This window comes from Hyla sarda, unplaced genomic scaffold (assembly GCF_029499605.1).
Source record: "Hyla sarda isolate aHylSar1 unplaced genomic scaffold, aHylSar1.hap1 scaffold_863, whole genome shotgun sequence".
Classification (NCBI taxonomy): Eukaryota; Metazoa; Chordata; class Amphibia; order Anura; family Hylidae; genus Hyla; species Hyla sarda.
The window spans coordinates 11,108-83,196 of record NW_026610891.1 but is presented as its reverse complement, the minus strand read 5'-3'; the positions used below and the strand labels follow the sequence as shown (position 1 = coordinate 83,196).

At 48.1% G+C, this 72,089-nt stretch overlaps 1 protein-coding gene across 4 annotated transcripts; it reads left to right on the top strand.

Annotated features, from left to right (window-relative positions):
- The first annotated feature begins 30,730 nt into the window (after nucleotides 1–30,730).
- Nucleotides 30,731–69,378, top strand: LOC130348029 (tropomyosin-like). Of its 4 annotated transcripts, none has more exons than XM_056554702.1 (7): nucleotides 30,731–30,817; nucleotides 46,458–46,529; nucleotides 47,078–47,178; nucleotides 66,116–66,259; nucleotides 67,243–67,397; nucleotides 68,607–68,768; nucleotides 68,957–69,351. In XM_056554702.1, the coding sequence occupies exons 2-6, from the start codon at nucleotides 46,458–46,460 to the stop codon at nucleotides 68,747–68,749; spliced, it is 615 nt and encodes a 204-aa protein (XP_056410677.1). In that variant the 5' UTR covers nucleotides 30,731–30,817; the 3' UTR covers nucleotides 68,750–68,768; nucleotides 68,957–69,351. The 4 variants fall into 4 exon arrangements, with proteins under 4 accessions (XP_056410677.1, XP_056410676.1, XP_056410675.1 ...); XM_056554701.1 differs by lacking the exon at nucleotides 30,731–30,817 and adding an exon at nucleotides 31,041–31,293 and having other exon boundaries at nucleotides 66,119–66,259; nucleotides 68,957–69,378; XM_056554700.1 differs by lacking the exon at nucleotides 30,731–30,817 and adding an exon at nucleotides 31,067–31,293 and having other exon boundaries at nucleotides 68,957–69,352.
- Nucleotides 69,379–72,089: the final 2,711 nt, after the last annotated feature.

Here is a 72,089-nt window from a genome sequence, read left to right as displayed (position 1 = left end):
ATATTAATCCTTGTGCACATTGTAAAAATGTAATAGCCATTGTACACATGTATCCTCCTTGTGCTATGGATTATAGTTGATTTTACCTGCATTGAGCTGGCTCAATTTTCCTTTGTTCTTGTCATTGTACACATTGTATAAATATACTACAGTCAGTGCACATTTTATAAATATACTACAGTAATTGTGCACATTGTATAAATATTCTAGTCAGTGCATATTGTATAAATATACTATGGTCAGTGCACATTGTATAAATATACTACGGTCAGTGCACATTGTGTATATATACTACTGTCATTGTGCACATTGTGAAAATATCCTACAGTCAGTGTGCACATTGTATAAATATACTACATTCATTGTGCACATTGTAAACATATACTACAGTCATTGTGAACATTGTGTAGATATACTACAGTCAGTAGTAAATAAATATACTACATTCATTGTACACATTGTATAAATATACTACAGTCAGTGCACACTGTAAAAATATACTACAGTAATTGTGAACATTGTGCACTGACTGTAGTATAATTATACAATGTATAAAAATACTACAGTAATTGTGCACACTCTATAAATATACTACAGTAATTGTGCGCATTTACAAATATTTCACAGCAATTGTGAACATTGTATAAATATACTAGAGTAATTGTACACATTGTATAAACATACTACAGTAATTGTGAACATTGTATAATTATACTAGTCATAATTATACTACAGTCAGTGCACGTTGTATAAAATACTACAGTAATTGTGCACATTGTAACTATATTTACACTAATTGCGCCAATTGTATAAATACACTACAGTAATTCTGCACATTTTAAAAATATACTACAGTAATTGTGCACATTGTATAAATATACTACAGTCATCGTGCACATTTTATAAATATTCTACAGTCAGTGTACAATGTGTAAATATACTACGGTCATTTTGCACATTGTAAAATATCCTAGCCAGTGTGCACATTCTATAAATATACCACCTTCATTTTGCACATTGTAAAAATATACTACAGTCTTTGTGAACATTGTATAAATATACTACAGTCAGTGCACATTGTAAAAATATACCACAGTCAGTGCACATTGTATACATTTTCTACAATCAGTGTACATTCTGTAAATATACTACAGTAATTGTGAACATTGCATAATTATACTACAGTCCGTGCACATTGTATAAAAATACTACAGTAATTGTGAACACTGTATAAATATACTATAGTAATTCTGCACATTTAAAAATATACTACAGTCAGTGTACATTGTATAAATACACTACAGTAACTGTGAATATTGTATTATTATACAACAGTCAGTGCACATTGTATACAGTAATTGTGCACATTGTATGAATATACTACAGTAATTGTGCACATTTTAATCCCTTAAGGACCCAGCCATTTTCACCTTAGGACCCGGCCATTTTTTGAACATCTGACCACTGTCACTGTAAACATTAATAACTCTGGGATGCTTTTAGGTATCATTCTGATTCTGAGATTGTTTTTTCATTACATATTCTACTTTATTTTGGTGGTAAATTTTGGGCATTACTTGCATCTTTTTTGGTGAAAAATCCAAAAATGTCATGAATATTTTGAAAATTTAGCATTTTTCTAACTTTGAAGCTCTCTACTTGTAAGGAAAATGGATATTCCCAGTAAATGTTATTTTTATTCACAAAAACAATATGTACACTTTATGTTGGCATCATAAAATGGACATATTTTTGCTTTTGAAAAAATTAGAGGGCTTCAAAGTAGAGCAGCAATTTTCAAAAATGTCATGAAAATTGCTAAATCTGAAGGGACAGATGTTACAGAACTACAACTCCCAGCATGCCTGGGCAGTCTAGGCATGCTGAGAGTTGTAGTTTGGCAACATCTGGAGGGCTACCGTTTGGGCCCCACTGTAACAGTGGTCTCCAAACTGTGACCCTCCAGATGTTGCAAAACTACAACTGCCAGCATGCCTAGACTGGCTGGCTGGGCATGCTGGAAGTTGCAGTTTGGCCTTCCTAGTGGTTGCCACAGTAAAGATCACTTTACTTTCACTTTCAATTCCCCCCCCCCCACCGTCGCTTCCCTACCTGAGCAAGGATCCAGCAGTCTCCAGCAACGATCAGCTGTTCCCAGGCATCTTCAGGTAAGGTAACTGGCCTCCATCTTCTTCCCACGATCCCCTCGACATCCAGGGGTGGCCAGAACTTGGCAACCCACTGTCCTGCTCTGCCATTGGTCAGAATCAATTCTGACTAATGGTGGGGGATAGGAGGAGATCGCAGCAGTGTGACTTCACTCCTACCCTGCAAGATGATCAGGGCTGTCACTGACAGCTCCGATCATCATAATTTTCTGGGTGATTTGGTCACCAGAGACCCAATCAGCCCGGAATAGGAGAAAATCTCATGTCTGAATTGACACGCGATTTTCTGCGATCACCGACATGGGGGGGTCCCGGGACCCCCTCGGCATTTGCACGGCATGCCTGCTGAAGGATTTCAGTAGGCATGCCATTCCGATCTCCGCCCGGTGAGCGGCAGAGACCGGAAAACGCCATGACGTACTCATACGTCATGGGTCCTTAAAGCCCAGGGTGCGGAGACGTACGCATACGTCATGGGTCCTTAAGGGGTTAAACATATACTACAGTAATTGTGCACAATGTATAAATATACTACAGTAATTGTGCACATTTTAAAAATATACTACAGTAATTGTGCACATTGTATAAATATACTACAGTCATTGTGCACATTGTATGGATATATATATATACTATAGTCAGTGTGCATATTGTATAAATATACTACAGTCAGTGCACACATTGTATAAATATACTACAGTCAGTGCACATTGTATAAATATACTACAGTAATTGTGCACATTGTATACATATTCTACAGTCAGTGCACATTGTGTAAATATATCACAGTCATTGTGCACATTGTATAATATGCTACAATAACTGTGCACATTGTATAAATATACTACAAACAGTGCAGATTGCATAAATATACTACAGTAATTGTGCACTTTGTATATATATACTACAGTCAGGGCACATTCTATAAAAATATATTACATCAGGGCACATTCTATAAATATACTACAGTAATTGCGCACACATTCTAAATATACTACAGTCAGTGCACATTGTATAAATATACTACAGTAATTGAGCACATTGTTTAAATATACTACAGTAAGTGTGCCCATTTTAAAAAATATACCACAGTAATTGTGCACACTGTATAAATATACTACAGTAATTGTGCACATTGTATAACTATACTACAGTCATTGTGCACATTGTATAAATATACTATAGTCAGTGTGCACATTGTATAAATATATTACAGTAATTGTGCACATTGTATAAATATACTACAGTCAGTGCACATTGTATAAATATACTACAGTAATTGTGCACATTGTATACATATTCTACAGTCAGTGCACATTGTGTAAATATATCACAGTCATTGTGCACATTGTATAATATGCTACGATAACTGTGCACATTGTATAAATATACTACAAACAGTGCAGATTGCATAAATATACTACAGTAATTGTGCACTTTGTATAAATATACTACAGTCAGGGCACATTCTATAAAAATATATTACATCAGGGCACATTCTATAAATATACTACAGTAATTGCGCACACATTCTAAATATACTACAGTCAGTGCACATTGTATAAATATACTACAGTAATTGAGCACATTGTTTAAATATACTACAGTAAGTGTGCCCATTTTAAAAAATATACTACAGTAATTGTGCACACTGTATAAATATACTACAGTAATTGTGCACATTGTATAAATATACTACAGTAATTGTGCACATTGTATAACTATACTACAGTCATTGTGCACATTGTATAAATATACTATAGTCAGTGTGCACATTGCATAAATATACTACAGTAATTGTGCACATTGTATAAATATACTACAGTACTTGTGCACATTGTATAAATATTCTATGTCATCACTCTGCTCCCTAAACAGACGGAGCAGGCCGGTGACGCGAGCCGTCAATGAAGTCTAGGGGACGGGACCACGGCCAGAGCAACGGATGCTGGTAGGTAGAAATCCCTGTTAGGATTCGGCATGCTGGAGGTGGAGCCCGCCGCAAAGCGGGATGGACTTGCAGCGGCGGTAGCAACCAGGTCGTATCCGCCGGCAACGACTCAACCTCTCTGACTGCTGAGATAGGCGCGGTACAAGGGATTAGACAAGAGCAGGGTCGAACGTAGCAGAAGGTCAGGGCAGGCAGCAAGGATCGTGGTCAGGGGCAACGGCAAGAGGTCTGGAACACAGGCTAGGAACACACAGGGAACGCTTTCACTGGCACAATGGCAACAAGATCCGGCAATACGTGCAGGGGAAGTGAGGTAATATAGGGAAGTGCACAGGTGAAGACACTAATTAAAACCCATGCGCCAATCAGTGACGCACCAGCCCTTTAAATCGCAAAGACCTGGCGCGCGCGCACCCTAGGGAGCGGGGCTGCGCACGCCGGGGCAGCACAGACGGGGAGCGAGTCTGGTAAGCGGGTCGGGATCGCAAATCGCATCCCGGCTAGGGACATTATCGTAGCGCTCGGCGTAACAGTACCCCCCCTTGGGTTTCCCCCTCTTTTTAGAACCTGTGAATTTGTGGATAAGGTCCTTGTCAAGGATGTTGTCCTCAGGTTCCCATGACCTCTCCTCCGGGCCGCAATTATCCCAATCTAGAAAGACATTTTTTTTTACCTCTGACCATCTTGGATGCCAGAATTTCTTTAACCGAGAAGATGTCAGAGGACCCGGAGACAGCAGTAGGAGCAACAACCTTAGGAGAGAAGCGGTTAAGGATGAGTGGTTTAAGGAGAGAGACATGAAAAGCATTGGAAATACGGAGAGAAGGAGGAAGAAGAAGGAGTTTGTAGGAGACAGGGTTGATTTGGCATTTGATTTTAAAAGGGCCAAGATAACGTGGTCCCAGTTTATAACTGGGGACACGAAAGCGGACATACTTGGCGGAGAGCCACACTTTGTCTCCAGGAGAAAAGACAGGAGGAGTTCTCCTTTTTTTGTCGGCATGTTTCTTCATCCGGGATGAGGCCTGTATGAGAGATTTTTGAGTCTCTTTCCAGATGGTGGAGAAGTCCTGAGCCACCTCATCAACAGCGGGCACACCAGAAGGCATGGGAGTGGGGAGGGGGGGAAGAGGGTGACGGCCGTACAACACAAAGAATGGGGATTTAGCGGAAGACTCAGAGACTTTGAAATTGTACGAGAATTCGGCCCATGGTAGGAGATCGGCCCAATCATCCTGGCGGGAGGAAATAAAATGTCGCAAATAGTCACCAAGAACCTGATTAACTCTTTCCACTTGCCCATTGGATTGGGGATGATAAGAAGACGAGAAGTTTAATTTGATTTTAAGCCGATTACAGAGGGCCCTCCAGAATTTCGACACAAATTGAACGCCTCTATCCGAGACGATATGCGTAGGAAGCCCGTGAAGGCGAAAAATTTGCACAAAAAATTGTTTCGCCAACTGAGGCACAGAAGGAAGTCCTGGAAGAGGAATAAAATGTGCCATCTTGGAGAAACGATCAACGACCACCCAAATAACTGTGTTGCCATGGGATAAAGGTAAGTCTGTAATAAAGTCCATAGCAATCTGAGACCATGGTAGCTCAGGAACAGGCAGAGGATGGAGGAGACCGGCAGGCTTCTGGCGAGGAGTCTTGTCCCGGGCACAGACTGTACAAGCCCGAACAAAATCAGCAACATCTGCTTCCAGGGCAGGCGACCAATACGGATTTCTTGATGCCAGCATGGCCGGCGAGGTGTGAAGAGTGTCCCCACCTGAGAATCATGAGGCGCTGGCGTGGAGGGACGAAGGTCTTTTCTGGAGGAGTTTGTCTGATGGAAGCTGGAGAAGTGGAGATCAGACAGTCAGGAGGAATAATGTGTTGCGGGAAGGCTTCCATTTCAGAGGCATCCGAGAAACGAGAGAGAGCGTCAGCCCTAATGTTCTTGTCAGCGGGGTGAAAATTAATCTCAAAGTTAAAACGGGCAAAGAACAATGACCACCTAGCCTGGCGGGGGTTCAGCCGTTGGGCAGACTGAAGATAAGAGAGATTCTTGTGATCAGTGTATATAATAACTGGATATTTGGATCCCTCCAGCAGGTGCTTCCATTCCTCGAGAGCCAGTTTTATGGCCAGTAGTTCTCGATCACCAATGGAGTAGTTTTTCTCTGCCGGAGAGAAGGTCCTAGAAAAGAAACCACAAGTAACAGCATGTCCGGAAGAATTTTTCTGTAGGAGTACAGCTCCAGCTCCCACTGAGGAGGCGTCTACCTCCAGAGAGAAGGGTTTAGATGGATCCGGTCTGGAGAGTACGGGAGCAGAAGAAAATGCAGTTTTGAGACGTTGAACGCCTCCTCCGCTTGAGGAGGCCAGGACTTAGGGTTGGCGTTTTTCTTGGTTAGGGCCACAATTGGGGCCACAATAGTGGAAAAATGTGTAATAAATTGTCTGTAGTAATTGGCAAACCCCAAGAAACGTTGGATAGCTCGGAGTCCGGAGGGGCGTGGCCAATCCAACACGACTGATAGTTTGTCCGGGTCCATTTGGAGTCCCTGGCCAGAGACTAAATATCCTAGGAAGGGAAGAGATTGACATTCAAAGAGACACTTTTCGTTTTGGCATATAACTGATTGTCCCGAAGTCTCTGAAGAACCATGCGGACATGCCGGCGGTGTTCTTCTAGGTTAGAAGAAAAAATCTAAATATCGTCCAGGTAAACCACAACACAGGTATATAATAGATCACGAAAAATTTCATTTACAAAGTCCTGGAAGACGGCAGGGGCGTTGCAAAGCCCAAAAGGCATAACCAGATATTCAAAGTGTCCATCTCTGGTGTTAAACGCTGTCTTCCACTCGTCCCCTTCCCTGATGCGGATGAGATTATATGCACCTCTTAAATCCAATTTGGTAAAGATGTTGGCGCCTCGTAGGCGGTCAAAGAGTTCCGAGATAAGAGGTAGGGGATAGCGTTTTTTTATAGTGATTTTATTAAGACTGGCAGCGGGACCTCAGCGGGATCCATGGCCGGATCTACTGTCAGGATTCGGCAGGCTGGAGGGGGATCCTCTGTGTCAGAGAGGGATTGGCGTGGACCGTGTCGGTGGACCGGTTCTAAGTTGCTACTGGTTTTCACCAGAGCCTGCCGCAAAGCAGGATGGACTTGCAGCGGCGGTAGCAACCAGGTCGTATCCACTGGCAACGGCTCATTCTCTCTGACTGCTGAGATAGGCGCGGTACAAGGGATTAGACAAGAGCAGGGTCGGACATAGCAGAAGGTCAGGGCAGGCAGCAAGGATCGTAGTCAGGGGCAACGGCAAGAGGTCTGGAACGCAGGCTAGGAACACACAGGGAACGCTTTCACTGGCACAATGGCAACAAGATCCGGCAAGGAAGTGCAGGGGAAGTGAGGTAATATAGGGAAGTGCACAGGTAAAGACACTAATTAAAACCCATGCGGCAATCAGTGATGCATCGGCCCTTTAAATCGCAAAGACCTGGCGCGCGCGCGCCCTAGGGAGCGGGGCCGCGCACGCTAGGGGCAGCACAGATGGGGAGCGAGTCTGGTAAGCGGGCGCGTTCCACATCACGAATCGCATTCCGGCTAGGGACATTATCGCAGCGCACCCGGTCAGCGGGTCTGACCGGGGTGCTGCTAACAGGAGAATGCTGTGAGCGCTCCAGGGAGGAGCGGGGACCCGGAGCGCTCGGCGTAACAGTTCCTGCCAAGGGGACTACCTGCCAAGCGGCTGGGGGGACTTTATTACTTAATATCTTTACCATCCCTGGGGGCAAAAACCTCCCCCGGGAAAGGTGAGGATAACGATTTTAGCATATATACAGTGGGGATGAAAAGTCTTGGCACCCCAGTTAAAAATTTGTATTAATGTGCATAAGGAAGCCAAGGAAAGATGGAAAATCTCCAAAAGGCATCAAATTACAGATTAGACATTCTTATAATATGTCAACGAAAGTTACATTTTATTTCCATCATTTAAACTTTCAAAATAGCAGGAAACAAAAAAAGGCGTTTGCAAAAGTTTGGGCACCCTGCAGAGTTAATATCTTGTACTGCCCCCTTTGGCAAGTATCACAGCTTATAAACGCTTTCTGTAGACAGCCAAGAGTCTTTCAATTCTTGTTTGAGGTATCTTTGCACATTCTTCCTTACAAAAGTCTTCCAGTTCTTTGAGATTTCTGGGCTGTCTGTCATGCACTGCTCTTTTAAGGTCTATCCATAGATTTTAAATTATGTTGAGGTCAGGAGATTGTGAAGGCCATGGCAAAACCTTCAGTTTACGCCTCTTGATGTAATCCCCCTGTGGATTTCGAGGTGTGTTTAGGATCATTATCCATTTGTAGAAGCCATCCTATCTTTAACTTCAGCTTTTTCACAGATGGCATCAAGTTAGCATCCAAAATTTGCAGAAATTTTATTGAATCCATTTTTCCTTCTACTCATGAGATGTTCCCTGTGCCACTGGCTGCAATACAACCCCAAAGCATGATTGATCCACCCCCATGCTTAACAGTTGGACAGGGGTTCTTTTCATTAAATTCTGTTCCCCTTCTTCTCCAAACATACCTTTGCTCATTCCGGCCAAAAAGTTCAATTTTAACTTCATCGGTCCACAGAACTTGTTTCCAAAATGCATCAGGCTTGTCTATATGTTCATTTGCAAAGTTCAAACGCTGATTTTTGTGGTGAGGACGTAGAAGAGGTTTTCCTCTGATGACTCTTCCATGAAGACCATATTTGTACAAGTATCTCTTTATAGTGGAATAGTGTACCACAACTCCAGTGTTTGCCAGATCTTTCTGGTGGGATTGTGCAGTCAAACGTGGGTTTTGAATTGTTTTTCTCACAATCCTGTGAGCTGTTCTGTCTGATATTTTTCTTGGTCTTCCAGATCTTGCTTTAACTTCCATTGTTCCTGATGACTGCCATTTCTTTATTACATTCCGAACAGAGGATATTGACATCTGAAAAGTTTTGCTATCCTCTTATAACCTATACTATTTTCAGTTTCAGATTTCTAGACAACCGCTTAGAAGAACCCATAGTGCTGATTGTTGGGGCAAGGTCAGATTAGTCTGGGCATTTAAAACCTTTGAGAATAACATCACCTGGTCTTCCCAGATGATGATTGAGAGCAATCCATGACACTGGCAGGTCTCAGCTTTGCAAAGGGGGCAGTGCATGCTATAAATTCAGCAGGGTGCCAAAACTTTTGCAGACACCATTTTTTTGTTTTATGTTATTTTGAAAGTGTAAATGATGGAAATAAGATCTAACTTTCGTTGACATATTATAAGAATGTATAATCTGTACTTTGATGCCTTTTGGAGATATTTACATGTTTCCTTGGCTTCTTTATGCACATTAATTCAAATTTTTACCTGGGGTGCCCAAACTTTTGATCCCCACTGTAACGCGTTGTCACCTCTGACACCAACAACACATCTTCCTCCAAACAATGGCCGCTTACTGGATTTGAACCCTAGAGATGGTTGTGTGTGAAAGTCTTGACCACATCTACATGCCTAAATGCATTGAGCTGTTGCCGTATAAATGGCTGGTTAGGTTACTATGTCATAGTGTTACTATTATTTCGGCCGGCAGCAGGATGCAAGTGGAACTAAAAGGGCCGACCCTCATGTCATAACATCCCAGAAGGCATAGCTGATCAGATCTACCTTATAAAGTGCCCAGTGAGTGTGTAACCAAAATGGAGGCATTAAAAAATTTAACTTGTTAGAATACTGCGCTGTTTACCGTATATACTCGAGTATAGGCCGAGTTTTTCAGCACGATTTTTCGTGCTGAAAACACCCCCCTCGGCTTATACTCGAGTGAACTCCCCCACCCGCAGTGGTCTTCAACCTGCGGACCTCCAGAGGTTTCAAAACTACAACTCCCAGCAAGCCCGGGCAGCCATCGGCTGTCCGGGCTTGCTGGGAGTTGTAGTTTTGAAACCTCCGGAGGTCCGCAGGTTGAAGACCACTGCGGCCTTCAACATCATCCAGCCCCCTCTCACCCCCTTTAGTTCTGAGTACTCACCTCCGCTCGGCGCTGGTCCGGTCCTGCAGGACTGTCCGGTGAGGAGGTGGTCCGGTGGGATAGTGTTCCGGGCTGCTATCTTCACCGGGGAGGCCTCTTCTAAGCGCTTCGGGCCCGGCCTCAGAATAGTCACGTTGCCGTGACAACGACGCAGAGGTGCGTTCATTGCCAACGTAATTCTGCGTCATTGTCAAGGCAACGCCTCTATTCCGGGCCGGAAGCGCGGAGAAGAGGCGCCCCCGGTGAAGATAGCAGCCCGGACCACCTCCTCACCGGACCACCTCCTCACCGGACAGCCCTGCAGGACCGGACCAGCGCCGAGCGGAGGTGAGTACTCAGAACTAAAGGGGGTGAGAGGGGGCTGGATGATGTTGAAGGCCGCAGTGGTCTTCAACCTGCGGACCTCCGGAGGTTTCAAAACTACAACTCCCAGCAAGCCCGGACAGCCGATGGCTGCCCGGGCTTGCTGGGAGTTGTAGTTTTGAAACCTCTGGAGGTCCGCAGGTTGAAGACCACTGAGGGCGAATGATGAGAAGAGGATGATGAAGGGGGGGTGTGGGGATGATGAAGGGGGGTGGGGATGATGAAGGGGGGGTGTGGGATGATAAGGGGATGATGAAGGGGGGATGTGTGGGATGATGACAAGGGGATGATGAAGGGGGGATGTGTGGGATGATAAGGGGATGATGAAGGGGGGATGTGCGGGATGATAAGGGGATGATGAAGGGGGGATGTGTGGGATGATGACAAGGGGATGATGAAGGGGGGATGTGTGGGATGATAAGGGGATGATGAAGGGGGGATGTGTGGGATGATAAGAGGATGATGAAGGGGGGATGTGTGGGATGATGATAAGGGGATGATGAAGGGGGGATGTGTGGGATGATAAGGGGATGATGAAGGGGGGATGTGTGGGATGATGACAAGGGGATGATGAAGGGGGGATGTGTGGGATGATGACAAGGGGATGATGAAGGGGGGATGTGTGGGATGATAAGGGGATGATGAAGGGGGGATGTGTGGGATGATAAGGGGATGATGAAGGGGGATGTGTGGGATGATGACAAGGGGATGATGATGAGGATGTTAATGACGGGTCTGGATGATGACAGGGGGGGATGAGGTATTTCCCACCCTAGGCTTATACTCGAGTCAATAACTTTTCCTGGGATTTTGGGTTGAAATTAGGGGTCTCGGCTTATACTCGGGTCGGCTTATACTCGAGTATATACGGTATATGTTTATTTCCCCAAAAAGAAATGAATAATTAATAAAATCGCATCATCACTTTCTATATCGTTGGTTATAACATGGGGCTCTCCAGCAGTCACAAAACTACCAGCATGCTTGGGCCACCAGTAGGCTGGGAGTTGTAGTTTTGCACCCCTGGACAGTTCGGTGGTGGACATGTATCAAAGATTTTACCCCTGTTTTGTGTTAAAAAATTTTAGCAAAAATTTGTGCAAGCTGTTTTTTTTGCCTCTTCTTTGCGTACATTCTGGTGGAGCATTTCCTCCAGATGTGTAGGTTTCGGTGTACCTTGGAGTGACATATTTAGTACGCACAAATTTATTAACTGCGTACATTTCATTTACCCGCAGAAATCTTGGGGAATGACCATATTTTTTACGCAAATATAAGCCACCTTGGACTGCACGTAGCAAGATGCTCTAAATCATCGATTTCAAGGAGATTACACTGCTTCTGCCACCAGTCAGATTATCTCTGGGATACTTAAAACCTTTCCATGTACCTTTTATAAACAAAGCAATGTTTATGGAGCACTTGTGATCCCCCTTCACCCACAGTCTAACCCCATACACCGGGATAATACACCTAGATAATACACAGGGAATAGTACACAGGGGATAATACACCGGGATAATACACCTGGATAATACACAGGGGATAGTACACAGGGGATAATACACCGGGATAATACACCTGGATAATACACAGGGGATAATACACCGGGGATAAGACACCGGGATCATACACCGTTATAATACACCAGGATAATACACTGGGATAATACACCGAGATAATACACCGGGAAAATACACCAGGATAATACACAGGGATAATACACCGAGATAATACACCGGGAAAATACACCAGGATAATACACAGGGATAATACACCGAGATAATACACCGGGAAAATACACCAGGATAATACACAGGGATAATACACTAGGGATAATACACCAGGGATAATACACCGGGGATAATACACCGGGGATAATACACCGGGAAATAACACAGGGATAATACACCGAGATAATACTCCGGGATAATACACTGGGGATAATACACCGTGATAATTCACCAGGATCATACACCGGGGATAATACACCGGGGATAATACACCGGAATAATAGACTGGGATAATACACCAAGATAATACACTGGGATAATACACCGGGGATAATACACCGGGATCATACACCGTTATAATACACCGGGATAATACACTTGGATAATACACCGGGGAAAATACACCAGGATTATACACCGGGGATAATACACCGGGGATAATACACCGGGGATAATACACCGGGAAATAACACAGGGATAATACACCGAGATAATACTCCGGGATAATACACTGGGGATAATACACCGTGATAATACACCGAGATAATTCACCAGGATCATACACCGGGGATAATACACCGGGGATAATACACCGGGATAATAGACTGGGATAATACACCGGGATAATAGACTGGGATAATAGACTGGGATAATACACCAAGATAATACACCGAGATAATACACCGGCATAATACACGGGGGATAATACACCGGGATAATACACCAAGATAATACACCAAGATAATACACCAAGACAATACACTGGGATAATACACCGAGATAATACACTGGGATAATACACGGGGGATAATACACCGGGGATAATACAAGAGATAATACACCAGGATAATACACGGGGGATAATACACGGGGGATAATACACGGGGGATAATACTCCGGGGATAATACACCGGGATAATAAACGGGGGATAATACACGGGGGATAATACACGGGGGATAATATAAGAGATAATACACCAGGATAATACACGGGATAATACACGGGATAATACACGGGATAATACACCGAGATGATACACTGGAATAATACACCGGGATAATACACAAGATAATACACGGGATAATACACCGGATAATACACCGGGATAATACACCGGGATAATACACCAAGATAATACACCAAGATAATACACCAAGATAATACACCAAGACAATACACTGGGATAATACACCGAGATAATACACCGGGATAATACACGGGGGATAATACACGGGGGATAATACAAGAGATAATACACCAGGATAATACACCAGGATAATACACGGGGGATAATACACGGGGGATAATACACGGGGGATAATACACGGGGGATAATACACCAGGGATAATACACCGGGATAATAAACGGGGGATAATACACGGGGGATAATACACGGGGGATAATACACGGGGGATAATACACAGGGATAAAACACCGGGATAATACACCGAGATGATACACTGGAATAATACACAAGATAATACACGGGATAATACACCGAGATGATACACTGGGATAATACACTGGGATAATACACAAGATAATACACGGGATAATACCCGCGCGCGCCGGGTCTCTGCGATTTAAAGGGCCACTGCGCCGCTGATTGGCGCAGTGGTTCCAATTAGTGTGTTCACCTGTGCACTCCCTATTTATACCTCACTTCCCCTTCACTCCCTCGCCGGATCTTGTTGCCATTGTGCCAGTGAAAGCGTTTCCTTGTGTGTTCCTAGCCTGTGTTCCAGACCTCCTGCCGTTGCCCCCGACTACGATCCTTGCTGCCTGCCCCGACCTTCTGCTACGTCCGACCTTGCTTCTGTCTACTCCCTTGTACCGCGCCTATCTTCAGCAGTCAGAGAGGTTGAGCCGTTGCTAGTGGATACGACCTGGTCACTACCGCCGCAGCAAGACCATCCCGCTTTGCGGCGGGCTCTGGTGAAAACCAGTAGTGACTTAGAACCGATCCACTAGCACGGTCCACGCCAATCCCTCTCTGGCACAGAGGATCCACTACCTGCCAGCCGGCATCGTGACAGTAGATCCGGCCATGGATCCCGCTGAAGTTCCTCTGCCAGTTGTCACCGACCTCACCACGGTGGTCGCCCAGCAGTCACAACAGATAGCGCAACAAGGCCAACAGCTGTCTCAACTGACCGTGATGCTACAGCAGCTACTACCACAGCTTCAGCAATCATCTCCTCCGCCAGCTCCTGCACCTCCTCCGCAGCGAGTGGCCGCTTCTGGTCTACGACTATCCTTGCCGGATAAATTTGATGGGGACTCTAAATTCTGCCGTGGCTTTCTTTCCCAATGTTCCCTGCACTTGGAGATGATGTCGGACCAGTTTCCTACTGAAAGGTCTAAGGTGGCTTTCGTAGTCAGCCTTCTGTCTGGAAAAGCTCTGTCATGGGCCACACCGCTCTGGGACCGCAATGACCCCGTCACTGCCTCTATACACTCCTTCTTCTCGGAAATTCGAAGTGTCTTTGAGGAACCTGCCCGAGCCTCTTCTGCTGAGACTGCCCTGTTGAACCTGGTCCAGGGTAATTCTTCCGTTGGCGAGTACGCCGTACAATTCCGTACTCTTGCTTCAGAATTATCCTGGAATAATGAGGCCCTCTGCGCGACCTTTAAAAAAGGCCTATCCAGCAACATTAAAGATGTTCTGGCCGCACGAGAAATCCCTGCTAACCTACATGAACTCATCCATCTTGCCACTCGCATTGACATGCGTTTTTCCGAAAGGCGTCAGGAGCTCCGCCAGGATATGGACTTTGTTCGCACAAGGCGTTTTTTCTCCCCGGCTCCTCTCTCCTCTGGTCCCCTGCAATCCGTTCCTGTGCCTCCCGCCGTGGAGGCTATGCAGGTCGACCGGTCTCGCCTGACACCTCAAGAGAGGACACGACGCCGCATGGAGAATCTCTGCCTGTACTGTGCCAGTACCGAACACTTCCTGAAGGATTGTCCTATCCGTCCTCCCCGCCTGGAAAGACGTACGCTGACTCCGCACAAAGGTGAGACAGTCCTTGATGTCTACTCTGCTTCTCCACGTCTTACTGTGCCTGTGCGGATATCTGCCTCTGCCTTCTCCTTCTCTACTATGGCCTTCTTGGATTCCGGATCTGCAGGAAATTTTATTTTGGCCTCTCTCGTCAACAAGTTCAACATCCCAGTGACCAGTCTCGCCAGACCCCTCTACATCAATTGTGTAAACAATGAAAGATTGGACTGTACCATACGTTTCCGCACGGAGCCCCTTCTAATGTGCATCGGACCTCATCACGAGAAGATTGAATTTTTGGTCCTCCCCAATTGCACTTCCGAAATCCTCCTTGGACTACCCTGGCTTCAACTCCATTCCCCAACCCTGGATTGGTCCACTGGGGAGATCAAGAGTTGGGGGCCCTCTTGTTTCAAGGACTGCCTAAAACCGGTTCCCAGTACACCTTGCCGTGACTCTGTGGTTCCCCCTGTAACCGGTCTCCCTAAGGCCTATATGGACTTTGCGGATGTTTTTTGCAAAAAACAAGCTGAGACTCTACCTCCTCACAGGCCTTATGATTGTCCTATTGACCTCCTCCCGGGCACTACTCCACCCCGGGGCAGAATCTATCCTCTGTCCGCCCCAGAGACTCTTGCTATGTCGGAGTACATCCAGGAAAATTTAAAAAAAGGCTTTATCCGTAAATCCTCCTCTCCTGCCGGAGCCGGATTTTTCTTTGTGTCCAAAAAAGATGGCTCTCTACGTCCTTGCATTGACTACCGCGGTCTTAATAAAATCACGGTAAAGAACCGCTACCCCCTACCCCTCATCTCTGAACTCTTTGATCGCCTCCAAGGTGCCCACATCTTTACCAAACTGGACTTAAGAGGTGCTTATAATCTCATCCGCATCAGAGAGGGGGATGAATGGAAAACGGCATTTAACACTAGAGATGGACACTTTGAGTATCTGGTCATGCCCTTTGGCCTGTGCAACGCCCCTGCCGTCTTCCAAGACTTTGTTAATGAAATTTTTCGTGATCTCTTATACTCCTGTGTTGTTGTATATCTGGACGATATCCTGATTTTTTCTGCCAATCTAGAAGAACACCGCCAGCATGTCCGTATGGTTCTTCAGAGACTTCGTGACAATCAACTTTATGCCAAGATAGAGAAATGTCTGTTTGAATGCCAATCTCTTCCTTTCCTAGGATACTTGGTCTCTGGCCAGGGACTACAAATGGATCCAGACAAACTCTCTGCCGTCTTAGATTGGCCACGCCCCTCCGGACTCCGTGCTATCCAACGTTTTTTGGGGTTCGCCAATTATTACAGGCAATTTATTCCACATTTTTCTACCGTTGTGGCCCCTATCGTGGCTTTAACCAAAAAAAATGCCAATCCCAAGTCTTGGCCTCCTCAAGCGGAAGACGCCTTTAAACGGCTCAAGTCTGCCTTTTCTTCGGCTCCCGTGCTCTCCAGACCTGACCCATCTAAACCCTTCCTATTGGAGGTTGATGCCTCCTCTGTAGGAGCTGGAGCGGTCCTTCTACAAAAAAATTCTTCTGGGCATGCTGTTACTTGTGGTTTTTTTTCTAGGACCTTCTCTCCGGCGGAGAGGAACTACTCCATCGGGGATCGAGAGCTTCTAGCCATTAAATTAGCACTTGAGGAATGGAGGCATCTGCTGGAGGGATCAAGATTTCCAGTTATTATTTACACCGATCACAAGAACCTCTCCTATCTCCAGTCTGCCCAACGGCTGAATCCTCGCCAGGCCAGGTGGTCTCTGTTCTTTGCCCGATTTAATTTTGAAATTCACTTTCGGCCTGCCGATAAGAACATTAGGGCCGATGCTCTCTCTCGTTCCTCGGATGCCTCGGAAGTTGAACTCTCTCCGCAACACATCATTCCTCCTGACTGCCTGATTTCCACTTCTCCAGCCTCCATCAGGCAAACTCCTCCAGGGAAGACCTTCGTCTCTCCACGCCAACGCCTCGGAATCCTCAAATGGGGTCACTCCTCCCATCTCGCAGGTCATGCAGGCATCAAGAAATCTGTGCAACTCATCTCTCGCTTCTATTGGTGGCCGACTCTGGAGACGGATGTCGTGGACTTTGTGCGAGCCTGCACTGTCTGTGCCCGGGATAAGACTCCTCGCCAGAAGCCCGCTGGTTTTCTTCATCCTCTGCCTGTCCCCGAACAGCCTTGGTCTCTGATTGGTATGGATTTTATTACAGACCTACCCCCATCCCGTGGCAACACTGTTGTTTGGGTGGTCGTTGATCGATTCTCCAAGATGGCACATTTCATCCCTCTTCCTGGTCTTCCTTCAGCGCCTCAGTTGGCTAAACAATTTTTTGTACACATTTTTCGTCTTCACGGGTTGCCCACACAGATAGTCTCGGATAGAGGCGTCCAATTCGTGTCAAAATTCTGGAGGGCTCTCTGTAAACAACTCAAGATTAAATTAAACTTTTCTTCTGCATATCATCCTCAATCCAATGGACAAGTAGAAAGAATTAACCAGGTCTTGGGTGATTATTTACGACATTTTGTTTCCTCCCGCCAGGATGATTGGGCAGATCTTCTACCATGGGCCGAATTCTCGTATAACTTTAGAGTCTCTGAATCTTCCTCCAAATCCCCATTTTTCGTGGTGTACGGCCGTCACCCTCTTCCCCCCCTCCCTACTCCCTTGCCCTCTGGTTTGCCCGCTGTAGATGAAGTGACTCGTGATCTTCCCACCATATGGAAAGAGACCCAAGATTCTCTTTTACAGGCTTCATCTCGCATGAAAAAGTTTGCCGATAAGAAAAGAAGAGCTCCCCCCATTTTTGCTCCCGGAGACAAGGTATGGCTCTCCGCTAAATATGTCCGCTTTCGTGTCCCCAGTTACAAACTGGGTCCACGCTATCTTGGTCCTTTCAAAGTCTTGTGCCAAATGAATCCTGTCTCTTACAAACTTCTTCTTCCTCCTTCTCTCCGTATTCCTAATGCCTTTCATGTCTCTCTTCTTAAACCACTCATCATCAACCGTTTCTCTCCCAAATTAGTTTCTCCCACTCCTGTCTCCGGTTCTTCTGACGTCTTCTCAGTGAAAGAGATACTGGCCTCCAAGACGGTCAGAGGAAAAAGGTTCTTTTTGGTGGATTGGGAGGGCTGTGGACCTGAAGAGAGATCCTGGGAACCTGAGGACAACATCCTAGACAAAAGTCTGCTCCTCAGGTTCTCAGGCTCTAAGAAGAGGGGGAGACCCAAGGGGGGGTACTGTTACGCCGAGCGCTCCGGGTCCCCGCTCCTCCCCGGAGCGCTCGCTTCTCTCTCGCTACCGCAGCGCTCCGGGCAGCTCCACTGACCCGGTGCGCTGCGGTACCGTCTCCAGCCGGGATGCGATTCGCGATGCGGGTAGCGCCCGCTCGCGATGCGCATCCCGGCTCCCGTACCTGACTCGCTCTCCGTCTGTCCTGTCCCGGCGCGCGCGGCCCCGCTCCCTAGGGCGCGCGCGCGCCGGGTCTCTGCGATTTAAAGGGCCACTGCGCCGCTGATTGGCGCAGTGGTTCCAATTAGTGTGTTCACCTGTGCACTCCCTATTTATACCTCACTTCCCCTTCACTCCCTCGCCGGATCTTGTTGCCATTGTGCCAGTGAAAGCGTTTCCTTGTGTGTTCCTAGCCTGTGTTCCAGACCTCCTGCCGTTGCCCCCGACTACGATCCTTGCTGCCTGCCCCGACCTTCTGCTACGTCCGACCTTGCTTCTGTCTACTCCCTTGTACCGCGCCTATCTTCAGCAGTCAGAGAGGTTGAGCCGTTGCTAGTGGATACGACCTGGTCACTACCGCCGCAGCAAGACCATCCCGCTTTGCGGCGGGCTCTGGTGAAAACCAGTAGTGACTTAGAACCGATCCACTAGCACGGTCCACGCCAATCCCTCTCTGGCACAGAGGATCCACTACCTGCCAGCCGGCATCGTGACAAGGATAATACACCAGGATAATACACGGGGGATAATACACGGGGGATAATACACGGGGGATAATACACGGGGGATAATACACCAGGGATAATACACGGGGGATAATAAACGGGGGATAATACACGGGGGATAATACACGGGGGATAATACACGGGGGATAATACACGGGGGATAATACACAGGGATAAAACACCGGGATAATACACCGAGATGATACACTGGAATAATACACAAGATAATACACGGGATAATACACCGAGATGATACACTGGGATAATACACTGGGATAATACACAAGATAATACCCAAGATAATACACCGGATAATACACCGGGGATAATACACAAGATAATACACCGGATAATACACCGGATAATACACCGGGGATAATACACAAGATAATACACGGGATAATACACCGGATAATACACCGGGATGATACACCGGGGATAATACACACAAATTTCTGCTTCCAGGGTGCCTCCAGCTTTTGCAAAACTGCAACTCCCAGTATGCCAAGTTTTGCAACATTCTGGTTGGTAAACACTCATATAGAGGTAAGGGGACAGAATGTTCAGCAAAATTACATATTTTTTAAACCCAGGGGGAGATTCTCAAAAACTACTGTAATTTCTGTTCCAGCGATATTATTCACACTTTTTTTTTCTCCTCACATTTTCAAAGGTCTCTTTTGATTCTTTGAAAATATGTGAAAATTCTTTTTTGTGCCACTTTATTTAAAACATTTTTGGCACTAAAATATTTTTTTTTGTTGCAGCCATATTGGATTTTTTTTTTTTGCAACAAAATTGCCGAGTTTGGTGCCAAAATCGACAATTTTTGTTCCAAAATTTCTGATTTTTGCACCAACTTTTACATCCAAGAAAATTCTGGTGGAAACATCTCACAAAATATTCCATGGTTACTAGCGCCCAGACAAGTGATAACTGTATAAATAAAACATTTCTTAAACATGAGTGCAGGTGCAGTGACCAAGAAAAAAAATAAAAAATTAATATTTTTTTAAAATATTTTTCAATAATTATTTCTTTTTTTTAATAATTACTTACATAACACCTCCCCCCCCCCCAAATAAAAAAGGCAGAAATAAACCCCAATACAATAAAACTACAACCATTTCTGTGATTTCTACACTATCAAAAAGCTGGTGTGAAATTTTTGATGTAAACTGGACTCTCTCCCCTTTGAAAATATTCTGTAAAGCCGAAAATATACATGGACACGCCCACTTTTACAAAACTGACGTGAACAGTGTAAACCGCGGCACAAAGCTCTTTGAAAATGTGGTCGATACGCCAAAATAGTTTTTTTTTTCGGCGCAAAATTCTTTGAGAATCTCCCCTCTGTGTACTTTATAAATACTTATAATTTTACTATTGTCACGCACCTGAATGCGGGCGGTCTGGAACAGGATGTGGATCCACTACCTGTGTGGCTGCTGACTCGGACCGTATCGGGGAGCGGAGTCTAAGGTGCCGCTAGTCTTCACCAGAGCCCGCCACAAAGCTGGATGGATTTGCTGCGGCAGGTGACAGCCAGGTCGCTACCCCCAATACGGCTTGACCACACAGGTAACTGGGCAAGGTGAGGTACCAGGGGATGAGGCAGAGGCGTAGTCAACGTAGCAGGAGGTCTGGGCAGGTGGCAAAGGTTCAGAGTCAAAAACATAGCAGGAAGGTCTGGAACACGGATAGGCAAAACAGGCAATAGGAACACTTTCTCTTAGGCAATGAGCACTGAAGATCCGGCAGGGGTGTGTGGGAGGTGCAGGAACTTATAATGTGGTGTCAGGTGCAAAGACTAATTATGGGTACGCTGGCCCTTTAAATTTCAGAGCAGCAGAGCGGGGTAAGTGAAGGGCTGGGATTCGCATGTGGGCACGTCCCGCGATGTGAATCCCAGCCCCGCCGACAGATAGGGACCCCGGGACATTGCGCTCACGGCCGGAGCTTACCTGACTCCGCGGCATCCGATCGTCGATTGATTGCTCCAAGCCTGAGCTACAGCCTTAAGCAATCAAGCCCCTATGTCACTGATCCGTGCTATGACTTTGCAGGGATCAGCATAGGAGATCAGTGTGTGCAGTGCTATAGCTCCCTATGGGATAACAATGATCAGTATAAGAGATCAGTGTGTGCAGTGTTATAGGTCCCTATGGGACCTATAACACTGCAAAAAAAAAGTGAAAAAAAAAAGTTAACAAAGGTCATTTAACCCCTTCCCTAATAAAAGTTTGAATCACCCCCCTTTTCCCATAAAAAAAATAAAAATAAAATAAACATATGTGGTATCGGCGCGTGCGAAAATGTCCGAACTATAAAAATATATAGTTAATTAAATCGCACGGTCAATGGCTTGCGCGTAAAAAAATTCCAAAGTCCAAAATAGTGTATTTTGGTCACTTTTTATATAATGAAAAAATGAATAAAAAGCGATCAAAAAGTCCGATCAATAAAAAAATGGTACCGATAAAAACTTCAGAACACGGCACAAAAAATTAGCCCTCATACCGGCCCGTTCGCAGAAAAATAAAAAAGTTATAGGGGTTAGAAGATGAGATTTTTTAACATATAAATTTTCCTGCATGTAGTTATGATTTTTTTCCGAAGTACGACAATATCCAACCTATATAAGTAGGGGATCATTTTAACCGTATGGACCTACAGAATAAAGATAAGATGTTATTTTTACCGAAAAATTTACTGCATAGAAACGGAAGCCCCGAAAATGACAAAATTACATTTTTTCTTCAATTTTGTTGCACAATTAATTTTTTTCCATTTCGCTGTGGATTTTTGGGTAAAATAACTAATGTCACTGCAAAGTAGAATTGGTGGCGCAAAAAAATAAAATAAAATTGAAAGCGTTATGATTTTTAGAAGGTGATGATGAAAAAATGAAAATGCAAAAACGGAAAAACACGTCCTTAAGGGGTTAAGTGTTTTTTTGACTTTATAGGGATCCAAAAAACGTGGACCTAGTTTATAAGAGGGTACCTTAAAGCGGATGTCCCCAGGAGAGAACTCGGGAGGAGTGTTACGCTGAGCGCTCCGGGTCCCTGCTCCTCCCAGGAGCGCTCGCGGCGTCTCTCTCTCTGCAACGCCCCGGTCAGACCCGCTGACCGGGAGCGCTGCACTGACATTGCCGGTGGGGATGCGATTCGCATAGCGAATCGCATCCCAAGTCACTTACCCGTCCCGGTCCCCGGCTGTCATGTTCTGGCGCGCGTGGCTCCGCTCTCTAGGGCGCGCGCACGCCAGCTCTCTAAGATTTAAAGGGCCAGTGCACCAATGATTGGTGCCTGGCCCAATCAGCCTAATTAGCTTCCAACTGATCCCTGTCCATATTACCTCACTTCCCCTGCACTTCCTTGCCGGATCTTCTTGCCTTGTGCCAGTGAAAGCGTTTAGTGTTGTCCAAAGCCTGTGTTCCAGATCTCCTGCTATCCTCATTGACTATGAACCTTGCCGCCTGCCCCGACCTTCTGCTATGTCTGACCTTGCCTCTGCCTAGTCCTTCTGTCCAATGCCTTCTCAGCAGTCAGCGAGGTTGAGCCGTTGCCGGTGGATACCACCTGGTTGCTACCGCCGCAGCAAGACCATCCCGCTTTGCGGCGGGCTCTGGTGAAAACCAGTAGCAACCTTAGAACCGGTCCACCGACACGGTCCAAGCCAATCCCTCGCTGACACAGAGGATCCACATCCAGCCTGCCGAATGGTAACAGTAGATCCGGCCATGGATCCCGCTGAGGTGCCGCTGCCAAGTCTCGCAGACCTACCCACGGTGGTCGCTCAGCAATCACAGCAAATTTCCCAACAAGGACAGCAGCTGTCGCAGTTGACCGCCACGTTACAGCAACTTCTGCCACTGCTACAGCAGCAACCATCTCCTCCGCCAGCTCCTGCACCTCCTCCGCAGCGAGTGGCCGCTCCTAGCCTCCGCTTGTCCCTGCCGGACAAATTTGATGGGGACTCTAGACTCTGCCGTGGCTTCTTGTCTCAATGTTCCCTACATATGGAGATGTTGTCGGACCAATTTCCTACAGAACGGTCTAAGGTGGCGTTCGTAGTGAGTCTTCTTTCTGGGAAGGCCTTGTCTTGGGCCACACCGCTCTGGGACCGCAATGATCCTGCCACAGCCACAGTCCAGTCCTTCTTCGCTGAAGTCCGTAGTGTCTTCGAGGAACCAGCCCGAGCTTCTTCTGCCGAGACTGCCCTGCTGAACCTGGTCCAGGGTAATTCTTCAGTAGGCAAGTACGCCATCCAATTTCGTACTCTCGCTTCCGAATTATCTTGGAATAACGAGGCTCTCTGCGCGACCTTTAAAAAAGGCCTATCCAGTAACATCAAGGATATGCTGGCCGCACAAGAGATTCCTGCCAACCTGCAAGAACTTATCCATTTGGCCACCCGCATTGACATGCGTTTTTCTGAGAGACACCAGGAGCTCTGCCAGGAAAAAGACCTTGATCTCTGGGCACCTCTCCCACAGTATCCTTTGCAATCTACCCCTGTGCCTCCCGCCGAGGAGGCCATGCAAGTGGATCGGTCTCGCCTGACCCATGAAGAGAGGACTCGCCGTAGGGAAAAAAATCTATGTCTGAACTGCGCTAGTACCGAACATTTTTTGGTGGATTGCCCTATTCGTCCTCCACGTCTAGGAAACGCACGCACGCACCCAGCTCACGTGGGTGTGGCGTCTCTTGATACGAAGTCTGCTTCTCCACGTCTCACTGTGCCCGTGCGGATTTCTCCTTCTGCCAACTCCTCCCTCTCAGCCGTGGCCTGCTTGGACTCTGGTGCTTCTGGAAATTTTATTCTGGACTCTGGTGAATAAGTTCTGCATCCCGGTGACCCGTCTTGTCAAGCCGCTCTACATTTCTTCGGTCAACGGAGTGAAGTTGGACTGTACTGTGTGTTACCGCACAGAACCCCTCTTAATGTGCATTGGACCCCATCACGAAAAGATAGAATTTTTCGTCCTTCCCAACTGCACCTCTGAAGTCCTCCTCGGTCTGCCATGGCTCCAGCATCATTCTCCCACCCTTGACTGGACCACCGGGGAGATCAAGAATTGGGGTTCTGCTTGCCGTAAGAAATGCCTCACATCTGCTCCCAGTCCCGTCTGTCAGGCCTCAGTGTCTCCTCCTGTGCCTGGTCTCCCCAAGGCCTATCTGGACTGTGCCGTGCCTCCTCATAGCCCCCGTCCTGGTGACACTCTGCCCCGTGACAAGCTTCACCCTCTGCCCCCCCTCCCCATTCCCACTTCTTCTGAACTACCTGCCGCTGGTATAGCTACCCAGGACTTCTTTTTTCAGTAGGAGACTCAAAAGGCGTTTCCTATGTTCTCGTCTCTCTTGAAGGGACAAGGAGACAAAAAGAGGGGGAGACCTAAGGGGGGGGTACTGTTACGCTGAGCGCTCCGGGTCGCTGCTCCTCCCCGTAATGCTCGCGGCGTCTCTCTCTCTGCAGCGCCCCGGTCAGACCCGCTGACCGGGAGCGCTGCACTGACATTGCCGGCGGGGATGCGATTCGCATAGCGGGACGCGCCCGCTCACGAATCGCATCCCAAGTCACTTACCCGTCCCGGTCCCCGGCTGTCATGTTCTGGCACGCGCGGCTCCGCTCTCTAGGGCGCGCGCGCCAGCTCTCTAACATTTAAAGGGCCAGTGCACCAATGATTGGTGCCTGGCCCAATCAGCCTAATTAGCTTCCACCTGATCCCTGTCCATATTACCTCACTTCCCCTGCACTTCCTTGCCGGATCTTGTTGCCTTGTGCCAGTGAAAGCGTTTAGGGTTGTCCAAAGCCTGTGTTCCAGATCTCCTGCTATCCTCATTGACTATGAACCTTGCCGCCTGCCCCGACCTTCTGCTACGTCTGACCTTGCCTCTGCCTAGTCCTTCTGTCCCACGCCTTCTCAGCAGTCAGCGAGGTTGAGCCGCTGCCGGTGGATACGACCTGGTTGCTACCGCCGCAGCAAGACCATCCCGCTTTGCGGCGGGCTCTGGTGAAAACCAGTAGCAACCCTAGAACCGGTCCACCGACACGGTCCAAGCCAATCCCTCGCTGACACAGAGGATCCACATCCAGCCTGCCGAATCGTAACAAGGAGGACGTCTTTTCCTGTCCGCTTGTGACTTCATACGGTTCGTAGCAAGAAGAAGGGAGTGACAAGTCTTCTGCCAGATGGAGGCAAAATTCCGAATCAGTTCGTCAGCCATAGGTACTACGGAGGAAGAGGAAGACAAGGGAAGAGGTGGACGAGGATGAAGGCCAAAGACCACAAAGAAGGGGGAAGCTCCAGTGAATTCAGAATTCCTATGGTTATAAGAAAATTCGGCCCAGGGTAGTAAATTGGTCCAGTCGTCTTGACGAGCGGAGACACAATGGCTAGTCCAAGATAGTCCCCCAGGACCTGATTCACCCTTTCGACTTGACCAATGGATTGAGGGTGGTAAGCTGAGGAGAAGTCCAATTTAACTTGGAGACGGGAACAGAGGGCCCTCCAGAACTTGGAGACAAACTGGACCCCCCGATCGGAGACAATATGGGCAGGCAATCCATGGAGACAGAAGATGTGAGCGAAGAATAGCTTGGCAAGCTGCGGTGCAGATGGCAAACCTGGCAAAGGCACAAAATGAGCCATTTTAGAAAACCGGTCAACCACAACCCAGATGACCGTGTTGCCGCTGGAAGATGGAAGGTCGGTGGAGTCCATTGCTATGTTGGTCCAGGGCAACTCAGGAACTGGCAAAGGTTGTAGTAGACCAGCAGTCTTGGCACGAGGGGTCTTGTCCCGAGCACAGACCTAACAAGAGCGGACAAAGTCAACAACATCTTTTTTCAGAGTTGGCCACCAATACTATCGGGAGATGAGTTGCAAGGACTAACTTATACCGGTATGGCCGGCCAAAAGAGAGGAATGTCCCCATTTCAAGATTCGGAGTCACAGGCGGGGAGTAACGTAGGTCTTCCCAGGAGGCAGGTGCTGAAGAGTTGCTGGTGCTGCAGAAATGAGATGATCGGGAGGTATAATATGCTGAGGATTTGACTCTTGATCTAGTACTTCAGAGGATCTAGATAGCGTGTCAGCACAACAATTCTTCTCTGCTGGCCGGAAATGAATAAAAAAGTAAAATCTGGGGAAAAACAGAGACCAACGGGCCTGTCGAGGGTTGAGATGATGAGCAGTCTGTAGATATAGTAAGTTCTTGTGGTCATTATAAATGGTAAGTGGATGTACAGAGCCCTCCAAGAGATGGCGCAATTCTTCCAAGGCCAACTTAATAGCTAAGAGCTCACGATCTCCTATTGTATAGTTTCTCTCCGCAGGTGAGAAGGTTTTAGAGAAGAAACCGCAGGTTACAGTTTTTCCTTTGGATGATTTTTGTGTCAAAATAGCACCTGCACCGACAGGAGAAGCGTCCACTTCCAAAATAAATGGCTTTACTGGATCTGGTCCCGACAGCACAGGAGCAGAAGCGAAGGCAGATTTTAAATGTTTAAAGACTTCTTCGGCCTCTGGAGTCCAGACCATCGGATTAGCAGTTATTTTTGTAAGAGAGACAATGGGGGCAACCAAGGTGGAATAATGCGGAATAAATTTCCGCTAGTAATTTGCAAAGCCGAGGAAGCGTTGAATCACTTTCAAGCCAGAAGGTCGAGGCCAATCCAGTACTGCGGATAACTTGTTAGGATCCATTTGCAGACCTTGACTGGTGACAATATACCCCAGAAACGGAAGGCTGGTCTTCTCAAAATTACACTTTTCAAGTTTTGCATAGAGATGATTGTCTCGGAGGCCCTGTAAGACTTGGAGGAGGTGAGAATGATGAGTATGGAGGTCGGGCGAGTAGATGAGAATATCATCTAAGTAGACAACAACACAGGAGTATAGGAGATCACGAAACATGTCATTGACAAACTCCTGGAAGACCGTCAGAGCATTACAGAGTCCAAATGGCTTCACCAGATATTCAAAATGTCCGTCACGAGTATTAAATGCAGTCTTCCATTTGTCCCCGTCTCGTATATGAATCAAATTATAGGCCCCATGAAGATCCAACTTAGAAAAGATTTTGTCCCCTTGCAGACGATCAAACAACTCTGTGATCAAAGGAAGTGGGTAGCGGTTCTTTACAGTGATTTTATTCAGGCCATGGTAGTCAATGCAAGGTCGTAGAGACCTGTCTTTCTTTTCTACGAAGAAGAAACCAGCTCCAGCAGGGGAGGAGGACTTCCTGATGAATCCCTTCTGCAGATTTTCCTGGATATAATTAGACATGGCCTGAGTTTCGGGAACAGATAAAGGGTAGATTCTGCCCCTGGGAGGTGTGGTGCCAGGCAGCAGGTCTATGGGAAAATCGTAGGGGTGATGTGGAGGTAACACTTCGGTTTGCTTTTCACTGAAGACATCAGCATAATCCAGAAGAAAGGAAGGCAAACCGGACATTGGACAAGATGATGGTTCCAACTTGGTCACCCGTACGTGAATGCAATGATTGTTGCAGTGTGGACCCCAGTGAAGGACTTCTGCGGTTTTCAAATCCAGCTGTGGGGCATGGAACTGCAACCAAGGTAGACCCAGCAAGAGAGGAGAAGTACAGTGTGGAAGCACGTAGAAGGACAAATTCTCTCTGTGTGAGACTCCAACCTGCATCAAGAGGGGTTCTGTGCGGTATAGCACGGTACAGTCCAGTTTTTCTCAGCAGAGCCGTCTCAGCGGAGGAGGCTCGAGCGGGTAGTGATGACATCACTACGATCCCAAAGCTGAGTTGCCAAGGCCCTTCCCAAAAGGAGACTGATGATGAAAGATACCTTAGCACGTTCCATGGAGAACTGGTCTGCCATCAGCTCAATTTGCATGGAGCACTGGGTCACGAAACCTCGACAGGACTTGGAATCCCCCTCATATTTTTCAGGAAGCGACAAACGGAGTTTGTTTCCAGAAGAGACTGCTGGAGCGGAAGGTTGTACTGGAGTTGGAGGAGGAGGAGGCTGTGGTAGTTGCTGCTGGGCAGATAGCAACTGCTGCATCATGGCAGATAATTGGTTAAGCTGCTGTGCCTGCTGGGCCAACTGCTGGGACTGGAACGCCATGATAGATGCAAGATCCGAATCATATATTATCATTTATAATGTACAATGTATCAGTTATATAATGTGCAATGTATCAGTTTTATAATGTACAATGTATCAGTTTTATAATGTGCAATGGATCGGTTTTATAATGTGCAATATATCGGTCTTATAATGTACAATGTATCAGTTTATAATGTACAATGTATAAATTTATAATGTACAATGTATCAGTTTTATTATGTACAATGTATCAGTTTATAATGTACAATGTATCAGTTTATAATGTACAGCGTATCAGTTTTATCATGTACAACGTATCCGTTTTAAAATGTACAATGTATCAGTTTTATAATGTACACTGTATCAGTTTTATAATGTACAATGTATCAGTTTTATAATGTGCAATGTATCAGTTTTATAATGTACAATGTATCGGTTTTATAATGTACAATGTATCAGGTTATAATGTACAATTAATCAGTTTTATAATGTGCAATGTATCGGTTTTATAATGTGCAATGTATCGGTTTATGATGTGCACTGTATCAGTTTTATAATGTACAATGTATCAGTTTTATAATGTAGAACGATTTACGTCACTCTCTGAGTGAAGAAGTGTTCCCAAGTAGGAGTCCCAGTCCTTATTATAGCATAAATGAAGACTTGGTACAATGTTTACAGTGAACACATCAACGTGAATTTTATTAACCCCTTAAGGACGCAGGGTTTTTCCGTTTTTGCATTTTCATTTTTTCTTCATCACCTTCTAAAAATCATAACGCTTTCAATCTTGCACAAAAAATTCCATATTATGGCTTATTTTTTGCGCCACCAATTCTACTTTGCAGTGACATTAGTCATTTTACCAAAAAATACACGGCGAAACGGAAAAAAAAATAATTGTGCGACAAAATTGAAGAAAAAATGTAATTTTTTAACTTTTGGGGGCTTCCGTTTCTACGCAGTGCATTTTTAGGTAAAAATGACAACATCTCTTTATTCTGTAGGTCCATACGGTTAAAATGATACTCTACTTATATAGGTTGGATTTTGTCGTACTTCGGAAAAAAATCATAACTACATGCAGGAAAATTTATATGTTAAAAATTCTCATCTTCTAACCCCTATAACTTTTTTATTTTTCCACGTACAGGGCGGTATGAGGGCCGTATTCTGAAGTTTTTATCGGTACCATTTTTGTGTTGATCGGACTTTTTGATCACTTTTTAGGGAATTTTTTTGCGCACAAGCCATTGACTATGCAATTTAATTAACAATATATTTTTATAGTTCGGACATTTTCGCATGCTGCGATACCACATATGTTTGTTTTTATTTACAATTTTTTTTTAATGGGAAAAGGGGGGTGATTCAAACTTTTATTAGAGAAGGGGTTAAATGACCTTTGTTAACTTTTTTTTTTTCACTTTTTTTTTGCAGTGTTATAGCTCCCATAGGGACCTATAACACTGCACACACTGATCTCTTATACTGATCATTGTTATCCCATAGGAGACTATAACACTGTACACACTGATCTCTTATACTGATCATTGTTATCCCATAGGGAGCTATAGCACTGCACACACTGATCTCTTATACTGATCATTGTTACCCCATAGGGAGCTATAGCACTGCACACATTGATCTCCTATGCTGATCATTGTTATCCCATAGAGAGCTATAGCACTGTACACACTGATCTCCTATACTGATCATTGTTATCCCATAGGGAGCTATAGCACTGCACACACTGATCTCCCATGCTGATCCCTGCAAAGCCATAGCTTTGCACGGATCAGTCAGATATATGCAATATATCGGTCTTATCATGTACAATGTATCAGTTTTATAATGTACAATGTATCAGTTTTATAATGTACAATGTATCGCTTTTATAATGTGCAATGTATCGCTTTTATAATGTGCAATATATTGGTTTTATCATGTGCAATATATCAGTTTATAATGTGCAATGTATCAGTTTTATAATGTGCAATGTATCAGTTTTATAATGTACAATGTATCAGTTTTATAATGTGCAATGTATCAGTTTTATAATGTGCAATGTATCAGTTTTATAATGTGCAATGTATCAGTTTATAATGTGCAATGCATCAGTTTATAATGTGCAATGTATCAGTTTATAATGTACAATGTATCAGTTATACACGTGACATCACCTGTATAAACAACTACAGCCCTAGTATCGCCTCTAATATCCCGTAAACAACCTATGTCACCATAGCAACTAAACTCATAACCGGATGTGGCCGTCTCTATGGTAATAACCTTCATACTTCGGACTATGATCTGACTATCTCCAACTTCCGGTAAATCCAGACTCTATGATCCGATAGACCGGAAATGACGTCTCCTACATTAAAAAAAAAATAAAAAAATAAAAAAAACGGCGCGCGACTCCCACAGCTGAGCGGTAGTTTTTCCTCTGGTCACGTGGGATAGCGGTCGGCGGTAAGTGCCCGTCGGTGATGGTGATACAATGTACAGGTGACCGGCGTAGTCACCGCCCGAACACCAGAGAAAGTACAGCAGTGTTAACCTAACAGTGTGTCTCCAGCTGTTGCAAAACTACAACTCCCAGCATGCCCGGACAGCCAAAGGCTGTCCGGGCATGCTGGGAGTTGTAGTTTTGCAACAGCTGGAGGCACCTTGATTGGGAAACACTGGGTTACACTGTATTTTAAATCACAGTTGTTTTTAGGCCTTATACAGCTGTTGGGGTACCACAAATCCCAGCATGTCCTGACAGCTGCAGCCTTGGAGTTGACAGTTTTGCAGCACTGTAGTTTCATGAAGAGTTTTGTTAGGATATGCTGGGAGTTGTAGTTCTGCCTCATGTTATAGATCTCTAGGGACATTCTAAAAGGAATGATGAAGTGGAATGTCCATAGACTATAATGGGAAGTCAGATAGAAGTTCGTTTGCAGGTAAATCTGTTATTTAGGAAATTCAGCTTTACCACTAGTGTCCCCAGGTAGAGTAACATTGTAAAATGGAAATGACCTGGGATTATGGCTGTTATCTATGGAATTCTGGGAGAATGGAATGTCCATAGACTAATAGTGATGAGCGAACTTACAGTACATTCGATTCGTCACGAACTTCTCGGCTCGGCAGTTGATGTCTTTTCCTGCATAAATTAGTTCAGCTTTCCGGTGCTCCGGTGGCTGGAAAAGGTGAATACAGTCCTAGGAAAGAGTCTCCTAGGACTGTATCCACCTTTTCCAGCCCACGGAAGCACCTAAAAGCTGAACTCCTTTATGCAGGAAAAGACATCAACTGCCGAGCCGAGAAGTTCATGACGAATCGAATGTACTGTAAGTTCGCTCATCTCTAATGAGCGGCATTGGCCATATTCGAATTTGCGATATTTCGCAAATATATATATAAGGGATCGACCGATTATCGGTTTTGCCGATAATCACGATTTTGGGCATTATCGGTATCGGCAATTACCTTGCCGATAATGCCCCGCGACCACCCGCCGCACTGCATTGCACCCCCCACCGCCCCGGCCCCATTGCCTCCCCCATCCCCGGTTTTATAATTACCTGTTCCCGGGGTCCACGCTACTTCTGGCTTCTCCTGCGTTACGCTGTGCGCAGTGACGAATAACGTGCGCGACGTGACGTCACCCTCAGTGCGCACAGTGACAGATCAGGAGGACGCCACCGGAGCCAGATGTAGAGTGGACCCCGGGAACAGATAATTATAAAACCGGGGATGGGGGCGGTGCAGTGGGGTGGTAGGGTGCGCGGAGCGGTGCGGCGGTGGAGGGGGCGGTGTCGGTGATAGGACTCAGGACCCCCGGACAGGCAGGGGGAGAGAAGCGGGTGGCGGTGGCGGCGGCGGTCTATGGCACCGCAAAAGCCACTGCAGTTCATTAATTTAAAGCGCCCGCTTTAAATCAATGATCTGCAGCGGTGTCGCGGGGGGATAAAGAGCCGATAACTTATACCGGAATATCGGTATAAGTTATCGGCTATCGGCCCTAACCTGCACCGATTATCGGTATCGGCCCTAAAAAAAATATATATCGGTCGATCCCTAATATAGATGAATATTCGTGAATTTCATGTATTCGTGTTATTCGGGTATTCGAGGAAGAAAACAGTGAGGGGGTGGGGCAACTTTCCTATTGGTTGTAGTGATGTTGGTGATAACCTCTGACACGTGTATTTACATCATTGTAATTGGCCCACAAGTGAAAAGAAGGAATATGCGCATATGCAGAGAAAAAAAAAGTGAATATTCGTTATTTCGAATATATTTGTGAATTTGCGATAAAAATTTGAAATGTGAATATTCGCGCCCAACACTAGACTGTAATAGGAAGTAATATTTGATGTGGCGTCTGAACCATTGAACAGATCACATAAATGTTTAGCAGACGTATTCTTCATACTCAGCGGGATTACTTGAAATTGAGATTTAGAAAGATTATCATTGGTTTCTATAAAATCACAAGGATAATGACAAAATGGAATGCACGTAGACTATAATGGGAAGTAAAATAGGAGCTCATTTACATGTGAATTAGGGATCGACCGATATTGTTTTTTTTTTTGTTGATGGAAATGAAATGTATGAACCCCTGGAGGTCTGGATATGGAGTCACACTCAAAATCACAGTGGAAAACCCCACTACAGGCTGATCCAACTTTATGTAATGTCCTTAACCCCTACAGGACCCATGACTTACCGGTACATCAGGAGTCTGCTCCTGTTCTATAACGTGTGGCACCGCATCATAGTGAGTCGGGCTCGGCCTCTAACAATGGCCGGGATCCGTGGCTAATAGTGCGTGGCACTTATCGCGGTGCCGCGTGGTATTAACTAGGGATCGGCCGATTATCGGTTTGGACGATATTATCGGCCGATATTGACGATTTTGGGCTTTATCGGTACTTCTGGCTCCTGCTGCGTCCTGTGTTGCACTGTGCGCAATGACGAGTGACGCGACGCGACATCAGTGCGCACAGTGACAGCTCAGGAGGACGCCACCGGAGCCAGATGTAGAGTGGACCCCGGGAACAGGTAATTATAAAACCAGGGATGGGGGAGGCAATGGGGCCAGGCGGTGATAGGACTCAGGACCCCCGGACAGGCAGGAGGAGAGAAGCGGGCGGCGGTCTATGGCACCGCAAAAGCCACTGCAGTTCATTAATTTAAAGCGCCCGCTTTAAATCAATGATCTGCAGCGGTGTCGCGGGGGGAGATAAATAGCCGATAACTTATACCGATATAAGTTATCAGCTACCGGCCCTTACCTCCACCGATTATCAGTATCGGCCCTAAAAATCGATATCAGTCGATCCCTAGAAGTAATTTACAAATCTGTTTAACTTTCTGGAGCCAGTTGAGATATAAAAAGTTTTTGCCTGGAATACCCTTTTATGTTTTGGGGTTGGGTCTCTACAAGGTTGTTGTTCGAAGATCGCTCAGATTTTCAACTCTCCAGACAGTCGTCAGTCTTCCTTATTTCCGTCATTGCTGCGGGTCATGTAGGAGATGATGTACAGGCGCCCTATATGACCATAGTGGACAATGGTCATAGGAGGGAACACAGAGTCCTGCTATGATTAAGTGATCTGCGAACGGAAAACAACTTTACGCTCTGGATAATGGGTACTTCAGCAGAGTGCGCCTTAAAGTTAAACTATGGTTCAAAACTCAGTGGCTGAGGGCACGGCTATAAGTACACATGACAAAACTGTGTAAACAGCTATAAGGAGACGGTTATAAGGGCACAGGACACGGCTATGAGGACACGACTATAAGGCACAGGACACGGCTATGGGGACATGACTATAAGGGCACAGGACACGGCTATGAGGACACGACTATAAGGCACAGGACACGGCTATGAGGACACGACTATAAGGGCACAGTACACGGCTATGAGGACACAACTATAAGGGCACAGGACACGGCTATGAGGACACAACTATAAGGGCACAGGACACGGCTATGAGGACACGACTATAAGGGCACAGGACACGGCTATGAGGACACGACTATAAGGGCACAGTACACGGCTATGAGGACACAACTATAAGGGCACAGGACACGGCTATGAGGACACAACTATAAGGGCACAGGACACGGCTATGAGGACACGACTATAAGGGCACAGGACACGGCTATGAGGACACGACTATAAGGCACAGGACACGGCTATGAGGACACGACTATAAGGGCACAGGACACGGCTATGAGGACACGACTATAAGGGCACAGGACACGGCTATGAGGACACGACTATAAGGGCACAGGACACGGCTATGAGGACACGACTATAAGGGCACAGGACACGGCTATGAGGACACGACTATAAGGGCACAGGACACGGCTATGAGGACACGACTATAAGGGCACAGGACACGGCTATGAGGACACGACTATAAGGGCACAGGACACGGCTATGAGGACATGACTATAAGGGCACAGGACACGGCTATGGGGACACGACTATAAGGGCACAGGACACGGCTATGGGGACACGACTATAAGGGCACAGGACACGGCTATGGGGACACGACTATAAGGGCACAGGACACGGCTATGGGGACATGACTATAAGGGCACAGGACACGGCTATGGGGACATGACTATAAGGGCACAGGACACGGCTATGGGGACATGACTATAAGGGCACAGGACACGGCTATGGGGACATGACTATAAGGGCACAGGACACGGCTATGGGGACATGACTATAAGGGCACAGGACACGGCTATGGGGACATGACTATAAGGGCACAGGACACGGCTATGGGGACATGACTATAAGGGCACAGGACACGGCTATGGGGACATGACTATAAGGGCACAGGACACGGCTATGGGGACATGACTATAAGGGCACAGGACACGGCTATGGGGACATGACTATAAGGGCACAGGACACGGCTATGGGGACATGACTATAAGGGCACAGGACACGGCTATGGGGACATGACTATAAGGGCACAGGACACGGCTATGGGGACATGACTATAAGGGCACAGGACACGGCTATAAGGGCACAGGACACAGCTATGAGGACATGACTATAAGGACACAGGACATGGCTATAAGGGCACAGGACATGGCTATAAGGGCACAGGACACGGCTATGGGGACATGACTATAAGGACACAGGACACGGCTATGGGGACATGACTATAAGGGCACAGGACATGGCTATAAGGGCACAGGACACGGCTATGGGGACACGACTGTAAGGGCACAGGACACGGCTATGAGGACACGACTGTAAGGGCACAGGACACGGCTATGAGGACACGACTGTAAGGGCACAGGACACGGCTATGAGGACACGACTGTAAGGGCACAGGACACGGCTATGAGGACACGACTGTAAGGGCACAGGACACGGCTATGAGGACACGACTGTAAGGGCACAGGACACGGCTATGAGGACACGACTGTAAGGGCACAGGACACGGCTATGAGGACACGACTGTAAGGGCACAGGACACGGCTATGAGGACACGACTGTAAGGGCACAGGACACGGCTATGAGGACACGACTGTAAGGGCACAGGACACGGCTATGAGGACACGACTGTAAGGGCACAGGACACGGCTATGAGGACACGACTGTAAGGGCACAGGACACGGCTATGAGGACACGACTGTAAGGGCACAGGACACGGCTATGAGGACACGACTGTAAGGGCACAGGACACGGCTATGAGGACACGACTGTAAGGGCACAGGACACGGCTATGAGGACACGACTGTAAGGGCACAGGACACGGCTATGAGGACACGACTGTAAGGGCACAGGACACGGCTATGAGGACACGACTGTAAGGGCACAGGACACGGCTATGAGGACACGACTGTAAGGGCACAGGACACGGCTATGAGGACACGACTGTAAGGGCACAGGACACGGCTATGAGGACACGACTGTAAGGGCACAGGACACGGCTATGAGGACACGACTGTAAGGGCACAGGACACGGCTATGAGGACACGACTGTAAGGGCACAGGACACGGCTATGAGGACACGACTGTAAGGGCACAGGACACGGCTATGAGGACACGACTGTAAGGGCACAGGACACGGCTATGAGGACACGACTGTAAGGGCACAGGACACGGCTATGAGGACACGACTGTAAGGGCACAGGACACGGCTATGAGGACACGACTGTAAGGGCACAGGACACGGCTATGAGGACACGACTGTAAGGGCACAGGACACGGCTATGAGGACACGACTGTAAGGGCACAGGACACGGCTATGAGGACACGACTGTAAGGGCACAGGACACGGCTATGAGGACACGACTGTAAGGGCACAGGACACGGCTATGAGGACACGACTGTAAGGGCACAGGACACGGCTATGAGGACACGACTGTAAGGGCACAGGACACGGCTATGAGGACACGACTGTAAGGGCACAGGACACGGCTATGGGGACACGACTGTAAGGGCACAGGACACGGCTATGGGGACACGACTGTAAGGGCACAGGACACGGCTATGGGGACACGACTGTAAGGGCACAGGACACGGCTATGGGGACACGACTGTAAGGGCACAGGACACGGCTATGGGGACACGACTGTAAGGGCACAGGACACGGCTATGGGGACACGACTGTAAGGGCACAGGACACGGCTATGGGGACACGACTGTAAGGGCACAGGACACGGCTATGGGGACACGACTGTAAGGGCACAGGACACGGCTATGGGGACACGACTGTAAGGGCACAGGACACGGCTATGGGGACACGACTGTAAGGGCACAGGACACGGCTATGGGGACACGACTGTAAGGGCACAGGACACGGCTATGGGGACACGACTGTAAGGGCACAGGACACGGCTATGGGGACACGACTGTAAGGGCACAGGACACGGCTATGGGGACACGACTGTAAGGGCACAGGACACGGCTATGGGGACACGACTGTAAGGGCACAGGACACGGCTATGGGGACACGACTGTAAGGGCACAGGACACGGCTATGGGGACACGACTGTAAGGGCACAGGACACGGCTATGGGGACACGACTGTAAGGGCACAGGACACGGCTATGGGGACACGACTGTAAGGGCACAGGACACGGCTATGGGGACACGACTGTAAGGGCACAGGACACGGCTATGGGGACACGACTGTAAGGGCACAGGACACGGCTATGGGGACACGACTGTAAGGGCACAGGACACGGCTATGGGGACACGACTGTAAGGGCACAGGACACGGCTATGGGGACACGACTGTAAGGGCACAGGACACGGCTATGGGGACACGACTGTAAGGGCACAGGACACGGCTATGGGGACACGACTGTAAGGGCACAGGACACGGCTATGGGGACACGACTGTAAGGGCACAGGACACGGCTATGGGGACACGACTGTAAGGGCACAGGACACGGCTATGGGGACACGACTGTAAGGGCACAGGACACGGCTATGGGGACACGACTGTAAGGGCACAGGACACGGCTATGGGGACACGACTGTAAGGGCACAGGACACGGCTATGGGGACACGACTGTAAGGGCACAGGACACGGCTATGGGGACACGACTGTAAGGGCACAGGACACGGCTATGGGGACACGACTGTAAGGGCACAGGACACGGCTATGGGGACACGACTGTAAGGGCACAGGACACGGCTATGGGGACACGACTGTAAGGGCACAGGACACGGCTATGGGGACACGACTGTAAGGGCACAGGACACGGCTATGGGGACACGACTGTAAGGGCACAGGACACGGCTATGGGGACACGACTGTAAGGGCACAGGACACGGCTATGGGGACACGACTGTAAGGGCACAGGACACGGCTATGGGGACACGACTGTAAGGGCACAGGACACGGCTATGGGGACACGACTGTAAGGGCACAGGACACGGCTATGGGGACACGACTGTAAGGGCACAGGACACGGCTATGGGGACACGACTGTAAGGGCACAGGACACGGCTATGGGGACACGACTGTAAGGGCACAGGACACGGCTATGGGGACACGACTGTAAGGGCACAGGACACGGCTATGGGGACACGACTGTAAGGGCACAGGACACGGCTATGGGGACACGACTGTAAGGGCACAGGACACGGCTATGGGGACACGACTGTAAGGGCACAGGACACGGCTATGGGGACACGACTGTAAGGGCACAGGACACGGCTATGGGGACACGACTGTAAGGGCACAGGACACGGCTATGGGGACACGACTGTAAGGGCACAGGACACGGCTATGGGGACACGACTGTAAGGGCACAGGACACGGCTATGGGGACACGACTGTAAGGGCACAGGACACGGCTATGGGGACACGACTGTAAGGGCACAGGACACGGCTATGGGGACACGACTGTAAGGGCACAGGACATGGCTATAAGGGCACAGGACACGGCTATGGGGACATGACTATAAGGGCACAGGACATGGCTATAAGGGCACAGGACACGGCTGTGGGGACATGACTATAAGGGCACAGGACATGGCTATAAGGGCACAGGACACGGCTGTGGGGACATGACTATAAGGGCACAGGACACGGCTATGGGGACACGACTATAAGGGCACAGGACATGGCTATAAGGGCACAGGACACGGCTATGGGGACATGACTATAAGGGCACAGGACATGGCTATAAGGGCACAGGACACGGCTGTGGGGACATGACTATAAGGGCACAGGACATGGCTATAAGGGCACAGGACACGGCTGTGGGGACATGACTATAAGGGCACAGGACACGGCTATGGGGACACGACTATAAGGGCACAGGACATGGCTATAAGGGCACAGGACACGGCTGTGGGGACATGACTATAAGGGCACAGGACATGGCTATAAGGGCACAGGACACGGCTGTGGGGACATGACTATAAGGGCACAGGACATGGCTATAAGGGCACAGGACACGGCTGTGGGGACATGACTATAAGGGCACAGGACACGGCTATGGGGACATGACTATAAGGGCACAGGACACGGCTATGAGGACACGACTATAAGGGCACAGGACACGGCTATGGGGACATGACTATAAGGGCACAGGACATGGCTATAAGGGCACAGGACACGGCTATGGGGACATGACTATAAGGGCACAGGACACGGCTATGAGGACACGGCTATAAGGGCACAGGACACGGCTATAAGGGCACAGGACACGGCTATGGGGACACCGCTATAAGGGCACAGGACACGGCTATAAGGGCACAGGACACGACTATAAGGGCACAGGACACGGCTATGGGAACACGACTATAAGGGCACAGGACACGGCTATAAGGGCACAGGACACGGCTATGAGGACACAACTATAAGAGCACAGGACACGGCTATGAGGACACAACTATAAGGGCACAGGACACGGCTATGAGGACACAACTATAAGGGCACAGGACACGGCTATGAGGACACGGCTATAAGGACACAGGACACGGCTATGGGGACACGACTATAAGGGCACAGGACACGGCTATGGGGACATGGCTATAAGGACACAGGACACGGCTATGGGGGCACAGGACACGGCTATGGGGACACGACTATAAGGGCACAGGACACGGCTATAAGGGCACAGGACACGGCTATGAGGACACAACTATAAGAGCACAGGACACGGCTATGAGGACACAACTATAAGGGCACAGGACACGGCTATGAGGACACAACTATAAGGGCACAGGACACGGCTATGGGGACACAACTATAAGGGCACAGGACACGGCTATGAGGACACGACTATAAGGGCACAGGACACGGCTAACAGGACACGACTATAAGGGCACAGGACACGGCTATAAGGACACAGGACACGGCTATGGGGACACGACTATAAGGGCACAGGACACGGCTATGAGGACACAACTATAAGGGCACAGGACACGGCTATAAGGACACAGGACACGGCTATGGGGACACGACTATAAGGGCACAGGACACGGCTATGGGGACATGGCTATAAGGACACGGCTATGGGGACACAGGACACGGCTATGGGGACACAGGACACGGCTATGGGGACACAGGACACGGCTATGGGGACACAGGACACGGCTATGGGGACATGGCTATAAGGGCACAGGACATGGCTATAAGGGCACAGGACATGGCTATAAGGGCACAGGACATGGCTATAAGGGCACAGGACACGGCTATGGGGACACAGGACACGGCTATGGGGACATGGCTATAAGGGCACAGGACATGGCTATAAGGGCACAGGACATGGCTATAAGGGCACAGGACACGGCTATGGGGACACAACTATAAGGGCACAGGACACGGCTATGGGAACACGACTATAAGGGCACAGGACACGGCTATAAGGGCACAGGACACGACTATAAGGGCACAGGACACGGCTATGGGAACACGACTATAAGGGCACAGGACACGGCTATAAGGGCACAGGACACGGCTATGAGGACACAACTATAAGAGCACAGGACACGGCTATGAGGACACAACTATAAGGGCACAGGACACGGCTATGAGGACACAACTATAAGGGCACAGGACACGGCTATGAGGACACAACTATAAGGGCACAGGACACGGCTATGGGGACACGACTATAAGGGCACAGGACACGGCTATGGGGACACGACTATAAGGGCACAGGACACGGCTAACAGGACACGACTATAAGGGCACAGGACACGGCTAACAGGACACGACTATAAGGGCACAGGACACGGCTATGAGGACACGGCTATAAGGACACAGGACACGGCTATGGGGACACGACTATAAGGGCACAGGACACGGCTATGGGGACATGGCTATAAGGACACAGGACACGGCTATGGGGGCACAGGACACGGCTATGGGGACACGACTATAAGAGCACAGGACACGGCTATGAGGACACAACTATAAGGGCACAGGACACGGCTATGAGGACACAACTATAAGGGCACAGGACACGGCTATGGGGACACAACTATAAGGGCACAGGACACGGCTATGAGGACACAACTATAAGGGCACAGGACACGGCTATAAGGACACAGGACACGGCTATGGGGACACGACTATAAGGGCACAGGACACGGCTATGGGGACACGGCTATGGGGACACAGGACACGGCTATGGGGACACAGGACACGGCTATGGGGACACAGGACACGGCTATGGGGACACAGGACACGGCTATGGGGACATGGCTATAAGGGCACAGGACATGGCTATAAGGGCACAGGACATGGCTATAAGGGCACAGGACACGGCTATGGGGACACAACTATAAGGGCACAGGACACATCCAGGTGACCTTATGACTTTATGTTTTTGGTGTTTTATAAGAGTTAAGTTTTAATTCTGATCCGTCTCTGTGATGTCTCCTGATCATGTAAGGGGGGTGGGCGCTGTATATCATGTAAGGGGGGTGGGCGCTGTATATCATGTAAGGGGGGTGGGCGCTGTATATCATGTAAGGGGGGGGGCGCTGTATATCATGTAAGGGGGGGGCACTGTATATCATGAATGGGGGGGGCATTGTATATCATGTAAGGGGGGGCACTGTATATCATGAATGGGGGGGGCATTGTATATCATGTAAGGGGGGGGGGCGCTGTATATCATGTAAGGGGGGGGGCGCTGTATATCATGTAAGGGGGGGGGGGCGCTGTATATCATGTAAGGGGGGGGGCACTGTAGGATATCATGTAAGGGGGGGGGCACTGTAGGATATCATGTAAGGGGGGGGGCACTGTAGGATATCATGTAAGGGGGGGGCACTGTAGGATATCATGTAAGGGGGGGGGCGCTGTAGGATATCATGTAAGGGGGGGGCGCTGTAGGATATCATGTAAGGGGGGGGCGCTGTAGGATATCATGTAAGGGGGGGGCGCTGTAGGATATCATGTAAGGGGGGGGCGCTGTAGGATATCATGTAAGGGGGGGGCGCTGTAGGATATCATGTAAGGGGGGGGGCGCTGTAGGATATCATGTAAGGGGGGGGGGCGCTGTAGGATATCATGTAAGGGGGGGGCGCTGTAGGATATCATGTAAGGGGGGGGCGCTGTAGGATATCATGTAAGGGGGGCTCAGTTTGTGGAGAATGCCTGTCCTACTCTCTAACCACCACTAGATGTCACTATGTGATGACTTAATGGAGCTGCTGATCTCTAAGATCAGTGATTCTTTGTATATTTGGATACCTACTCGTTGTTTTCTTTTGGATGTATATACAATATTTTGTATTTTCTGTAATATTATTTGCTATGGTCTTTGGTGTTTTTTGTGATTCCCTCTGGTTACTACTCGGGGAGGCGGGGAGCTTATTCTTGCTCCTTTGTGTCCCCCACAGGAGTGAGTGAAGCAGAAGACTTTTTGGTTCCACAACATTTTTCTGATTTTAAATGTTTTGTTTCTTTATGTGCAATAAAATGTTTCTTTTCCATACTAATCCTGATCACATGGAGCAGCGTAGTTTATATTAGGGATCGACCGATATCGTTTTTTTAGGGCCGATACCGATAATCGGTGCAGGTTAGGGCCGATAGCCGATAACTTATACCGATATTCCGGTATAAGTTATCGGCTATTTAACCCCCTGCGACACCGCTGCAGATCATTGATTTAAAGCGGGCGCTTTAAATCAATGATCTGCAGTGTCTTTTGCGGGGCCATAGGCCGCCGCCACCACCCGCTTCTCTCTCCCTACCTGTCAGGGTGGTCCGGGCCATCCATCGTTCATGTAGTGTCCGGGGGCGTTCCGGGTGAAGGGGGAACCGGTCCGGGCTGTCCTTCTTCTCTGGCGGTCATCTTCTCCACTCCGGGCAGGCTCCGGCCTAGTATGCTGCATAGACGCCGCTGCGCAGTGACGCCCGTGCACAGCGACGCCCCTGACGTCACGGCGTAGCGGCGTCTATGCAGCGTACTAGGCCGGAGCCTGCCTGGAGTGGAGAAGAAGACCGTGGGAGAAGAAGGACAGCCCGGACCGGTTCACCGGTTCACTCCCGGAACGCCCCCCGGACACTACAGGAAGGAAGGATGGATGGCCCGGACCACCCCCATTACGGGTAAGTTTAATTTTTTTATTGACTCGAAGGGTGGGGGAGGGGCCCGACCGGTATAGCGGTATGGGCAAAAATCCATACCGGTATACCGCCCAGCACTACGGTGGGGGGTGCGACGCGGTGGGTCGGGGGCGCGGTGCGGCGGGTCGAGGGGGTGGTGGTCGCGGTGGGGGCGGTGCGGGGGGCGGGGCATTATCGGCTTATCGGCAAGATAATTGCCGATACCGATAATGCCCAAAATCGTGATTATCGGCCGATAATATCGGCCATACCGATAATCGGTCGATCCCTAGTTTATATGCCCCGATTTATCTCTCTCCATCCATTAGTCCGCACTGGGCTCATATAATTGATACAATACAGAAATTTAGGTGCACTACTGTGGTAGATGTATACAGTGACATTGGCTAATCCCTCAACACTGATGTTAAAATTGAGACATTCGCCAGTGTATCCTTATATAAAGGACACACCAGAGCTGCTCCCCCAGTATATATGCACAACTGCATTTGGGGTTGAGCACCTCCAGCCATTTGAGACCACGTTTTTTGTTGTTGTTTGTATATTTATACTTGGAGGTGTGTAAACTCCATATGTAATGCTGCTTGAACATTTTCCAGGCAGCATTAGGGTTGCACCTGTGAGGCCATGCACCTATATCAGCCAACTTGGGTGGGGCTTGTAGCCTCTCTCCCCCCTTCCATTGTATGTGTGATCAGTCACGCTGGAGGGAACTGGGAGCAGGCTGCATGTCGGCCTAGTGCTGCTGTAATTGCCCACTGGCCCCTGGTTTTTGCTTATTACGCACAGGTAGGTTAGCGTTAGGTCCCGTGCCATCTGAGAAACCTTGGCGTTGGTGTGCGGGCTCTGGTGTGTCCTTTATATAAGGATACACTGGCGAATGTCTCAATTTTAACATCAGTGTTGAGGGATTAACCAATGTCACTGTATACATCTACCACAGTAGTGACCTACATTCCTGTATTATTCTAATTGTTACATATCCACACTGTCTATCTGGTGTAGGTTTCTATTGTGGCACTTGTAGTCCGCTGCAGGCATCCTCCATTGTATGCATTTTTATGCTGGGGATCGCCCCTAGCAACGGACTACAAGGGCAGGATCTGCTCCCCCAGTATATATGCACAACTGCATTTGGGGTTGAGCACCTCCAGCCATTTGAGACCACGTTTTTTGTTGTTGTTCATATAATTGATACTCCTCTCTCCATCCAGTAGTCCGCACCGGGCTCAGATGATGTATACTCCTCTCTCCATCCAGTAGTCTTCTTTGGGCTCAGATGACGTATACTCCTCTCTCCATCCAGTAGTCCGCACCGGGCAGATGATGGACACTCCTCTCTCCATCCAGTAGTCTTCTCTTGGCTCAGATGATGGATACTCCTCTCTCCATCCAGTAGTCTTCTCCGGGCTCAGATGATGGACACTCCTCTCTCCATCCAGTAGTTTGCTCTTGGCTCAGATGATGGCCACTCCTCTCTCCATCCAGTAGTCCACACCGGGCTCAGATGATGGACACTCCTCTATTCATCCAGTAGTCTGCTCTTGGCTCAGATGATTGCCACTCCTCTCTCCATCCAGTAGTCCACACCGGGCTCAGATGATGGACACTCCTCTATTCATCCAGTAGTCTTCTCTGGGCTCAGATGATAAACACTCCTATCCATCCAGTAGTCCGCACCGGGCTCAGATGATGGATACCCCTCTTTCCATCCAGTAGTCTTCTCAGGGCTCAGATGATGGATACTCCTCTCTCCATCCAGTAGTCTTCTCCGGGCTCAGATGATGGATACTCCTCTCTCCATCCAGTAGTCCGCACCGGGCTCAGATGATGGATACTCCTCTCTCATCCAGTAATCCGCACCGGGCTCAGATGATGGATACGCCTCGGGCATCAATCAGCCGTACATCAGGTGTAAAAGAACAGATGGACTTCTCTAAACATTCAGTCATCTTGTAGATTGGTCACCAAATCTACATGAGCCGGGGGAGGGGTGTATGACCATCGGTGCATCATTCCTCTGGTCCTTTGCTTTTGACCCTATTAGAATGGGAGATGTGTGGCTGATGGACAAGTGTTTGAATGTTAAAAATGAAGAATGAGGTCATGTGATCTCCGCTGCTAATTATATGATTGGCACAATTCTATGACTGAGCACAGCAGCTCTACTTTCTCTATCTGCTCGTATTGGAGTGCCGGCTGTGTGTATTGGAGTGCCGGCTGTGTGTATTGGAGTGCCGGCTGTGTGTATTGGAGTGCCGGCTGTGTGTATTGGAGTGCCGGCTGTGTGTATTGGAGTGCCGGCTGTGTGTATTGGAGTGCCGGCTGTGTGTATTGGAGTGCCGGCTGTGTGTATTGGAGTGCCGGCTGTGTGTATTGGAGTGCCGGCTGTGTGTATTGGAGTGCCGGCTGTGTGTATTGGAGTGCCGGCTGTGTGTATTGGAGTGCCGGCTGTGTGTATTGGAGTGCCGGCTGTGTGTATTGGAGTGCCGGCTGTGTGTATTGGAGTGCCGGCTGTGTGTATTGGAGTGCCGGCTGTGTGTATTGGAGTGCCGGCTGTGTGTATTGGAGTGCCGGCTGTGTGTATTGGAGTGGCGGCTGTGTGTATTGGAGTGGCGGCTGTGTGTATTGGAGTGGCGGCTGTGTGTATTGGAGTGGCGGCTGTGTGTATTGGAGTGGCGGCTGTGTGTATTGGAGTGGCGGCTGTGTGTATTGGAGTGGCGGCTGTGTGTATTGGAGTGGCGGCTGTGTGTATTGGAGTGCCGGCTGTGTGTATTGGAGTGCCGGCTGTGTGTATTGGAGTGCCGGCTGTGTGTATTGGAGTGCCGGCTGTGTGTATTGGAGTGCCGGCTGTGTGTATGAGCGTTGCCGTGTGTGTGTGAGCGGGTATTGGCTGTGTGTATGAGCGTTGCCGTGTGTGTGGGAGCGCGTCGGGTGTGTGTGTGTGTGTGTGTGAGCGCGAGTGCTGACTGTGTGTAGGACTATACATTTATAGTTACTGGGATGACGTCTCGGTTTTCTTTTGTCAGATGGATTTCCTAGAAGATTTCCTCGCTGGAGATGAAGAGAATCTTTGCTCGTACACGATGGGGGATCTGGAGGTTTGTCTGCAGCCGATGACGTCAAATGTAACAGATGAACTGTAGACATTAGTGAATTATGTCCCTTGTCCACCATGATTGGGGGGTAATAATCTATCCGCTCGTGATGATTGTGAGGTCATCAGATTGTGTGGGATAATGGGAGGTCAAAGCCTGAGGCCTCAGCCCAGGAGGCCTCACCCTGACACAAAACAAAAAGCAAAGGCGCTCCATGTGGAGGATCACACGTGCTGTAATGAAGGTTGGAGGGGATACAGGGGGTCGCTTACCGTCATACACAACAATGGACCGCACGTAGTGGATCACAGATAAAATGGGTTCCCCGTCTGCAGCCTTCCTGTGCCAGGGTGAGAGACAAAGTGCAACTTGAGAGTAGCAGGAATTTGCGTGGATTACCTGGATTGTGTCCCGGTCAGCACCACGCAAATTCCTGCTACTCTCCAAGTTGCACTTTGTCTCTCACCCTGGCACAGGAATAGGATACTAGCAGCACAAAGGGTTTCAGCAGACGCTGATCATATTAACTCTGCGTTGTTTTTTTTCTGTAGGAAATTGTTCACCTGTTGTCCAGTCAAGTCCATTCACACCGAGAGGAACTTCACAAGATGAAGGACAAGATACAGGACCTGGAGGCCGAGGCCGCTCAGAGGTAGAATGACTGGTAGAATCACCTGTTATGGGGGAACTAAGGGGCAACAACTGTACTACAACCCACAGTGCAGAATAGGGAGTACAGCTCTGGAGTATAATACAGGATATAATTCAGGATCAGTATAGGATAAGTAATGTAATGTATGTACACAGTGACCTCACCAGCAGAATAGGGAGTACAGCTCTGGAATATAATACAGGATATAATTCAGGATCAGTACAGGATAAGTAATGTAATGTATGTACACAGTGACCTCACCAGCAGAATAGTGAGTACAGCTCTGGAGTAAAATACAGGATATAACTCAGGATCAGTACAGGATAAGTAATGTAATGTATGTACACAGTGACCTCACCAGCAGAATAGTGAGTACAGCTCTGGAGTATAATACAGGATATAACTCAGGATCAGTACAGGATAAGTAATGTAATGTATGTACACAGTGACCTCACCAGCAGAATAGTGAGTACAGCTCTGGAGTATAATACAGGATATAACTCAGGATCAGTACAGGATAAGTAATGTAATATATGTACACAGTGATCTCACCAGCAGAATAGTGAGTACAGCTCTGGGGTATAATACAGGATATAACTCTGGATCAGTACAGGATAAGTAATATAATGTATGTACACAGTGACCCCACCAGCAGAATAGTGAGTACAACTCTGGAGTATAATACAGGATATAAATCGAGATTTTCCTAGCTTGTGACGGAAAATATTAGTTATATGAAGACAGGAGGCGAGTATCTTATGCATTAATCTTTCTTTATTAATGCCCATAGCAGAAACTATCTTTATTTATATAATTCAAACAGAAAAAAACTTTTCTTCTTTTGAAAACGATGAAACAGACTACATATCCCAGCAGTCCTTGCAATCCTGATAGCCACTCCTAGCCAAGTGACTCTATATAAAGGACTGCCTTAGTAATACCCCTCTTTCTTGAAGCGATGTTCAGACTCCTAAGAATCACGAACTCATGTAGATCTTGGTACCGCGACTCGAATCTTCGGCCAGCCGGCCAAACACCTTCCGACTCCGGAGCCGCAACGTGGAAACACTTGTGGAACCTTGCCACCAACGACACTCCAACAGGGATGTCCTGAAGTTAAACTTCGTCCCAACGGGGACTCAGGAACCAATAGCTTATCCGCAAACAGGAAGTCTCCATCGAAGTTCAATACCCTGAAGAAAAAAAGAAGAAAACTCGTAACAGGGTGGGTCGGGAGGGAACATACTCTCCTCCTGTCTTCATATAACTTATATTTTCTGTCACCAGCTAGGAAAATCTCGATTTATATATCAGACAGGAGGCTCATATCTTATACAAGTTTAAAGCTGTATCTATAACATAGACATCAAATGTAAGAATAATTAAGATCAAAGAACAGACATAGAGACATGATCCTCCGGTCTAAAGTAAAATTGACGAAAGGTCGACTCTGAAGACCAATCTGCTGCCAATAGAAGGTCTGAAAGCGAACCCCCGGAAGTAACCACTTTAGTGGCCATTGCCCCCCTAGTAGAGTGGGCGCCAAAAAGGGAAATATCAATCCCTGACATTTCCATCACCGACCTCACCCATCTGGCCAGAGTGGCCGAGGACACTGGGTGGTGTGGTTGGACATATGAGACAAGTAATTGGGAATATTCTGGGGAACGTAAGGTCGCCGTGCGCATTTCGTATGCCTGAAGGCATCAGACGACACAAAGTCGCGAATGCGACGGAAAAAAGGGGTAGAAAACTGGGTGCAATCTGGTTTTGGTTCTACGAACCACTGAGAAATTAACCCGTTCTGGCGAGAATTGCCGCCTAGAAATATCTAAGGCTCTCACACCTGATACCCTTTTAATGGAAACCAGACACAATAGAGTGGTGAGCTTGAGGGATAAAACCTTCAAGGAGAGGGAATCATTGTCTTCCCAAGAGGAAAACATCTGTAACACTTTGGCAACATCCCAAGTTGTGTGATAACGCGCTCGCGGAGGGCGTTTAAATTTTACGCCGCATAGGAGACGGCACACCAATGGATGTTTGCCTACAGGCAAAGAGTCCACCGGACAATGGTATGCCGAGATGGCGGACCTGTATACATTGAGGGAACTATATGATTTTCCCGATTCACAGGACTCCGCCAGGTAGTTCACTACTAATGAAACAGGGGCCTGAACGGGATTAACCGGTCGATGATCACACCAACGAACCCACAGTCCCCAGGCAGATCGATATGCCGAACTAGTCCCTTGGGCCCAGGCCAAGGCGAGGAGATCTCTAGCCGATTGTGAAAGGACTCCACCTGGGTCTGGCACCCCGAAACCACGGTTGCGTCGGCCACCAAGGAGTGACCAGAACAATCATCGCCTTCTGATTGACTATTTGAAGGAGAAGCCTGGTGATCAATGGAAAGGGGGGAAACGCATAATGTGTCCCTTTCGGCCAAGTTTGGCGAAATACATCCACTGCCTCTGCATCCGGCCTCCAGCTGTAAAAGCGGAATAACTGCCGGTTGAGGCGTGAGGCGAAAAGATCAGTGTGGAATGGACCCCAGAGCTCCTGTAATGTTAGAAACACAGATCGTTCCAGCGTCCAGTTGCTGGAATCGGTCAGGTATCGGGAATTCCAGTCTGCTACTGAGTTGGACACACCTGGGATATATTCCGCTATCGGAATAATGTCGCGAGAAAGGCAGAAATGCCAAAATTCGGACGCGATGTCCGCTAACATTTTGGATCTCGTGTCCCCTAGGTGGTTGATGTATTGCACCGCCGACACATTGTCCATGCGTAGTAGTACGCAACAGTTGGACCTCTGAGAGAGGAAGCTCCTGATGGCGAAAAACGCTGCCAGGAGTTCCAACGCATTGATATAAAGGGAAGATTCTTCGACGGACCATGTCCCTCCTGTGGTGGACTGGCCACACCGGGCCCCCCCCCCCAGCCTTGTCGGCTCGCATCTGACTCTAAGATGACGTCCGGGCTGGAATTGAAGATCGCCTTGCCGTTCCATTCGACGGCATGCCGAAGCCACCACCGTGACTCTTCCTCCGATTCCGGACAAAGAGTGACCTCGTCCGCGTAACGCAGACCCTGCGGTAAGTGTAGGGTTTTTAGGCGTTGCAGAGCCCGATAATGAAGCGGGGCCGGGAAGATTGCCTGAATGGAGGCCGCTAGCAGACCGACTATGCGTGAGATGACTCTCAACGATACTCAGCCTTTTTCAAAAACCGCCCTGATTTCCTTGCGAATCAAGGCCAGTTTGGACTTGGGTAACCGTAGTGCCGCCTGTCTGGTGTCCACTAAGAACCCCCAAATCTCCATCTCCTGAGCTGGAGAGAGTACTGACTTTTTGTGGTTGATGAGGAAACCTAGTTCCTCCAGCAATGTCACTGTCCAAAGTTTGTGCAGACTGGCCTGCGCTTTGGAACGTGCCATGATTAGCAAGTTGTCCAGATATATTATCAGGCGTACCCCTCTGCATCGCAATGCGGCTACTACGGGCTTCATTATCTTGGTGAAGCACCATGGGGCCGATGAAAGACCGAAGGGGAGGCAAGTAAATTGCCACATTCTGTCCCTCCATAGAAATCTTAGAAATTGCTGAGAGGCAGGATGCATGCATATTAATGCCCATAGCAGAAAAAAATTCACTATTCAATGTAAAGAAAAATGAATAGAAACTCAAAACTACAACTCCCAGCAGTCCTTGGGCCACAGTGGCCACTCCTAACCCTGTAACCCCTATATAAGGACTGCCCCATCATAGATCTTCCTCTTTCTGTATGCGAATCGCCGCTGCACCAGATCCATGAACTCCAAGCGGTCGACTCTGTAACCTCCAGATTCTTCGACCAGCCGGCCCAACATCTCAGCTTCCGGAGACAAACTGGGGTAACTTCAACTTCGTCCCAACGGGGACCCTAGATAAACCAAACGCTTTCGACCAACAGGTCACCAGTGTGCAGGAAACCAGCAGCTGTGATCAGTACCCTGTAAAGAGAATGTAGAAACATAATAGGGTTGGGTAGGGAGGGAAGATACTCGCCTCCTGTCTTCATATAACTAATATTTTCCGTCACAAGCTAGGAAAATCTCGATTTATATATCAGACAGGAGGCTCATATCTTATGCAGGTTCAAAGCTAACATTCAAAGCATAAAATATACAAAAAACGATACAAAGCATCATAAAACCGACATGGAGACATGTTCCTCCGGCCTGAAGTAGAAATGGCGAAAGGTGGTCTCAGAAGACCAATCGGCCGCCATCAAAAGATCAGCGAGGGAACCACCCGCCGTGACCACTTTAGTAGCCATAGCCCCCCTGGACGGGTGCGCTCCAAAGAGGGATATGTCTATGCCCGCCATCTCCATGGCGGATCGGACCCACCGCGCCAGAGTCGCGGAGGTGACCGGATGATGAGGCTTGACATAAGAGACAAGGAGTTGAGAAAAGTCAGGAGAACATAACTCAGCAGTGAGCGACTCGTATGCCTGTAGGCAAGGAACAACGCAGAGACGAGGATGTGCAGGAAAATATGGGTAGAAAACTGAATGTAAACCCGTCTTGGTCCTACGTACCACCGAGAATTTTACACCTTGAGGCGAGAATTGACGCCTAGAGATGTCGAGGGCTCTAAAGTCCGAGACTCTCTTGATTGAGACTAGACACAACAGGACCGTAAGTTTGTAGGACAACAGTCGCAATGAAAGCGTCTCATTGTCCTCCCACCTAGAGAACATGTCAAGCAATTGGGAAACATCCCAGGTGGATTGATATTTAGGGCGTGGCGGTCGTTTAAATTTGATGCCTCGCAACAACCTACACACCAAAGGATGCATGCCGACCGGTAATGAGTCCACAGGGTGGTGGTAAGCGGAAATGGCCGACCGGTACACGTTGATGGAGCTGAATGATTTACCGGATTCAAAAGAATCCGCCAGATAATTCACCACTATTGATATAGGGGCTTGTACGGGATCAACCTGTCGTTGATCACACCAACGCACCCAAAGTCTCCAGGCTGATCGATATGCCGATCGAGTCCCGGGGGCCCAGGCCAGGGCGAGGAGGTCCCTAGCTGACTGAGGTCGCTTTCAGTGTCTGGCACCCTGAAACCAACCACGCCAGGAGAGTCAGATTGCCCTCCGCTACCAGAGGGTGGATACCCCTGGTTGGGTTGGAGAGAATCTGTGGGAAAATCGGCAGTAACCTGGGGTAATCCAAGGTCATCCCCAGAAGGAGGGGAAACCAAGGTTGTGTCGGCCACCAGGGGGTGATTAACACAATCGTCGCCCTCTGGTTCGCTAAGTGTAGAAGAACCTTGGGAATCATGGAGAACTGGGGAAATGCATAATGTGTTCCCTCCGGCCATATCTGGCGAAATGCGTCGACCGCAGCTGCTTCCGGGTCCGGCCTCCAGCTGAAGAATCGAGGTAGATGATGATTGAGGCGCGAGGCAAAGAGATCTATGCTCAACGGACCCCACAGGAGATCCAGCTGAAGGAAGATGAAACGATCCAGACTCCAGTCGCTGGAGTCTATGAGGTAGCGAGAATTCCAATCGGCTACTGTATTGGAAACCCCCGGAATATATTCCGCCAACGGCACGATGTTGCGGGAGAGACAGAAATGCCAAAAATCCCTTGCGATGTCGGCAAGGATTTTGGATCTGGTGCCCCCTAGGCGGTTGACATACTGCACCGCTGCAACATTGTCCATGCGTACTAATACGCAGCAATTGGACGCATCTGATAGGAAACTCTTGACGGCAAATGATGCCGCCAGAAGCTCCAAAGCATTGATGTGAAGGAGGGATTCCTCCGAGGACCAGGTCCCTCCCGTAGCGGCGTCTCCGAAACGAGTGTCCCCAACCTAGGCGGCTCGCACCCGACTCCAGAATGAAGTCCGGATTGGAGTTGAAAATCTTCTTGCTGTTCCATTCGACGGCATGACGCAGCCACCACCGCAATTCTGCCTTGGTTTCCGCATCGAGGGGTATCTCGTCTGCATATTTGAGACCTTGTCGTAGATGAAGGATTTTGAGTCTCTGGAGGGCCCTGTAGTGTAGAGGGGCCGGAAATATGGCCTGAATGGAGGCCGCTAAGAGACCCACCAGTCGAGCCAGGGTCCGCAAGGACAAGTAGCCTTTGCGCAAAACTGCCCTGATCTCTTTGCGAATGAGAGCCAACTTCGCCTTGGGTAGGCGCAACACGGCCTGATTGGTGTCCACCAAAAAACCCAAAAACTCCAGCTCTTGGGTTGGAACGAGGACCGATTTCTCGTGGTTGATGAGAAATCCCAGACCTTGTAACAAGGAAATCGTCCACCTCAAGTGGAGAGAGGCTTGATTTTTTTGAACGAGCCATGATGAGGATGTCGTCCAGATAAATGATCAGACGAACCCCTCTGCTCCTCAGGGATGCCACCACTGGTTTCAAGAGTTTGGTGAAACACCAGGGGGCGGACAAGAGACCAAATGGGAGGCATGTAAACTGCCACATCCGATCTCTCCAGAGGAAACAAAGTAGTTGTTGCGAAAACGGGTCCATGGGGACGGTGAGGTAGGCGTCCTTTAAGTCCACCTTCACTAGCCAGTCTCCCGTTTGTAGAATGTCCCGAAGGCAATGGATGCCTTCCATTTTGAAATGTCGATAGGCCACATGCTGGTTTAAATCCCTGAGATTTATCACCGGGCGGAATCCGCCCCCTTTTTTCTTGACAAGGAAAAGGTTGCTGAAAAACCCCGGGGATGACGGATTGACCTCAACGACCGCCCGTTTGGACAAAAGGTCCTGTAGTTCTTTGTCTATGTGAGCAACGTTTTGTTGTGAAAACCGGATGGGAGGAGGGATAGCGCCCAGTACCGGAGGAGTTAGAAGGTCTATATGGTAACCCGCTATAGTAGTGAGAATCCACGCGTCTGCCGTAATCGCAGACCAGGTGTGGATAAAATACTGCAGACGTCCCCCCACAGGAGTGTGTGACCGTGGAATGGGTGGAACACTTACGCGGTAGGTGGGCGAGATCGGGGGTATCCTCTGCCTCCACGGCTGCGCCACGGTCTGCCTCGGGGCGGGAAGAATGGCGCCGGTTGTGCCACTGGCATGGCATAGGAGGGTGGAGCCTGGGGATACAGCGGTGGAGCTGTTGTCCTAGTATATGGTCTGTATGAAGTGGTCCGGCCGGCAGAACGGCCCCTACTTCTGCCGGCCCGGGGAAAAACCTTGTTGGTCCCCGATTTCTTCAGTGAGGTTTGAGCCTTGTCTAGACTATTGAAGAGCCCAACAAACTTGATAATATCCTTAACCAGGTTATCCCCAAAAAGCATACCCTCCGCCGAGGGTCCTGGTTCAGTCTCGGCTAGGTGGGTCAATTACGGGTCAAGCTGCATAAGTATAGAGCGCCTGCGCTCAGTAGAGCACGCTGTATTGGCGCTGCCGACCAAACATATGGCCCTTTTGGGCCCACCCCCGGAGTTGGATCAGATTCACGGGTTGATCTGCCGCAGCGGCTTGCTCTGAAAGGTTCAGGATCTTTGTGAGTGGGCCCAATAGGTCTAAAATACGATCCTGGATGGTCTTTAGAGACCGTTCTACTCCTTTTTTGGGGAACTTTCCCGATTTACCTAGGTATTTGGCTAGGATAGGGTCTACCTCTGGGGTAGCGACCGCTTTCTTCGGAATAAAAGGTCTGGGGCATTCTGCCCGTAGTTTGTTACGGTTAGTCCTTTCAATGGCCCTACGTGCCCAGAACTCTACATACTGGGATACATGAGGTTGCGGGGTCCAGTCGCCAGAGCGAGGGTGGGATATCGCGTCTGGGTGGAAAAGTGGTTCACCTAGGGCATCTAGGATGACCTCACCCTGGGGTTCAGGGTCGGCGTTAGTGGTGAACGCCGAAGGCCCAGCATCCTCCTCATGGGAATCAGACTCGGAGACCGAAGTCTCGCCCGATTCATTATCTGATTCCTCGTCCGAGGGTTCTACATATGAATCGGGCTTGGCCCGCCTGGCGGACCTCTGCCTCTTTGGAACTCCCTGAGGCCCAGGGGTCGTTTAGAGTCTGTAGGATGCATGGGTCAGCAGTCCATGGGGGGAGCTGCCTGTGGCATATTATTTACTTCCCCTGCTGGGGAGTCAGAAGCCGCAACTGTATGCTTCCTTTTTTGGGAGGCTTTACCCTTTTTTGAAGGCGGCTCATCGCTGCGGGACAGCGGAATAGGGGTCAAAGACAGCACCTGATGGGAGCCTGCTGGAGCAATAGCTGAGGCTAGGGCTGCTTGGACGGACCTATTTATGAGTTCCTGGCTTTGGGAGGCACTCATGAATTGTGCTGTATCTAAGGTTAATTCATCCCCCCCAGTGGGAGCAGATGTGGAAGCATCAGACATGATAAGAGTTGGAAATATCAGATAGGATGGAAGAACTGACAAGCTATACAAGCATCCTGACAGTCCTATTAAACTAATTGACGTGTTAGGGCAGATAGAGAGCTTACTGTGAGCAAGACAAGTCCAAGCTCCGACCTCCACACCGTTAGCACTGCACTGGCGCTACGGTGTGAGGAGAGCCCAGTAGTATAGAAACCAGGGACGAAGTCTCACGAGACTACGTCTCCTGGAATCGCTATTGGCTCCAACAGGGACTGCCCACCGAACGTCAGCTGGGTCCGCCCTGAGAACTAGTAAGGGCTGCGCCGAAAGACGCGGCCTGACGGCGAGGACCCGCCCTCCGCCCGCGAAGGAGGACGGGAAAAAGTGCAGAGGTAAAATGGCGGAATGATAGAGCGAAAACGGGGAGAAAGGGGAAAATGGGGGAGAGGGCCCAGAGAATGCCGTCACAGGTAGAACTCGAAAGATGATATATATATATATATATATATATATATATATATATATATATATATATATATATATATATATATATATATATATATATATATATATAATATATTAATACGAAATTAAATTATAAATAAAATATAGAACAAGAAGAAGTATAAAAAAGTATAGAGAGTATAAAAATAGCACCCTATAGCGAGGGAGGAAGACAAGGTGTATTCCTCAGGCTATATAAGTGCCCAGCAAAAGAACTGAATAAATAGTAGGAAAATGGATGTACTTATCTGAAATCTGCTATGAGCAGAAAGAAAGAGGAAGATCTATGATGGGGCAGTCTTTATATAGGGGTTACAGGGTTAGGAGTGGCCACTGTGGCTCAAGAACTGCTGGGAGTTGTAGTTTTGAGTTTCTATTCATTTTTCTTTACATTGAATAGTGAATTTTGTTCTGCTATGGGCATTAATAAAGAGAGATTAATGCATAAGATATAAGCCTCCTGTCTGATATATAACTCAGGATCAGTACAGGATAAGTAATGTAATGTATGTACACAGTGACCTCACCAGCAGAATAGTGAGTACAGCTCTGGAGTATAATACAGGATATAACTCAGGATCAGTACAGGATAAGTAATGTAATGTATGTACACAGTGACCTCACCAGCAGAATAGTGAGTACAGCTCTGGGGTATAATACAGGATATATCTCAGGATCAGTACAGGATAAGTAATGTAATGTATGTACACAGTGACCTCACCAGCAGAATAGTGAGTACAGCTCTGGGGTATAATACAGGATATAACTCAGGATCAGTACAGGATAAGTAATGTAATGTATGTACACAGTGACCTCACCAGCAGAATAGTGAGTACAGCTCTGGAGTATAATACAGGATATAATTCAGGATCAGTGCAGGATAAGTAATGTATGTACACAGTGACCTCACCAGCAGAATAGTGAGTACAGCTTCGGGATATAATACAGGATATAACTCAGGATCAGTACAGGATAAGTAATGTAATGTATGTACACAGTGATCTCACCAGCAGAATAGTGAGTACAGCTTCGGATATAATACAGGATATAACTCAGGATCAGTACATGATAAGTAATGTAATGTATGTACACAGTGATCTCACCAGCAGAATAGTGAGTACAGCTTCGGGATATAATACAGGATATAACTCAGGATCAGTACAGGATCAGTAATGTATGTACACAGTGATCTCACCAGCAGAATAGTGAGTACAGCTCTGGAGTATAATACAGGATATAACTCAGGATCAGTACAGGAAAAGTAATGTAATGTATGTACACAGTGACCTCACCAGCAGAATAGGGAGTACAGCTATGGAGTATAATACAGGATATAACTCAGGATCAGTACAGGATAAGTAATGTAATGTATGTACACAGTGATCTCACCAGCAGAGTAGTGAGTACAGCTCTGGAGTCTGGCCACTAGAGGGAGCATCTTCCTGTGAGTCTGCTGAGTGTGGAGGAAGTCGTTTGCTGGATTGTTTGGTGTGTGTGCGCTCTGAGCTCTGCCGTGTCATCTGTGCCGGACAGCGTTCTTCCTTCCCCAGAGGGAGAGCGTGTGTTCAGGCATGAGCGAGGAGAGGAGAACCCCAACACCTGCCCCCCGAATCAGGTCCGCGGGGGGCAGGGGGAGCCAGCGACCAGGTGTGGAGGGACCAGCGTCACGAAGTGCATCAGAGGTCTCCGGGTTGAGGCGCTCTGCCAGGAGGTGCAGCGATGCATCTCCAGCCACCCCTGAACCCGTAGAGACAAAGAGCAGCCGCAAGGCTGGCCCTGCAAGTTGTGGGACTACAAGTGCAAGAAGTTCCGGAAGCACAGGTACTGTGACAACAAGGCCTGACAATGTGGACTGTGATACTCCTCCTGGAGCAAAGCTAAATGCCCACGGATGTGTGGAGGAGGATTGGGGGATGCCTAGGGCCCGGGAGTCTGGAGTCCCCCATAACTCTCGTGTGGCAGAACACATCCGTGGATATGAGGAAGCAAGGGGCAGCTTGTATAGGCTCCAGGAGGAGGTACGGGAAGCAAAAGCCCTGATGGAAACTGCGGCGAAACGACAGAAAGCTGAGCTGTCAGCCCGGATTAAACAGCTGAAAAATGAAATAAGGATACTGGAGAAGAAGAGAACTTTTATTTTAGAGAACAGCGGGCCATTTAGGGAAAAACTTTTAAATGAAGACCGCTTTCATACAATGGAGAGAGAGAAGCAGAGACGGCTGAGGGGGCTTCAGCCACGGGTGGAGGAGGAAGGAGACGCTGCGGAGGCCGATAATGTTGAGCCAAATCCACCCGGGGGTCTGCAACATCTGACCCCATACAGTGGGCTCCCTGCAGGGCAAGTGGCGATGTCATCTGGCCGTGGCTCTGGCGGTTCGGGGGATGAGAGCAGCACCAGTCACCAGGGAGGGGCACTGATGGCCCAGATCCAGCTCCTGGAGTCCCCAGGTCGCCTCCAGGACTTCACGTTTGGGGATGAGTTACCAGAGGAGGCACCTGGGGGAAGGAAAAAGAAGCTAAAGAAGACCAAGCTCCAGGAGCAGGTAACATTTGTATATACCCCCCTCCCTGAGCCCCCCGGACTGGCCGCAGGGTCAGCTCACTGTGTGAACCCCATTTCTCAGCCCAGCCTGAGTTCTGCTGTGGACTCAGTGCAGGAGAGTGGGGAGAGTATGGAGTCTAGTGTGGCGGTGAGCTCCATCGCTGTTTGTAGTAACAGTGGTGGAGCAGACAATGTATCGGCTGTGAGGTCGGACAGTGATATTTGCCCAGCGATGGGCATGGATGGCTCTGGCACATTGGGCTGCTCCCTAACGGGAGGGGGGGGTGGCTTTGTGCCAGAGTCAGCTGCGGGAGCTCCGGTGGCTCTGAGCGTTGGCACTGCTGTTCCTTTGGAGCAGCGGTGTCATCGTGAAAGAGCTGCTGGGGCCAAGATGTCTTCGCCTCCCAGAAAGACTGGACTAAAACCTTTATTTTGTATTGGCGCCGCTTATCCAGAACAGCGGCGCCCAGGAGCAGAAAACTCCAGTACTGATGAGGCGGAGGGTACCAGTAAAAACAGGGCTGGGGCCACTAATAAACAGGCTAGGCAGGCTTCCCGGTCCTTGTATAAAGGACCGGTGGCCTGTCCTGTGGTGGTGGCTCCAGCTCTGGTACCCAGTGATGCTGATGGTACACTATCTGCACCAGAACGCACCGGTCCAGCCAGTATGAATGAGGAGGTTAATGTTGGAGTGAATTGTAGTATGGGCTGTAGCACGGGTGGAGTTATGGGGGGCACATCAGCTAAAACAGGCAATAATGGTGTGAGTATGGATTATGTGGAGGAGGGTGGTGAAGGGGCACAGATTGGTGGTGGGGATGTAGGGCCTGGTCCAGTTGCACCCCCAGCGGTGGCAGCACCGGTACGCAGCTACGCAAATGTCACCGCTGGGGGGAGGGGGGCACCTTCCTCGTCTTCTGGCTCTGGGGGGGGGGCAATTTGCAGCAGCGTCTCCTGGGGGCCTTAAGGAGAGGGGAGAGATCAATCACTATAGAGGGTAGGGAGGTTGATCTATCCTTTTGGATAGAAAGACATGGTCTTTCAGCCTTCCGAGAGGAAAGAGGGGGGGATACTGTGTGGTCCCTCCCAACAGCCGGGCCAGGTGGTCTCCGAAGGAATGTGGTCCGGCTGAGGTGGAGAGGCAGTGATACATGTCCTCCAAGATCTAAAGTTGTTGAGCTTCTGCTGAAGTTGGGCTTTAAGGCAGCTGACATCTACGCCTTGATACATCCTTATGGTACCCCTGAGTTCAATATCAGCTTTGTTCGGCCAGGGGGGCTTGAGCTCTTCTGGTCGAATTATGAGCTGGTAAAGAATGAGCCCGGCTGGCGAGACTTTGCCATTCAGGCGGTGTCTCGCCAAAACAATGTCAAGAAAGTGACCGTTTTAACCCGTAACGAATCACTTTCTTGTATTGACATCATGACGTGGCTAGGTCGGTATGGAGAGGTGGTGGAGGTCCCAAAAAACAACAGGGATGAATATGGCATCTGGTCAGGGGCCTGGACGTTTATGGTCAAGCTTAAGCTTTCAGGAAACACCGTTACCCATATACCATCTGCGACCTTCCTCGGAAGGGATCGTATCCAGATCTTCTACCAGGGTCAGCCGAAGCTCTGTCACAGATGTGGTGACCCCACACATTTTAGTGCCAATTGCACTGTGCAGAAGTGCACTCTGTGTGGGGAAATAGGCCATCTCGCTGCATCTTGTGCAGAGATTAGGTGTCACCTGTGTGGTGACTTAGGTCACCCATTCAGTCGCTGCCCTCGTTCCTTTGTCAACGCGGTTGTTGCCCCAGTGGGGGTAAGCCATGAGGTGAACTCTGCTGGGGGATGGCTGGCGGGGATGAAGGGGTGCAAGGGCCAGGGAAGAAAAGTAAGCAGAAGACGCCTGCCCAACTGAGGCGTCTCAAGAAGCGTCAAAGGGATAGGGAGATTCGGGAGTCACAGGAGCATCAGCCAGCTGAGGTGGCTTCTGATCCTGTCCCTGCGACCAGTGTTACTGCTGAGGCCCTGGGGGATAGTGAACTGGATGAGGAGACTGGAAGGATCCACAAAGAGGAGGATACTGTCTCCTCGCTGTCCTCCCATGGTGAGAGCGCGGATGAGGACAGAGGGAGATGGGCAGAAACCAAGCGGGGTACTCGGAGGAATAAGAAAAAGGGAGATTTAAAATCTTCTCCCACCCGCCAGATGCCAAAGGAAGGTACAACTGACCCCCCTCTGATTGGTCTCTCCAACCGGTTCCGAGCCCTCCGACATTTCCTCTTCGGAGGAGGAGGCTGGGGGTGAGGTTCCGGATGTTGCGGTGGGGCCCACAGGGGACCCTGAGTCCTCTCTCCCTGGGGAACCTATGTCTTCAGGGGGGGGGACTGGCTCAGTCAGGGGACGAGGAAAATGTAAATAAAGGGAAAATGGACACATCCATCTCACTAAAAAGGGGTAAACCATCATCTAATGAGGAGGGTGGTGGGGTGGATGGGAAGGATTGTGGGAAAAAGAAAGCTGTCTAACTCAATCACCCTTGATGGCGGCACCCTCTCCGTTGACTCTGGCATCCATTAATGTTGCCAGCATAAAGTCAGATACGGCTCGATTTGCGGCCTATGATTTTTTTGCCCCTATTAATGCTGATATTTTATTTTTGCAAGAGACCAGGCTAACAGATATGTCATCTATCTACAAGGCTAAAAGAGAGTGGAGGAATGGGCCCTCCTACTGGTCTCTTGGGGCCGAGCCGTATAGCGGAGTGGCGGTCCTTTTTACCGCAGCGGTAGAATGCCGACGGGTTATCGAGTTAGAAATGGGGAGGTGCCTGATCTTAGATGTCCTCATGAAGGGACAAGAACTTCGCCTTATTAACATCTACGGCCCACAGTCTAAGTGGGACCGGAAGTGTCTCTTTATGAGGATCAAGCCCTATCTTTTTACAAGTCGGCAGGTGGTCTTTGGAGGGGACTTTAATGCTGTCACGAGGCTCCAAGACAGGGGAGGTGCCAGAGACAAGCTGACTTATGATAGCGTCGCCCTAAATAGCATAGCGAGTGAGGCTCGCCTGGTGGATGTCCACATCCGGCACACCCCAGGCCACGCGGGATTCACCTATCATAGGGGTAGTTGTAGGTCTAGGATAGATAGGTTTTATTTAAAGGAGGAAGCCGTCTCTTCAGCAGTGTCTGTTGTTGAGGTGGAGTTCTCCGATCACTGTTTAATTTTGTTTTCTCTGAATGTTACAGAGACCCCCCGGATGGGCAGAGGCTATTGGAAGCTGAATTCGTCTCTCTTGGAAGAAGCGGAGATAAGACAGTCCTTTGAGGATTTTCTTCAGAGCCAGGTACCATTGCTGGGCCTTTGTAGCAGTAAGTCAGAGTGGTGGGAGATCTTCAAAAAAAGGGTTGCGAGATTCTTCCGCCAGCTCTCAGGCCTCAGAAGCCTAAACAGGTACCGTTTGTACCAGGGCCTGAGGAAGAAACTTGAGCACCTTGTCTCGACTGGAGGTAGTCGTGATGATATCTCCAGAGTGAAATCCTTGCTGATGAGGTGTCAGTACGATAGGCACGCATCTTTGGTTTTTGAGAGGGATTACAGGAAGTACTGCTCGCCCGACCCTTACAGAAACTGCAAGATGTCAGTGAATAGTAAGGTAGTCTCAGGACTGATTGATAGTACGGGATCCTTGAAAAGGTCCAGATCAGGGATCTTGGAGGTCGTCAGATCCTTTTACTCGCACCTCTTGGGAAGGAAGGATCTAGATCGAGATAAGGTATCAGCTTTCTTGGCTGAAACCGTCCCTGAACTAGGAGTAGACCCCTCTCTTGACGTTTTGACAGAGATGATCGGGGAAGAGGAAGTCAGGATGGCTATTGATGGACTTGCCCTCAAGAAGTCACCCGGTCCGGATGGCTTAACATCTGAGTTCTATAAGACCTTTAAGGACACTTTGGTTCCCCTGTTGACCGAGGTATTTAATGAGTGTCTATCCTCGGGCACTCTGCCAAAGTCAATGAGGAGGTCAGCGCTGATCATCCTGTCAAAGGGTAAAGACCCGTTCCACATTGAGAATTGGCGTCCCATAGCGCTTCTCAATGAGGACCGAAAGATTCTGGCAAAAGTGCTGTTTAACCGGCTGGTGGAGTTTGCACCCCGGCTCCTTTCGGGGGCTCAGCATTGCTCTGTTCCGGGCCGCAGTACATTTAGTGCTGTGCTCAGTGTCCGAGAGGCTGTGGAGCAGGGTAGGGCTGGCCACTGGAAGGGGTACTTGCTGTCCTTGGATCAGGCAAAAGCGTTTGATCGGGTTAACCATGAGTACCTCTGGTCTGTTCTTTTGAGATATGGCCTGCCGGGGGGGTTTGTTGATTGGCTTAAGACCTTGTACGCAGGGGCAGAGAGTTTCCCGCTTGTGAATGGTTGGATTGGCCGCTCTTTTGAGGTTGGGTATGGTGTCCGTCAGGGTTGTCCTTTGAGCCCGTTGCTGTACGTGTTTGCAATTGATCCTTTCCTTAGGAGGATTGATTGTGGACCGTTGGCGGGGGTGAGAATGGACCTGGCGGTGCCGGATTTGGCTCTGAGGGCGGTAGCGTATGCTGATGATGTCACCGTGTTTGTCTCCTCACAAGAGGAAGGCCAATGGGTGATGTCAGAGGTGGACCGCTACTCGGAGGCATCCGGGTCCAAGATCAACCGGGATAAGTGCGAGAGTCTCTGGCTGGGAGGGGGAGATCCTAATTTTGATCTCCCGGACGCCCTTCCAGAGCCCCAGGAATCTGCAAAAGTTCTCGGCATCGAATTTGGCCAAGGGGATTACCCCAAACAAAACTGGGACAGCAGGCTTAAGATCGCCGCTCAGAAGGTGGATCAGTGGAAGTGTTGGTCTTTGACCCTCCGGGAAAGGGTTAACCTGATCAAAACATTCCTGCTCCCTTTACTGATATACCTGGGCAGTGTATGCATGTTGCCAGAACCTCTTTGGACCCGGGTCTACAGTGTGTTCTTCCAAATGTTATGGGGGAACAGACTGAACCTAGTGAAGAGGGAGGTTACTTACCGTACAAGGAGACTAGGGGGGTTGTGTATGGTCAACCCTGTGGTATTCCTAGTGAATACCTTTCTTAAGACCAATATAGCAAACCTCTGGTCAGAGAGGGCTCCTCCGTGGGTATCCTCCTGTAGGGGATGGTTTTGGCCTTTCTTCCAGGAATGGGAGACAGGAGGGCAAGTCAAGGATGTTCGCACACCACACAGGCATCTCCCGGCTTATGCTACCCCGGTTCTGAAGGTTATTCGTCGTGGGGTCTGGGGATGGGGGAGATTAGGACTCTGTCGAGGAAATTCCTTGACAAGAGGGTCCTGTCTTCTCATTTCCAGAGGCCATTGGCGCTCAAGGACTGCCCAAGTCGGGATCTGGAGGTGGGTTTAGAGCTTTTGAATTCTATCAGGATCCCCTTGAAGTTTTGGGACTTGACTTGGCGCTGCTTCCATGGGAAACTGTGTGTGAGAGACAATCTGAAGTGCAGGAGCTCTGATGACCGGGGATGTCCCCGCGAAGAGTGTGGAGGCATGCTGGAAAGCATGGAGCATTTTCTGCTTCATTGTCCCTTTAACACAGAGGTTTACACCAGGGTGGGCGCTTCCATTGGTTGGCCTCGGCTGGCCAGTCTCTCCTATGCGGAATGGGCCTATGGGGCATTCAGAAACCTTGGAGGCTGGGACCGGTGCACTTTATTCCTAGTCAGCTCAGTGGTTAGGTACTACACGTGGAACGCACGGTGTTTAGTGTCGACGCAGCGTAAAATCCTCCCTGTGGATGTGGTGGTTAGGAACATTCTCGGTGACCTGGTGAAGGTGCGTTCTCTGGAGTACGAGAGGCTGGGTGCTGGCAGGGCCTCTCGTCTGTGGAGGGGCTCTGCCTTTAAAGTGCCTTAGCCTGTTGTCTCCCCCTGGTGGTGGGCTGATGCTGGCACCTTAGTCTTTTTGTTTTGAGCAGTTGGTTTATGGTAATATAGGGCTTGCAGGCGCTGAACTTGAGCTTTAGGGGTTTGTTGTTTGGCTTATATTGTTATATGTATTTGTTATTGTATTTATTGTTGTAGTCTATTTGTATACTTATATATTGTTATATTTTATGTAATGTATATATTGTATATATTGTGTGATGCCACCTGGGGATTGGGTTTAGTTTAGGTTGGGTGGTGGGTTAAAAAGGGGGGAGGGGGTTTGTATGGGACTTTTATATATACAGAAAATCCTGGACTGGTTCATGGACGTCTGGTAACATGTACTGGGGGCATGGGATGCGGGACCAGCTCAGGGCCAAAAAAAAAATAAAATTAAAAAAAAAGTGGTGTTATTTTGTTTGTGTTGGTTTTTATTATTTTGTATATATTATTATTATTGTTGTTGTTGTTATTATTTTGGTATATTACTGGTATTGGGTTTTTGGTATTGCAACTGGGCCAGGAAATTCACATTTAGTATTAGTGTATATTAGTGTATATAGTTTATTAGTATGGTATGGGTATTATGGGTATTATAGGAATATGTCTTTTGTAAATATTGTATATATTTGTTTGTGTGCAGGAATGAGTGTGGGGTGGACCGGTGTTGTATTTTATGCTATGGTGTTGGTTTTATGATCGTTATATTGATATGTTCTGTCGGATATGATATGTTTATGTTTTGTAATTTTTTTATTGTAATGTTTGAAATTTTAATAAAAGATCTACAGGATATAACTCAGGATCAGTACAGGATAAGTAATGTATGTACACAGTGATCTCACCAGCAGAATAGTGAGTACAGCTCTGGAGTATAATACAGGATATAACTCAGGATCTGTACAGGATAAGTAATGTAATGTATATACACAGTGACCTCACCAGCAGAATAGTGAGTACAGCTCTGGGGTATAATACAGGATATAACTCAGGATCAGTACAGGATAAGTAATGTAATGTATGTACACAGTGACCTCACCAGCAGAATAGTGAGTACAGCTCTGGAGTATAATACAGGATATAACTCAGGATCAGTACAGGATAAGTAATGTAATGTATATACACAGTGACCTCACCAGCAGAATAGTGAGTACAGCTCTGGGGTATAATACAGGATATAACTCAGGATCAGTACAGGATAAGTAATGTAATGTATGTACACAGTGACCTCACCAGCAGAATAGTGAGTACAGCTCTGGAGTATAATACAGGATATAACTCAGGATCAGTACAGGATAAGTAATGTAATGTATGTACACAGTGACCTCACCAGCAGAATAGTGAGTACAGCTCTGGAGTATAATACAGGATATAACTCAGGATCAGTACAGGATAAGTAATGTAATGTATGTACACAGTGACCTCACCAGCAGAATAGTGAGTACAGCTCTGGAGTATAATACAGGATATAACCTGTGGAATGTTTCTGTATGTCCTGGTGACTGTGCTGCTGTAAGATGTTCTTATTTCTTGCACAGTTTCTTATCTTACTTTATAAGACTTTTTCCTTTCCTCAGAAGTTTGCGCAGAGACTTCTATATCTCCCGTCACTCTCAGGATCTGCAGGAAGCTTTGGAGGAAGAAGAGAAGATGCAGCAGCAGCTCCAGGCGACGACGCGTGAAATGGAAAGATTAAGTGAAGCGGGGAGCTCAGAGTCCTGGTAATCCGCTCGCCTGTCTCTTATAGGATTGATTCCTTGCTGAGGTTATTATCATTATTAGGGGGAATTATGTATCCACAGCTTTAATCCTCAGCACAGTCCATAACACCCTCCATTTGTGCCGTGGGCCCCGATAGTCTTAGCTACTTCTACTTTTCAATAATTCAATGTTTGGTTTAATAGAAATCATCTTTTCATGCGCTTCCGGTTGAGCTTTTGCTTTTTTACATAGTAACAGATCTGAAGAAGTAGAGCTGCAGTATAAAGCATGGTGAAAGGCAGCATCTGATGAGAGGGGAGACTTAGAGTTTAGGTTCTCTCCCTTTAATAGAGTGCACTGAATATGAAGTCACAGATCAAAGTTAAAGAGGTCTTCCGAGACTTTTGGTTCTTTGACTGTAGGACGGGGCAGGAAAGTCAGTTTAGTTACTAATATGATTGGTGGCCGCTATGGAATCTTTCTTTTCCCCTGAAGTTCATTTTCTGCAGCTGAGTGTTGTCACGTACCTTTCCCAGCTTGCTGTGCGACCCGAGACAATAAATCACAAGTCAGGTGCTGAAAGGGGTGTGGCTGGTGTGAGTGTGAGTGAAGCCGCCCCCTGATGGCGTTACTGGTGTACATGGGCATTCATTGTCACACAGATTCACAGCTTGTGTGTCAGCTGATCAGAGTGTGGCTGAGCTGCAATAGGTGGGGCGACCGATTGTGTGGGAGGAAAATAAGACACCTCCCACCTTGAAAAAAAGGATCCTGGGGATTGTAGTCTGAGGGAGGACACGGAAACAGGAAGAAGCCAGTTCCCAAACACAAGCGCAGATCCTTGGTAGGCATGTCCATTACTATATAATATAATGTATATTGGATAACCCCTTTAATCTCTGAGCAATGCTGCAGTGTAAAGTATATGATAGACATAATAACCTGTGGGTTACAGATCAGATTCTGGTGATTCTGCCTTAGTCCCTCATGTCCTGTTCTGCAGTGAAGTCTTGGAAGCTCGACTGAAGGAATCTGAGGATCTCTTGTCCACTTATTGTCAGGAGGAAAAGGCTCTGGTGGAGGAAGTGAGAATCCTGAAGACGGATCTGGAGAAGTCACAATCTGCACTGGAACAGGCGACGGGCGAGCATCAGACAGGTAGGTAACATGGGGCGAGGACTGTAGGGGGTCATGCGGGTGAGATGTGGGGTGCCTATCACTGTAGGGGGTCTCGGGTGGGTGATATCGTTGGGGTGACAGACTGTAGGGGTCTCGGGCGGCTGACATACATTGGGTGAGGACTGTAGGGGGTCTCTGGTAGGTGACCTCACCCAATGTATGTCAGATACATTGGGTGAGGACTGTAGGGGGTCTCTGGTAGGTGACCTCACCCAATGTATGTCAGATACATTGGGTGAGGACTGTAGGGGGTCTCTGGTAGGTGACCTCACCCAATGTATGTCAGATACATTGGGTGAGGACTGTAGGGGGTCTCTGGGTGATATCGTTGGGGTGACAGACTGTAGGGGTCTCGGGTGGCTGACCTACATTGGGTGAGGACTGTAGGGGGTCTCTGGTAGGTGATATTGTTGGGGTGAAAGACTGTAGGGGTCTCGGGCGGGTGACATACATTGGGTGAGGACTTTAGGGGGTCTCTGGGTGATATCGTTGGGGTGACAGACTGTAGGGGTCTCGGGCGGCTGACATACATTGGGTGAGGACTGTAGGGGGTCTCTGGGTGATATCGTTGGGGTGACAGACTGTAGGGGTCTCGGGCGGGTGACATACATTGGGTGAGGACTTTAGGGGGTCTCTGGGTGATATCGTTGGGGTGACAGACTGTAGGGGTCTCGGGCGGCTGACATACATTGGGTGAGGACTGTAGGGGGTCTCTGGGTGATATCGTTGGGGTGACAGACTGTAGGGGTCTCGGGTGGCTGACCTACATTGGGTGAGGACTGTAGGGGGTCTCTGGTAGGTGATATTGTTGGGGTGAAAGACTGTAGGGGTCTCGGGCGGGTGACATACATTGGGTGAGGACTTTAGGGGGTCTCTGGGTGATATCATTGGGGTGACAGACTGTAGGGGTCTCGGGCGGCTGACATACATTGGGTGAGGACTGTAGGGGGTCTCTGGGTGATATCGTTGGGGTGACAGACTGTAGGGGTCTCGGGCGGGTGACATACATTGGGTGAGGACTTTAGGGGGTCTCTGGTAGGTGATATCGTTGGGGTGACAGACTGTAGGGGTCTCGGGCGGCTGACATACATTGGGTGAGGACTGTAGGGGGTCTCTGGTAGGTGATATTGTTGGGGGGGACACTGTAGACATCATCTTCTTACATACAGGATTTTTTCACCCTCTCAGTGGAGTCGGAGCTCCTCTCCCTGCAGAATGGACTCAGCGCCCAGAGTTACCCGGCACAGGGTGAGGCCGCCCGGGTGCTCAGCGCCTGTATACAGGAGATGGCCTCCCTAAATCTTATACCAGGAAAACGTCTGAAGAGATGAGGTCAAATCCCCTCAGAAGGTAAGAGAAGGCCGGAGACGTGTTTAGAATCTGGGGTCTGATTTTGACGGGTAAAAGTGTTTCCCCTTCGCCCTTCGCTTTTTTCGGGGTTCAGTATTATATTTATTATATTATTACGTCCCTTTCAATGTAGTGTGGAGGTTTTCATCATGATTCTTCCTAATGTTATTTATTTCCTTTGTCTCCAGTGTCGGTCATTTTGCGCCATTGTGTCGGCATTCTCCTGCGGTCTCCTGGACCTGACTGATTGGGGTTTTATTTTTTATTAAAAATTTTTTATTTATTTCTGTGATCAGTGAAAATACACGAAATGTGAATCTTGGGACAAATCTCCTTGTGACCCAGAACCTTCCTGCAGGGGGCGCACAAGGCTAAACAACTTCATTACAGCTGGAGGCTCCTTCTTATGAAACACTTGTATAATGAAGGAGTTGATGGTAAAGCTGATCTTGTCGCTGATCATGTGTTATTGGGATCAGTCCCTTTCTCTATCATCACGGTGTAAAATGATGTATATAAACGTTTTCCTTGTGTCATAAAAATGGACGTCATATACTGTATTGTGTTTACTGCTCCTCCTATAGTTGTCTTGGTAAAGAAGGTGAAAATACTAAGTAATAATGGGGAATAGAATGTGCGCTGCAACGATATGATTACGTATGTATTTAAAAACAGCGCTGCAGTGTAAAGTACAAGATCTGTATAGTGTGTATATATATAGGCTGCAGTATATAGTATAAGAGATCCGTATAGTTTATATATAGGCTGCAGTATATAGTATAAGAGATCAGTATAGTGTGTATATATAGGCTGCAGTATATAGTATAAGAGATCTGTATAGTGTGTATATATAGGCTGCAGTATATAGTATAAGATCTGTATAGTTTATATATAGGCTGCAGTGTATAGTATGAGATCTGTATAGTGTGTGTATATATAGGCTGCAGTATATAGTATAAGATCTGTATAGTGTGTATATATAGGCTGCAGTATATAGTATAAGATCTGTATAGTGTATATATATATATAGGCTGCAGTATATAGTATAAGATCTGTATAGTGTATATATAGGCTGCAGTATATAGTATAAGAGATCTGTATAGTGTGTGTATATATAGGCTGCAGTATATAGTATAAGAGATCTGTATAGTGTATATATAGGCTGCAGTATATAGTATAAGAGATCTGTATAGTGTATATATAGGCTGCAGTATATAGTATAAGAGATCTGTATAGTGTATATATAGGCTGCAGTATATAGTATAAGAGATCTGTATAGTGTATATATAGGCTGCAGTATATAGTATAAGAGATCTGTATAGTGTATATATAGGCTGCAGTATATAGTATAAGATCTGTATAGTGTATATATAGGCTGCAGTATATAGTATAAGAGATCTGTATAGTGTGTGTATATATAGGCTGCAGTATATAGTATAAGAGATCTGTATAGTGTATATATAGGCTGCAGTATATAGTATAAGAGATCTGTATAGTGTATAGTATATATAGGCTGCAGTATATAGTATAAGAGATCTGTATAGTGTGTGTATATATAGGCTGCAGTATATAGTATAAGAGATCTGTATAGTGTATATATAGGCTGCAGTATATAGTATAAGAGATCTGTATAGTGTATATATAGGCTGCAGTATATAGTATAAGATCTGTATAGTGTATATATAGGCTGCAGTATATAGTATAAGAGATCTGTATAGTGTATATATAGGCTGCAGTATATAGTATAAGAGATCTGTATAGTGTATATATAGGCTGCAGTATATAGTATAAGAGATCTGTATAGTGTATATATAGGCTGCAGTATATAGTATAAGAGATCCGTATAGTTTATATATAGGCTGCAGTATATAGTATAAGAGATCCGTATAGTTTATATATAGGCTGCAGTATAAAGTCACATAGTTAGTATGGTTGAAAAAAGACATATGTCCATCAAGTCCAACCAGGGAATTGAAGTGAAGGGTGTAAGGGGATAAGGGAAAGGGATGTAGTTTTATAATTCTGCATAAGCATTAATCTTATTTTGTTCCATGAATGTATCTAACCCTGTTTTAAAGCTGTTAATTGTTCCTGCTGTGACCAGTTCCTGAGGTAGACTGTTCCATAAATTCACAGTCCTCACGGTAAAGAAGGCGTGTCGCCCCTTTAGACTAAACCTTTTCTTCTCCAGACGGAGGGAGTGCCCCCTCGTCCTTTGGGGGGGTTTAACCTGGAACAGTTTTTCTCCATATTTTTTGTATGGGCCATTTATATACTTATATACGTTTATCATATCCCCCCTTATACGTCTCTTCTCAAGACTAAACAATTGTAACTCCTTTAATCGCTCCTCATAGCTAAGATGTTCCAGGCCCCATATTAGTTTAGTCGCGCGTCTCTGCACCCTTTCCAGCTCCACAGTGTCCCTTTTATGGACTGTGCCCAAAACTGAACAGCATATTCCAGGTAAGGCCGTACCAATGATTTATAAAGGGGGAGTATTATACACTATAGACTGTACCAATGCTTTATAAAGGGGGAGTATTATACACTATAGACTGTACCAATGCTTTATAAAGGGAGAGTATTATGTCCCTGTCCCTTGAGTCCATGCCTCTTTTGATACATGACAATATCCTGCCGGCCTTGGAAGCAGCAGCCTGACATTGTGCTATTCTGTAGTCTGTGATCTACAAGTCACCCAGATCCTTCTCTACCAGTGACTCTGACAGTTTAATCCCCCCTAAGACATACGATGCTGCAGGTTATTAGTATACACAGCCCCCCCTCTATATACACAGCCCCCCCTATATACACAGCCCCCCCTCTATATACACAGCCCCCCCTATATACACATCCCGCCTCTATATACACAGCCCCCCCTCTATATACACAGCCCCCCCTCTATATATACACAGCCCCCCTCTATATACACAGCCCCCCTAAGACATACGACGCTGCAGGTTATTAGTATACACAGCCCCCCTCTATATACACAGCCCCCCTAAGACATACGATGCTGCAGGTTATTAGTATACACAGCCCCCCCCCTCTATATACACAGCCCCCCTCTATATACACAGCCCCCCCTATATACACAGCCCCCCCTCTATATATACACAGCCCCCCTCTATATACACAGCCCCCCTAAGACATACGATGCTGCAGGTTATTAGTATACACAGCCCCCCTCTATATACACAGCTCCCCCTCTATATACACAGCCCCCCCTCTATATACACAGCCCCCCTAAGACATACGACGCTGCAGGTTATTAGTATACACAGCCCCCCCTCTATATACACAGCCCCCCTCTATATA

Coding starts and splice junctions, on each gene's coding strand:
- LOC130348029 (XM_056554700.1), top strand. CDS start 31,264: ATGGGAAGTCAGATAGAAGTTCGTTTGCAG. Junction 46,530..47,077: donor ACACGATGGGGGATCTGGAG/GTTTGTCTGCAG, acceptor TTTTTTCTGTAG/GAAATTGTTCACCTGTTGTC. Junction 47,179..66,115: donor GAGGCCGAGGCCGCTCAGAG/GTAGAATGACTG, acceptor TCCTTTCCTCAG/AAGTTTGCGCAGAGACTTCT.